At 45.0% G+C, this 72089-nt stretch overlaps 2 protein-coding genes and 1 non-coding gene across 3 annotated transcripts in view; 2 read left to right on the forward strand and 1 right to left on the reverse strand.

The window, feature by feature from the left end:
• The first annotated feature begins 14060 nt into the window (after positions 1-14060).
• Positions 14061-27232, forward strand: Gcm1 (glial cells missing transcription factor 1). Its single transcript, XM_032911145.1, has 6 exons — positions 14061-14109; positions 15875-16058; positions 21895-22147; positions 23409-23521; positions 24586-24714; positions 26460-27232. Exons 2-6 carry the CDS (start codon positions 15984-15986, stop codon positions 27198-27200), a joined length of 1311 nt encoding a protein of 436 aa, XP_032767036.1. The 5' UTR covers positions 14061-14109; positions 15875-15983; the 3' UTR covers positions 27201-27232.
• Positions 24448-24595, forward strand: LOC116908446. Its single transcript, XR_004388969.1, has one exon. It is a non-coding gene; the product is annotated as a U4 spliceosomal RNA (small nuclear RNA).
• Positions 27233-52538: 25306 nt separating the features above from the next.
• The window catches only part of Fbxo9 (F-box protein 9), a 24527-nt gene continuing 4976 nt past the window's right edge, over positions 52539-72089 (reverse strand). Inside the window, exons 3-13 of the mRNA XM_032911588.1 lie at positions 69878-70033; positions 68385-68442; positions 67034-67133; positions 64757-64887; positions 64024-64138; positions 57523-57641; positions 57235-57325; positions 56543-56638; positions 56215-56308; positions 54812-54963; positions 52539-53122 (exon numbers count right to left, since the gene is read on the reverse strand). Coding sequence (XP_032767479.1) covers positions 53014-53122; positions 54812-54963; positions 56215-56308; positions 56543-56638; positions 57235-57325; positions 57523-57641; positions 64024-64138; positions 64757-64887; positions 67034-67133; positions 68385-68442; positions 69878-70033 — 1221 coding nt within the window. The 3' untranslated portion in view covers positions 52539-53013. The remainder of the gene's footprint in view (positions 53123-54811; positions 54964-56214; positions 56309-56542; positions 56639-57234; positions 57326-57522; positions 57642-64023; positions 64139-64756; positions 64888-67033; positions 67134-68384; positions 68443-69877; positions 70034-72089) is intronic.

A 72089-nucleotide genomic window follows, 5' to 3' on the forward strand; every position in this document is an offset into this window, starting at 1 on the left:
GATAAGGCCTTTCAGAGGTGATGAGTGTGGAGGGGAGGGGAGGAGATAAAATGACAAAGAGAACCTCCAGGGTCAAGTGGGAAATGTCATAGCCACCACCTGTCAGTTAAACGAACGCAGGGAGATGGTGAACGGTTGCAATGTTAATTCACAAAGCTCAGCGAAGAAACATTGAGCTCAAGAAATAAATCTGGGAATTGTGACACCAACTGGTACTCAACAGACTGAGGAACTCATCAAAGGCTGGGGGTTATATCCTGAGAGAAGTGCGAGAGCTCAGCCTTTAGAATACCTGGCATTCATAAACTGAGGAGAAAGGGAGACTCCATAGAGTCAAGCAGCGGAAGAGGAGCCCGGTGATGGCTCCTGGGAGTCCACAAATGAAGTATAAGTCCTCTGTAGATAAGGTCAGGAAAGGACAACGCGGGACTGTACTGACAGCAGGTTTCATGGGTGTGGAGGTCCCAAGCAGGCTCATTGGAATGGTCTGAGCAAAAGCTCAACTGTAGGGATGAAACCAAAAAAGGGACAAAGCGTCAGCAGAGAATATGCAAATCCCAAGAGTGCCAGAAGAGAAAGAAAGAAATGGAACCAACAGCTGGTGGAACGCTGGGGCCGACCCATGACCTGAATAATATGCTGTGGGTTTGTGTATTAGTGGGGATAACCCAACAGAGATGAGACCAATCACATGGGGAAAGGCTCACAAAAGAGTGCCCTCTGGGTATACAACTGCTTAGTTACTACCAGGGACAGGAAGACTGGCCGTGTGGGTGTTTTTGAGGAAAGGCTGCCTGGTGCCTTCTTTTATTCAGTGAGGTAGGAAGTTAAGACTACCTAAAGGGTGAGTGGTTTGGAGATCTTCGGAGCAATGTATTAGAGATGTGTATTATTTACCTAGTGGAATCAGGATGTCTGGGCTAGGGAGAAAGACGGGATGGTGTTTGTGGACATGGTTACAGCCCAAGGTTGTCATGCATGTCTTGAGGCTATATTGAAGGAGTGATCTCAGCCGGGAAGATGGCTCAACTGTCCACCATGCAAGCATGAGGGCCTGAATTCATGTCCTTGAAGACCCAGCTCCCAGAGAGGTGAGTAGACATGAGGAGTCCTAGAGTCCACTGGCCCCCAGTCTAACTAGCTGATTAGTTCTGGGTTCAGTGAGAGAGGATGTCTTGAGTCACTGAGATGGCACTTGCAGTAAAACCTGGACGCCATCTTTGGAAATGCTTTAGTAGGGGAGAACTAACCCGGACAAGTCTTCATCATGCCCCCCCACTCCCCAACACACACACACACACACACACACACACACACACACACACACACACACACACACACACACACACACAGTGGTATTAATGGTTGATTCAAACATTTGCTCCCTGCTTTTTCTCATCCAAGAGGAACCATTTGAAGGCAAGAGTTGCTAAGGAACTGCTGCCCCTGAGAAAACTCAACTTGCTCTTGCACGCCTCCCGATGGTCACAGGAGGAATTGCAGCTTAGGCAACACACAAAACACCGGCGCCACCGTGTGGTGAGTGGCTGCAGCAGCAAGCTGACATCTCGTACCCACTACTGTATTTTCAAGACCCCAGGTAGCGACCAAAGGATCGGGCCAAAGGCAGATTCCTCTCTCTGTCTTTGTCTCTGTCTCTGTCCCTATCCCTGTCTCTCTGTCCCTGCCCCTCCCCCCTCTCTCTTTCTCTCTCTCCAGTAACTCTTTTCACACCTTCCACTTTCTCCCTCCCTGCTGTAGGTGACCCTCTCGTGAGAAGGTATTCACTTCAGCAGTCAGCTCAATATCAAAAACCCTCAAGAGGCAAGGAAATCAAAGCTCCTAGACTGCAAGCATTTGTCAAAGAGATGTCCTCTTCACCGGGAGTGCTTGGCCATCCTTGCTTCTTTCTAGGGTCACAATGTCTTCAGGAAACCGGAAGTATCATGACACAGCCAGAGCCATCCCAAGGATAGGATTATGGAAATAAATGACTGAGGTCCCCAACTCTCATTAACTAGACGCACGGTTAATTTGTTGGTTTCAGCTGGGTTTCCATCCTAGGCTTCCTTACGGCCTCAAATTCCAAACATTTTCAAATCTAAAGCTTGTTCACTTCCTGAAGAGAAAATGTAGGCTGGGGTGGGATCTGTTACTTGACCCACAAACACAGGAGTAAAACCCAGTGAGCGTCCGGCATGGGGCCTTTGCTGCATTCAAAGCTGGCCTTCCTGGTACTCAACCCAGGATGCCCACCACCAAGCGTGTGAGCCTGCTGGCTCCCCTTCCTTCCATATCTACTGAGGTCCAGGCTGTAACAGTCTCCTTTGCCAAGTTGTTTCTTGGATGTCTGCTTCGTCTTTCTGCTCTCGAATTTCTTCTACCCAGGTTTCCTCCGCACCCTCCTGCCACACCCAGCACTGTTTTTAATGCCTCTGCGGTTGCCTAGCAGTGTTTGGGGTGGGTGCACAAACAGGTCATCCACAGGTTCTTAAATATGTTTATCATTTATTTTATGTGTATGAGTGTTTTGTCTTCATGTACGTATGTTTACTGTGTGTGTGTCTGGTTCTCAAGGAGACCAGAAGAGGGCATTACATCCTCTAGGACTGGAATTACAGATAGATGTGAGCTGCTATGTGGGGACTGGGAACAGAGCCCGGGTCCTCTAGAAGAGCTGCTAGTCTTCATAACTGCTGTGCCGTCTTCCCCTCCCAGCAGCCAGATGTTTTAAATAGACAGCCTCCTTTTCTCTCTCTTTTCTATTCCTCCCTGCCCTTGTCTTTGAACACTGACTCTCACATAGCCCATACTGCACTGAACCCACTGTGCAGCCAAAGCTAGCCTTTCCCTGAACTCCTGACTGCCTTACCTCTACTTCCCAAGTGCTAGATGACAGTCACATGTCACCATGCCCAGCTGGCCCAAGCTGGTTTCATACTGTTGACTCTCCTACTTTATCCTCATCCTGCCTACTGACCCAGACCACAGCAATGGGGCCATTTATTACTTTCTTAACATACATGTTAGATATCACACAAATCCATTTACGTCTTCACAAACACATGCTTGCTGCCACAGGCACTGTCACATAACATCACACGGTCAAAGGGACCTCGTGATCTCTAGTTTCATTGCATCATTGTAGCAAGGTGATTTTGCTGCTTAATCACAGCTCCCGAGATGATGGGGGACAGAGATGGAGAGGCCATAAAAGACCTGATGTCTCTGTTCCAACATTGCCTAACTGAGCAGTTGAGATCTCCCACTGCTGTGTCTGTACAATTGCACCAGGGGGCCGAGGATTTAGCTTAATGGTAGCTGAAGAGCCCTGATTTCAGTACCCCAAAGTATATAAGTAAGTAAATATTTTTATTTTCTTTTAAGACCGTTGTGAATCAGATAAAACATTTCTGAATTGTACACTATACTAAATGCCATCCCCAACTCACTCTGTCTGTCTGTCTCTGTTTCTGTCTGCTTCTCTCTCTCTCTCTTTCTCTCTCTGATGCAGAATCTTGCTTGGCCCACCCTGGCCTGAGACAAGCTGCTTGCCTTGTAATGGAGGTGGGGTGGGTTGGACTGGTTTTTAGTGGAATGTGGAGTTAAACGCAGTAACGTCCCTGATATTATGAAACTAACAGTGTAGTAACGCCTCTGTAAAGAAAGGAGCACAGAGACAAAAATGAAGCAGGAATTTCCTCACCTTTGACAGAACTCAGGTCATAATTCCTTGACCCCGGTGTACTCTCCCCCCTGTTTTGTGGGTACTATACTACCGTGCAATGCCAGCAGTAGTCAAGAGTTGATCTGGGAATGTAGCATGGTGGTCAAACAAACTTATGCTTAACATGAAGACTTCACTCTCAGCACCACCATCCCTTAAAGAGCAAACTTGCAAATGAAGGGTGCAGTGGAAACAACTCCTGTCTCCATCAGTGGATGGATGGATCAGCCAGATGCAGCCTGTACGTGCAGTGGACTATTACTCATCCTCAGAGACAGAATATTCTACAGTAGGATGAGACTGGACAGCATCATGATGAGGGATATCAAGCCACAGAGGGACAATTCTAGTTACACTGAACACCCAGAAGAGTCAAATCCATGAATCGGGACTCAAAGGGTGATTGATGGAGCTGAGGAGAGCTGTAGCTCTACAGGGGCCCAGGGGTGGGGTAGTGGTGGTGACGGTCATCCATCAGCGTGACTAGGCTGACTGGTACTGAGCAGTTCATTTAAGATGGCTCAGAGGAGATATTTTGTGAGATAGGTGTGTGTTTCTAAAAGTTTTACAAAATTCTCTGTGTCTGTGTGTGAGAGACAGGCAGACAGAGACAGAGAGACCTTCACAGATGGAGACCAGAAAGAGGGCATCGCATCCCTCCAAGCTGGAGCTACAGACATACACAAGGTGCCCAGCTTGTTATGTGGGTGCTGGGATCAGAACTCTGGTCCTCATGCTTTAGCAGCAAGCTCTCTTGACTGTGAGCCATGTCAGAAGCCCCTACATTTTTTTAAACTTTTATTTAATTTCATTTTATTATTTTATTTTATTTTGTTTTGTTTTTGAGACAAGGTCTCACTCTGTAACTAGGCTGGCCTGAAACTCATGGCGACCCTCCTGCCTCAGTATCCCAAGTATTAAGATTATGGGTATTGCCATCATACCTGGAGTGTTATATGTATTTTCCCACTATGTGCACGTGTGTGCGTGTGCGTGTGCGTGTGCGTGTGTGTGTGCGTGTGCATGTGCGTGCATGGTGCAGACCTGAGATCCCAACACTTGAGAAATAGTAGCAGAAGAAAGATCAGGAAAAGAGTTTGAGGCCAGCTCAAGCTATAGGACCTCTCTTTCTCCTCTTCCTCTCTCTCTCTCTCTCTCTCTCTCTCTCTCTCTCTCTCTCTCTCAACAAAAAACAAAAACAAAAAAACCTAAAATACACACACACATGAAGTAAATAAGTAAACAAACAGTATGAACAAGTTTGGGGTTCTTGCTTTCACAGTTTCCCATATAGGTTTTATGTCCATAAGTGGTTAATACCCTTGTGGATGTCTGTGGGCCTCCATGTTCTGACAAAACTGAAGCTGAAGCCGTTAGAAGACAGATGGCTACAATAGTTTTCAATAAAAACTGGGCTCCAAGTATTTGTGGAAGAGAGACGGCAGCTCTCACTGTGAGCTCAGTATTCTTAAAAGGAAAGTCCAGTGAGGACGCAGCTGGAGAGAGCCTTGGCCGAACAGACTCCAGGTCCCGAATGTACATCCCCGAGCCTCCAACACAAAAACCAAGCAGAGGCAAGAGAAGAGCCTTCTGGGCTCAGTCACGTTCCTGGCCTTTTGGATGACTGGGATTTTTGTTAGATAAAAGCATCCCACTGGCCAACATCTTGGGAATCGTTGGGCTCACTTCGTGCCTCGAGTAGTTCAAATAGCACCGTTTGCTGCAGATGAGGCCATCCTGGCGCCCAAGCCCTAGAATAAAAAAACCTTCTGTCTGTAAGTGGGGTGTGCCCTGCCTCCGAGAGCTGCGCTTTGCCGCATGCTTCGTTCCATGGATTTCTTTGGGTCTCCATTTTTCTACCACATTCTAGAGGCAGAACGTCAGCTATTGCAATCATGGGTCAGAAACTCTTTGAGTGCTCGGGCAGCTGTTTACCTGGATAAAGGCGCACGATGAAAGCTTCGGCAGCGGCTGTGCGGTTATCTGGAATCAAGGTCCGCGGTCTACACAGGCATCTGAGAGTGTGATCTTTCAGGCTGGCCCCTCAGGGGCTCCAGTCCTTTTTTTAGAAACACGCCGACCTCCAAGGGGTTTTGCGAAGGTTCAGTGGGACTTTGCCTGTAAGTGGTAAGGACAGGCACTTTCTACAGCACAAAGGGGCAACGCTGCCCAGGTTTTTCTTTTGCAAACCGTTCTTTTGCCCTTGTAGGAGGAGATTTTTAAGATCGGAGCCGTTTGCATGATACAGCAAGATGCTTCTTGCCTTTCCTCACTGCGACTCTTGTGAGGGCAGGGCAGCCTCCAGAGACTGAGATAAACTTGTAGCATTCTGAAAGCGAAGGTCCTTGTGAGACATCAGATCGCCTTCTGATGGGTCAGTTACTAAAGACTGTTCAAAAATACTGCTCTTAGGGATGGACCTAGACCCTCACCCCCCTACACATTGTAACAGATGCGCATCTTGGTCTTCATGTGGGTCCTAACAATTGGAGCCCGGGCTGTCTCTAAGTCAGTCGCCTGCCAATGGATCCCCTTCCCCTAGCTGGACGACCTGGTTGGGCCTAAGTGGGAGAGGATGCGCCTAGGCCTACTGCGACTGGATGTCCCAGGGTTGGGGTGGTACCCAAGTAGGGGCTTCCCCTCCTTTGAGGAGAAGGGTAGAGGGTAACGGGGGGAGGGGTTTATAAGGATGGGCCAGGGGAGGCGTGCGGGGGATGGGGAACAGGAAGTGTAGTGAAGTTTACAGGAAGTAAAGTGAAAGTATATAGTTGTGTCTCCCTCCACACACCTCATGAGAGTTTTTGTCAAATGTAATGAGTAGCAGAGTTAACTTAGATTAAAAAATATTTTTAAATGTTTGCTTTAGGTGGGCATAGCCAGGTACACCTTTAATTTTAGCACTCGGGAGGCAGAGGAGATCTATCTCTGTGAGGAATTCTAAGCCAACCAAGGATCTATAGGAAGACTCTGTCTCCAAAAAATAAAAATAAAAAAAGAAAGAAAGAGAAAAAGAAAAAGAAAAAGTTCACGCCCATCTACTGAAATGGAACTATCATCATATATAGTCATAGGGCAAAGCTCTTCGAGAGTTGTATGAAGTTTAGATAATACACTTGTTCTATGGTCAAAAAGTTTGCAAAACACAGAGATAAAGGAGTTATAAAAATTAGTTGGTAGCTTTGTAGTCCCTTAAAACATTGGCCCTCTACTTTCCTAATGCTTTAATACAGCTCATTGTGTTGAGATGAGCCCAGCCTGAAGAGTCACCATCGTTGCTACTTCATAACTGTGATTTTGCTACTGTTATGAATCATAATGTAAATGTCTGATATGCAGGATGTCTGATATGTGACTTCACGAATGGGTCCTTTGACCCCCTAAAGGGGTCATGACCCACAGGTTGAGAACCACCGGCTTAAATGGAAAGTATTACACAGTTACAAGGGGCACACATAAATGAACAAGCAAACAGAAGAAAATATAAGCAATTCCGTATGCAGTGGACAGCTGCTGCCAGGGTTCTACCTGCAGCCGAGTTTTCGAGAGGCATGAGGACTTGAACCTGCAATTTCTGGGCTTTCCACCGTGAGACCTCAGCTCTCCTCCAGCTACTACTTCCTGGCTGTATTTCCTTTAGCCAGTGTTCCAAGTGTTCTGCTGAGGGTTCTGATTCATAACAACACCTGCCACTTCGCTCTAGCTTTTCTTTGATGATATTGACTCCCTGCTGTTGCATACCTGAAATTCCAACAGAAGAGAGCCAGAGGCAGAGGCAGAGGCAGGAGGATCCCAGGAACTCTGAGGCCAGCACAGCTAGCTTCAGGCCAGCCAGGGATACACAAGAAGACACTGTCTTAAAAACAAAGTGAGACACAAAGAAGCAAACAATTCAGTGGCTTGTTGCCCACCATACTGTCTCCCCTGGGCCTTGCTGGAAAGTGCACTGAGGAAGAGTAAGGGTGTTGAACTATGGAAGTGGTTGGGGAGTCAGTCTTGGATGCCCCAAAGTCCTGCTGTAGGTAAGGCCTTACCCAAATACTGAAAATAATAAAGCTACCACTCCCTGCTCCATCACCATCCCCACCTGTACTGTTCTATGTAGCCTTGTTGGACTACATAGATTTTGTATGGATTTAAAGACATATTTCTATTTATTTGTTATATAAATATATCATACATTATATAACGTAAATAGATATTAAAATATAAAATATTATATAAATGTGTGATATAATAAATACATATACACACTGTACACAGGCACACGTGTACCTGTGCCCTAACACATACTGTGCATATATGGATGTCATAGGACAACATTATTGAGGTGGGTTTTTTTCCCTCCTATCATGTATGGGTTCTGGGGATCCAACTCACTTGGTCCACCTTGCACTTCAAGCATTTGACCTGCTTAGCGATCTTGCCTGCTAGATTTTGTTGAGGCAGGGGGCCTAGGGAGGTAGTTGGCTTGGGAACTTTGCGGTCCAGGCTGGGCACAAATGCCGATTGACAGAGGCCTGAGATTATAGGCCTGAACTCCCAGGCCCAGTGAAAATGCTTCTTTCCTTTCCTCTCTCTTCTCCTTGGAATCCAGTCCTGTGCTGAGAGTTGAGAGCAGCTAAAGGTGAGCACTTCGTGCCGAGTCGTGAAGGTCCTCCAAAACAGTCTTCCGTCTTTTGACCAGAGCTTGGTGCTTACCCACAACTGAGCAATTAACATTTGGATAAAGACTGTGTGGTGCACACATGCAATCTGATGTTTTACTAGCTTCAGAAAGGAAGGCACTCTGACATGCTACACCAGTGAGCCTTGACCACATTATGGGAAGGCAGCGGTTCTCAACCTGTGGGTCACGACCCCATGGGGAGGGATTGAATTGAGAACGGTAGCAAAATTACAGGTATGAAGTAGTAAATAATTTTATGGTGGAACCACCACAATATGAGGAACTGTATTAAAGGTCGCAGCATTGGGAAGGTTGAGAACCACTGTGCTACCTGGAGAAGTCAGTTCCTATAGAAAGGGGAACAGAAGGGGCTGGGAAGAGCCCTGGAGATGGGTAGCAGCAATGGCCGCCTGGCCTCACAAGCATACTTCATGTCCCTGACCCTCGCTGTGTTGCACAGCCACAGTTTGCAAATGTTTCGGATTCCCCACCAGTTTTTACTCTTAGAAATCCCTGAGCACATCAAAGCTCTTTTGTTTACGGCAGCGGCAGCATCAGCGGTTCAAACCCCATATCACCAAATCTGACGATTGCTTGTTTTACTTTGTTTCATTTTGTTTTTGCGACAGAGCGTGGCCTGAGGTCTCATACCTGCTTCTACTTTGAAGACGCTGGGAGCCTAGGCCTAGGTTCCCAGTTGTATTTGATATTCCTAAAATGACGTCAAGATTGCCACATCAAAAGAAACGGGACCATCTCAGATGAAGCCAGGCATGCAGCTCATGGGACCCGGCAGCTGCCCTCTATTTGGTTCCAAAGGAATGGCTGGGATAGACGTCTTTTACAAAAAATACTCCCTCGGGGAGTGGGGGTCTGGGGGTTGGGTTGGGGTGGGGGGTTGGGGGTGGGGAGGGGGGGACACACCTTTAATCCTAGCCCTCAGGAGACAGAGGAAGGTAGATCTCTGTGAGTTCCAGGGCTACATTGACTCAAGACCCAGACTCAAAAACCAACCGACCAAACAAAGATTTTTAGCTGGTCAATTCTAGTCAACAACCCCAGAAATAGCCACAAATGGCAACCTCCACACTGTAACTGTTGAAGGGCTGGAGGGTAGACTTTATCTTTGGTAGGTTCAACTATTTTTAACCTGAAAATATCAGCCTTTCTTTTGAGAAATACTTATATTGGGGGGTGGGAGGAGGGGAACTGGGGGAATCAGTTCTTTTCATGCACCATGATCCAGGATGGTTGAATTTAGGTTGTCAGGTCAACAGCAAGCATCTTTAGTCATTAGACATCCTCATAGGCTCTGCCTTTTCCTTGTAAGACAATCTCTGTATGGATTTCTCTTCGGTTTTGGTAGAGTGGATTATGGGATAGTGAGGAGCCCCTCACGTGAAATGTAAAAGCTAACGCAGACTCTGCTCCATTCCACGGGTTTTTTGCCAGTTACGTGGCATGAAGGAAAAACAGTTGGTTTCCAAAGTGGCACTGGAGAAGACCCTGACCTGGTGACACTACCCAGATAAATATTTCTGACCAAAGAAAACTACGCTGACTTTTGACTTGAGATGGTGGCTATGGTTTCTTACTGCTAAGGATTCATGGGCAAGACAAATCCAAGTACTCGTGATCACTTTCCAGATAGAAGCAGTCCAGTACATGGCTTTTCTGTTATATCAGAATATAATTTAGGGAAATTTCAGAGTGACTGACTCAAAAGACAGTCTATTACCTACAAGCTGTCCTTTGTAGGTGGGATCTTAAATTATAACTAATTACTTTGAAATGTTGATTCATCTAAAGTGTGGGAACAAGAAGACTTTTTTTTTTTTTTTTTTTTTTTAGGCAGAGTCTCACATGGTCAGGCTAACCTCCAGCGTGACAAAGTCAAGGGTGAGCCTGTGCTTCTGCCTCCCAGGGTACCGGGACTGCAGGTGTGGCCACTGTGCCCCAGGTAGGATTTTCATTGTTATTCTTGTTTTGTTTGACTTTAAGTTAGACAATTTTATAGGTTTACAATTTTATAGGTGGGCAGTTGGGTTCATGGTTCATGTCTTTTAGACCACATAGAAGATATATACGGGGGGTTGGGGATTTAGCTCAGTGGTAGAGCGCTTGCCTAGCAAACGCAAGGCCCTGGGTTCGGTCCCCAGCTCCGAAAAAAAAGAAAAAAAAAAAAAAAAAAAGAAGAAGATATATACGGGTATATTTATAGTTACTACTGGCAAAACAGTCCGGCCTGATAGTAAGTATTTAAGACATCACATCATTTTCCACAGAGCACCATGACACCCAGGGACTTCCCTCAGAAAGCTTGGGCTAGGGGTTGGGGATTTAGCTCAGTGGTAGAGCGCTTCCTAGCAAGTGCAAGGCCCTCGGTTAGGTCCCCAGCTCCGAAAAAAAAGAAAAAAAAGAAAGCTTGGGCTAAAAGGGGGCCATGTTTGTCATCTGCTAGAGACGTAGAGAATGCAGGCCCGACTCTCCTTAGAACAGAAAGGGGCAAGAACTGGGATTAAGGTGCCCCAGCTTGGCCTTAGAAACTGAAGGGCTTTTGTACTGCACGAAGAAACCATTGAAAGCTACAGATCAATATTCAGAAGCCCTAGAGGAAACCCTCAAAGTCAGCTTTGCACACATCAGAAGGTGGATCTTTGGGCCAAGCAGGAGCCGCGTGTCTAAGAGGCTGACAGTGTGGTCCATCTCTGAGTTCTTCACTCTGAGCCGGGTGAGACCTCCCAAAACCTTTCCTAACATTCAGGGATGCCGTGCAAACCCTTCCAGTCTCACCTCTAGACTCATAACGATGAAGGAGAGTGGTTTGTTCAGAAGCACACTCGTGGACTGGGAGCTGAGGGTATGGTCAAAGACCCCTCTCAGGTGTATGTTGGAAAACCCAGTTCTGAGGGTTGAAGGTATGCAAAACGTTTATTGTGTCACTCCGTGGCATGTCTGAGGACTGGAGCTGGCCCCAGGCTGCTGTCCAGTCCTCGGCTCCCCTCCTCGGCCATTCCTTTCTTCTGGCTGCGTCCTTTGAGACGCTGCGGTGCAGCCAAGATGTACATCTGCAGGTTCGAGTTCAACCTTCCACTCGGCCTCTCAGATGAAAGACCCATTCTCTCTGCCTCTAATTTGGAAAATTCCAGGGAAAAGCTAGGTCCCTTGCCAGGTGGGACAGAAAGTCCTGATAGCCTTGGGGGGAAAAGGTGACTTTCTAAAAGATGGTGGGGGAGGGGTGAGGTAAGGCTGATTCCAGAAGGAACCAGAAAGAGCAGTAGCTTTGTTCCATAGTCCGAGAAATGATTTCCAACATCGCCCTTCTCTGGCGATAGTCCTCCCTTGACCAGTGGAGCAAGTGATATGGTGTCTAACACAGGATGAGTGTTAAAGACTTCTGGATAGAAATGAGGCATAGCAGAACTGGGGAATTGGACTCCGGAACACTAATTGAAATAGATTCTGGAACCACATTGTAAGTGTGGAGGAAGTCCACACGTTAGGTAGAAATCAGAGGCCATAGCTAGGCAGGACCCTCAGTACAGAGATGGCAGAGAGGTCCTAAACCAGAGAAAGGCAGCATGATATGACTCTTGCCTTCTTTGTTTGACAGTTTCAAACATGGCCAATGCCTGGGTTATGAATGCCACAGAGAGGGCATGATGCTGCTGGAATGGAAGGTTTAGGGATTCGGTACATGAGACAGTCCCACACAAAGTTACCCCACCGCCAATGCCCAAAAGTTACTACTATACCCATGAAATCAACCAGAAAGATCCCAACAGACTGGCAGCAGACTGACGGACTGGGAGAGGAAGCATCAGGGGTACAGTAGTAACTCCACATGGTTTATCCACATGGCTTAGGGCACGGTCTTTGTCCAGAGAGGAGGCGAAAATGGAAAAGGGACACAGAGACTCCTGCCTGCACAGAGGCTGAGGAGGAGACCACAGACCCCAGCCAGCATCGTGTGTCTGTGATGCTCGACTGTACAATTTTGTTTATCTGAGGCTCGACTTCCTTCTTTTGAAGAAGACATCAGAATAGCTCCTAGCTGAGCACAGTGGCCATGCCTGGGGAGAAGGAAAGGTAGTGACAGGGTGACTGTGAGCGTCAAGTGTCATTTAGGGAAATGCCCAGTATGGTCCTTGATTGATTGTAAGAATTCAGTCAAAGGAAGTTGCTAAGGTTATCATTGTTATTAATCTCATTAAAACACCATGTGCACTGCTGTAATCCTAACAGTTGGGAGAAAGAAGCAGAAGGAGCGGGAATTTCAAGTTCACGTTCAGCCTTATCTACGTGAGGCACTCCCATCTCAAAAATTAACGAGCAAACAAATCAACAAACAAACCCAAAGAATTCACAGAGCCAATAAGCAGAAGTCAGGATTTGGCAAGTTGAGCTCTCAGCCTGAGGGTCTGCAGCTCACTGGGTAGGACCTGTCCTTGGGACAGGAATGGCTCTGGTTCTGCTGCTAGAACCCAGCAGGGGCTTCCTGTGAAGGGAAGGAGAAAAAAAACTTCAACTCAGCGCAGCTGATAAGCCAGAATAGATTCATCCCAACGAGAGGGGGCAACCCCACAAAGAAAGCAAACAGTAGCTACATTTGGTGTATGCAGGAAAAAAGCAAAAGTTTGAAGGTACGTGACCAAAACACAGTCTCGGAAATCTACTGAAAGACTGCAATATGAATCAGCAACAATGACAAAAAAGATGTTGGTTTTATTTTGTAATTAGAAAAAAGTTACTACTGTAAGTGATATGGTTAAGGGTTCTGGAATACCATGACAAGTCATGTGTTTTTAGAACGGTATTGGAAGGTACCAGAAGGGTATGTTAGAACTCCTAAAAGATGGGTCAGATTTAGATATGGAAGTAGAAAAAAGATCTGGGCAGGAGTGGGGGTGGGCTTACTGTCAGCTCAGGCTGGCCTTGAACTTGCAGAGACACTCCCTGGAGTGACAGCCCTGCCCTACCACTCTGAGCTACACGGAATTTCTTGGTCTTTGATTCTCCGTTATATCTCTGAAGCCCAGCAGACTACCTGGAATTCAACAGAGGAGCAGAGCTCGCCCGGCGTTCTGAGGACATTTCTACAGAGAACTCCCAAGGATGTCTTGAAAAGGAACTGCATTTGTGTAAGGATTGATACACCTAGAATTAGGGAAACTTTCAGTGTTTCTGGGTTAGGGCTGTTAGCTGTCTAAAAACTCTCAGAAATTTCTACCACCACCTGGGTGTTTGCACTGCCCTGTGTCTCTCTCTCTTCCTCCTAGCTCACACACGGGCAGGATAAAATACACAGACTGTAAAACAGTCGCTCTTGGATTCGACCTATTAAACTATCAGGAAAAAAAAAATCTGTATTTCTTTTCAGTTTTTTTCTTCAACATCCTTTTAAGTTAGATGTCCTCTTAGCCTAAAGGAGGGGAAAGTTCAGAAGCACACCACAGAATAGTCATCACGTGGCTGACACCCTGAGAAGAGCTGGGCTACTCCTACCTGTCCCTGTCTGAAAGCATCTTGATTTTGATTGGACGGTTGCCAGAGTCATTAGCATAATGTACCCTGACCTGGATTAGGGAACAGCGACCACTTAGAAATGACGAGAACTTGCAGGACCTGAGCCAGTGCTGACACTTGTATGACACCTGGACAAGAAGCTGAACGAGAAGGAGGGACTCAGGCCTCAGGAGCACTGAAGATGGACAGGGTAAGTTGCGTGGCCCCGGCCACGGGCCTGTACGCTGCTTTATTTGTTCTAGTTCGTGGTCTGTAAAAATGATGAAAACTGAACACGCTTTGGTCATGACTCTTAAAGGAAGTCTTGACGAATTTAGATCTTTTATTTTAATCCTGGGGAGAGATTGAGTTTACTTACTGACAGGATGAAGCAGCCCCTCCCCCTCCCCAATGCCTTATTCCTAATTTTTAGGAAAACACGAAATTAATCCTCACTCACTTCGTAAAAGTGCGTGTCTCTTTGAAGACTCTGTAAAGTTTCAAAAATTACTATACTTTTTGGGAGTATAATTTTTTTTTTACAGACTTTCTTTTTTTTTTTTCCGGAGCTGGGGACCGAACCCAGGGCCTTGCACTTGCTAGGCAAGCGCTCTACCACTGAGCTAAATCCCCAACCCAGGAGTATAATTTTTTTTTTTTTTTTTTTCTTTTCTTTTTTTCCGGAGCTGGGGACCGAGCCCAGGGCCTTGTGCTTGCTAGGCAAGCGCTCTACCTCTGAGCTAAATCCCCAACCCAGGAGTATAATTTTTATTCCTCTGTTTTTAATTTAAAATCAAGTATCTAGCCTTAGCTAAAAAATGACATTTTTAGGTTTTGAGGATATAAATCTTGTTTTCCAACTTTAAAAAAAAAAATCTGTTCCATTTTGTGTAAAGTGTGCCATGGGTCATACCCATTCTAATTCCAAGCTTGGGCAGTGGCAGGGACTTTAATATTCACTACTTCTCTACTTGTCATAGAAGCTGTCTGGATTGGGGTGTAAACCATTTTTTTCCCAGCAGCTCAATAATTATTTCCTAAACATAGGCATTTATCTAGAAGTCACAGATGAGGAGCTATGGTAGTGCCTGGGTGAACTGTGCAAGCCCCAGCGTCTATCCTCGGCACCACAAACACCTCAGCACAGAAGCAAAGTCAGAAAGAGAAAAGAGACCCTCTCACACAGTTGGTCTGGAATGCTAGCCAGTGTTCGCAGAGAGGAAGGGATTTCATGGTTTTGGGGCGAGCCGTTACCACAGAGCGGTAGCTGATCTTGGAAAGGTGGCGGACAGTATTTGGGATTTATCTATGAACCTATTAATTGCTATGGGGATAATATCCTAGGCTAGCTGTGTCTCTTTATGTAAATTTACATACTTTATGTAGAACTGGGTGGCTCCAGGCAATAATGTCTCCTAAGGCTCTCATAACCCAGGTCTAGCAATGAGGCTGGAAACCAACCTGAGGCTAAAAGGGACCAGGGTGTTGGAACCGCAAACAAGCCTACTGTAGCAAATGCTAGTGGCTTCGGCAATTTGTTTTTTCATTAGCAGTTGGTACTTGCAAAAACGTCAATGAAATTGCTATTTCTGGAGGACAGGTGATAAATGGATTCTTTCTGTATTGTTTTACTTTGTTGCTTCTTCTTTTCGTAACTTTTATTGACTCGTGTGAGTGCATACACACAGGCCCACACACATGCCGAGGTCAGAGGACAGCTTGTGGGTTTTCTACCGTTTGGGTTCCAGGGACCCAATTTCTATCTTCAGGCTTAGGAGGAAGCACTTTTAACTCCTAAGCCCACCCCCCCACACACACACACACACTCTTTGGAAACAGTCTCACATTGTAACTCAGGCTGGCCCCGAACTCATGACAACCTTCCTGCCTCGGTCTCTGGGGTACGAGCCACCACCTCTGGCTTTGTAGTTTCTAATCTCTTAAATCATCTGTGTTATTACCATTTATTTACTTAGCTTTGAAAAACAAGCCCTTCAGCTGCTCTCGTGGACAGAGTTCTGAGACTGCGAGCTCTCGAGACATCTCTGACGATTTGAGAAGAGCCTGTGTTGAGCCGACCTCATCATGGAACTGGACAACTTTGATCCTGAAGACAAAGAGATACTGAGCTGGGATATTAACGACATGAAGCTGCCTCAGGTATGTGCTTGCAGGACCGCCCCAGCAGGAGGCTGTGAAGCCTGATGCTTGACGCCCCCAGGCTCTAGAAGGGAATCTGTCAGATCTAGCCAGGTGAACTACTTCAGAACTTGCACCGCACAGCTAACTGAGGTATGTCAAGGGGAGATGTAAGGCCTAGGATTTGAGCGCCTCTTGATTTTCCCGGCACCCCAAGAACAGATAGAGCCGAAGAAAAGCACTGCTTCCTCCCTTTCAAAGCGAGGTCACTCAATTCACACACACGGTTCACAGCCAGCGTAGTTCACACACGTACTTGCCAGCGGACTGACTCCTCATAAGCCATCCGACCCCATAGCTTCTTCTTTACTGTAGTCCTTTTAACAGTTAACCCTGATGCTGGGCTATCAGCATCACCAGCTGAAGAGTGGTGTCCCTGGGGTCACAGCCTGCTCTTGAAGGACTTGTGGAACTATGGTCCGTGGGCTCATTGGGTGGTCCCTACTCTACCCACGAGTGCTTTGCTTATCACACTGCCTTTGGGCTCCTCTATGCAAATAGCTGCGGTGTGCGTGCACATGCAAGAAAGAGTGTGTATGTGTGGAGGGGAGGGTGGCTTACTCAGCAGCCCAAGCTGACCCGAAATCCCCCAAAGGAGCTCAAAGTTGCCTCGAACTCACGATCCTCTTGCTTCTGCCTCCCACGTGCTGGAGTCACAAGCCCAACTAGCAAATAACCTTTGAACTCTAATTTAATGGCAAGCATTAATTAGGACCAAATTTCTATGGTTATCGCCCTATCTTGTCCTCTCTTCCTGGTGTCTAAAGATGCTTTCACTGGGCATGTGACTGTGACTAGTAAGCCTGGAGTCCGCTAGTACCAAATTCTGAAACGGTTGATCCTCCAGTCTGTTCTGGGCAGGGCAGAGGGGTTGGGAACTCCAGTCCCAGCTCACCACCTTTCTGGGTTCTCACGGCAACGGATGCTCTTCTGTCTCTCTTTGGTTTCCTTCTATTTCTCCTTGAGTTCCCCTTTGGTGGATGTGAGGAGACTAGAAGGCAGAAAAACATACCCATTCATCCCGAGGGCAAATAAACGTCACCAAGCCAGGCAAGCATTCGTTTTCGGGACTTGTGTTGGAAGACGCAGTTGACTTGTTCTGCACTTGCTGCAGCTGTCTTAGGAAGCCTTTAGAGTAAATTTTAATCGCTCTTGGCTCAGTGGCCCATATTCCTCCCTATTTTTAATGTCATGCTTGCACCCCCCCCAGAATGTGAGGCAGAGAGAATATTGAGAGCTGAGGTCAGCAGATATGGAGGGACTTGAACATGGGGGCAGAGCTGCCATGTGTGCTAACGTACATTTTTCCAGGCGTGGGGTTGTGTGCCTATAATACTCCCACGTAGGAGGCAGAGAACGTGAGTGACCAAGTTAGCCTTAAAAAGAAAAATAAAACACACACACACACACACACACACACACACACACACACACACACACACACATGCACACACACACACACATGCACACACACACACACACACATGCACACACACACACACACACACACACACACACACGCACACTCACACACACTTCCTAGACAGAGGATTCGAACCATTCATCAATCAGCTCCCATTCCGACATGAAATGAATTTCCAAACTCCAAAGCATTCTTGCCTCCTTAGGCCATCACACAGGGAAATCCAGGGTAAACACGCACTTTTGCTCTAGAAATATATTGCAGTTAGGGAACAGGTGAAAGGTTGTTTACAGAGAAGCCCTCCGGCTGGTAAAAGTCAGCGGGATAACTAAAAACAGAAACACCCTGTAGTATGGTCATTCCTCAGGTGGGAAGTAGCAGGGTTGTTGGAGAGCAATTCTGGATGCAAAGACATTGGTTGAGAAGACATTTAGAACTCCATCCACCTATAGGCAACCCAGAAGAGGCAAATTCGCTCCAAAAAAATTATCTATAGGGTCAAAACGGCAGTATATTTTGTTTCCTTTGTTGTTATAGGGTTTCACTATGTAACCTTGGCTGGCCTGGAACTTGCTATGTAGACCAGGATGGCCTTGAACTCTTAGAAATCTGCCTACCTTCGTTTACTGAGTGATGGGATTAAAGGTGTGGGCCACCACGCCTGACTTACATTCTTGTTTTGTTTTTAGTAAGTCACATCTTATCTTTTACCAGATTTGCTTAACGTGTCTGTTTGAAAAGCTAGGTATGGTGTGGTGCTCCTATGGTTCTAGCACAAGGCCAGCCTTAGCTACATTGTGAGTCTATAACTTGGACTAGAGGAGTCCTCATTTGCTTTGTGAGTGTTTGATGTCCTTGATCTATTTGAAGATACTTATATAAAGGATTAATAAACTAGTTATGCTGGAAGGTAATTGCTCTATAGAAGACTAGACCATACTAAGAATGAAAATTAATTCTAATGTAGTAACATGATGTAAAATTTGGGTTCTTTTTTCTTTCCCTTTTATTTTTTGAGATGATCTCACACAGTGTGATCCAAGCTGGCGCTGGTATGAAAGCAATTCTCATGGCTCAGCCTCCCCGCTGCTAAAATTATAGACAAAAACCACCTTTCCTAGCTCATTCTGTGATTGCGTTGATACCTAACTTAAGAATTTGATTTTATTAGTTTTGTATAACAGTATATGTATTTTATGAGAGTCTGTTAAAACTACAAATGACTAAATTAAATTAAAATGAAGGTCATGTAAAGAGTGCCCTGTATTTTCATATAGCTTAAAAGGTACTGATTGAGTAAATTATAGGATGAAATTATGCAGAGAGGTCATAGAAATATCAATTACATTCCTAATGATGCTACCCAGGAGATGATAAAAATACAAATTTGTTAGATGTGACATACTGGAAAACTTAAGGGTGTCTCCTTTCAATTATAAACTTCTTAACCAAGAGCCAAAACAAAGAGTTACTCATGAAAAGTTAGAAATTAAAGTAAACATAGTGTCTAAAAAGAAGAAAGTGTTTTATGAAAAGTTAGAAATTAAATTAACAAAGGTTCTAAAAAGAAGGGAACGTCTGCCGGGACTTGCTAGCAAGGTTAAGAAGCAGCGTTCTTGATTTTTAAAACATTTCCTGTGGTAAGTTACAAGGGCTTTCAGAACTGCCTCCCTCTTCTGGATCCACCACTTCGCCCATTTTAATAGAAAAAGTTGTCAAAGATTTCTCTAAACGTCCAGGCAATGACAGAATAAATAAGCAGCAGCCAAGAGGAGCTTCATGCATTTACGGCTCCCCAAGGTCATGGCTCCACGGGGGTCACTCTTCCTTTAGGGAGGTTCATTGCATTACTAACTAATGGAAGTGGAAAACTAGGATATCAGGGGAATAGCCTCAAAGATGTTGAGAGTCACTTCCTTCTCCATGCACACAAATCTTTGCTTTGGTCTGAAGGTCAGAGGGGCTCTCATTTCACCCCTCTTGGCTCATGGGATTTGTAGTTCTGAACAGCTACAGTGGAAGTGGGTAGGTGGGACTCTCGCAAAGAAATCTATGCTTTCCTCTAAATGTCTGCCCTTGTCGCTCCTATCTTGATACCTGTATGTCGCATTTGAGTAATACAAATCCACCAATCCTTTATAGCTCAAACGATTAAAGGTAAGTATACATTTTAGAGTTTTAATCTGTATTTTAAGTATCTCGAAGGTAACCTACTGCGGTTGGAGGGATAACTCAGGTTAGGAGTTCAGTTCCCAGCACCCACCCTGGTCACGCGCATATACATACCTCTGTCCACACAAATACATAATCAGGGAATAAAGTAACTCTTTAAAAGCAAAGCAAAGGGGCTGTAGAGATGGCTCAGTGGTTAAGAGCACCGACTGTTCTCCCTAAGGTCCTGAGTTCAAATCCCAGCGACCACATGGTGGCTCACAACCATCTGTAATGGGATTTGATGCCCTCTTCTGGTGTGTCTGAAGACAGCTACAGTGTACTAGTATTCGATAAATCTTTAAAAAAAAAAAAATAGCAAAGCAAAGTATATTCTGCTATGCTCTCCCTTAAGAGAAAGCTGGAAAGCGATGACTAGAATTTAAGTGAGCAGGAGAAAGAGAAGATGGATGTCGAGGTTCTATGGGGATTCTTACGTGGACACTGAACAACAACACGAGGTCACAGTGGCCAGGGTGCCCTTTAGGAGAGGGAATGATGGCAGCACATCCTTCCTGGCTGCACCTTCCGGCAGGGAAGGACTGCCCCTGACTGCTGGGCGGCAGGGGTGCCTCCAGCTACACACTCCTTCTGGGCGGAAGTCTAACCAAGGGGAAGCTCACCCATCCTGACCCTGATGTTTGCCTTCAGACATCCTTAGGCTTTGCTAAGTAATGTTCTGTGCTGTGCATTCTTGTGGGGAAAGCAAAGAATTGGTACCTTGATTTTTTTTTTTCTGGTTTTTCCAGAATCTTCTACCATGACCTTTGAGAATCTTCTCAGTGAAAACTGTCCTTATTTCATGTCAGGTCTCTGAGAGTCATGATGGTGGGCAGAGTCAAACTACAATGGCTCTCATTCTAAGAAATAGGCGGGATCTGCCATCTGAGGCATCTGTCACGGGAGCCTGGGAGAATGAGCCACGCCCAGCGACTCCGTTTTATTTACAGCCTCCAGCTTGCTAGGTGCCCTGTGGCAAGCATTCTGCATTCATTTAATCCCCAGAACTCCTGAGGCAGGAAGGCCTTACCACTCCTATTTCACACATGTAGAAACAGAAGAGTGAACAAAGTAACTTAGGCCCTAAGGGCCTCTTTATGGTATGACTTTATGGTGGTTCAAATCAACATGAAATTTGCTATGATAACTGCTTTGACAGTGCGAGAGCAGCCACGGGGGCGCGATGTGGACCAGCCTCTAGAGCTGCTTCTTTTGCTGAATTGGAACTCCAGACTGACTGAACCACAGCTCTGTCCTGACACAACAGAGTCCAGTCAGAGGCTCACACGCAGGGAATAGGGCAGTACCTGGCAGTCGCACAGACTCATCCTGAGTCCTCTGCGTGCCTGAGCAGTATTGAAAGACAAGGAAACTGTCCGTGAAGGGAAAAGTGCACTTCCAGACCTCTTTGAACCAGAACTCTGCATTGCCTGTTGATGGCGGCTTCGTGGTATCCAATACTAAGCAGTGTGGTAGGAGACACCACATCCCTGTGTTTTTCATAGTTATTGTATAAGTGCATAGAGAGATTAGTTTGATCAAAAACTCTTGCTGAGAAATAGCCATCACTGTTATCACCACGGGCTGCAGAAACAGCAAAATTCAGAAGGGTTAAATTCCATTTCACCTTAGTGCAGTGACCAAATGCTTGACAGACACAGCAGACACCTTATGGCTAATGTGCTGCTGGAGGTTCTCAACCTGTGGGTTGCGACCCCTTTGGGGGTCAAAAGACCTTTCACAGGGGTCATCTAAGACTATCAGAAAACACAAGCGTTTACGTTACGATTCATAACAGAGGCAAAATTAATCCATGAAGTAGCAATGAAAATAATTTTATGGTGTGTGTTGGGAGGGGCGTGTCACCACAACACGAGAACTGTTTAAGAACCATTTGTGTGGGGGTTGGGGATTTAGCTCAGTGGTAGAGCGCTTGCCTAGCAAGGGCAAGGCCCTGGGTTCAGTCCTCAGCTCCAAAAAAAAAAAAAAGAACCATTTGTGCTCACAGATGCCACCGCTGGAATTAAATTTGGTTAAGGCTTTACCAAAGGCCTCTTGCTCTGCCCCTGTGGCCCGGATATGTCTTACGTTTATCGGTTCTACAGAGGCAGACTGGCCGGTACTCTGTGTGAAACTGTAACAAAGTCCTTCTGTTTCTGTCAGAATGTGAAGAAGACTGACTGGTTCCAGGAGTGGCCAGACTCCTACGTGAAACACATCTACAGCTCAGACGACAGGAGCGCACAGCGCCATCTGAGCAGCTGGGCCATGCGCAACACCAACAACCACAACTCCCGGATCCTCAAGAAGTCGTGCCTGGGGGTAGTGGTGTGCAGCAGGGACTGTTCCACGGAGGAAGGCCGCAAGATTTACCTGAGACCCGCCATCTGTGACAAAGCCAGGCAGAAGCAGCAGAGTGAGTGAGGTTTGGGGGCGGCAGCCAGGGAGACTGGGAGTCTGCTTAGATGCTGCAGCCAGGGTGGACAAGTACCAAGGGCTCAGCCAACGCTCCCACTGGAGTTCCGTGACAGACAAGATACTCTGAGAGAGAACTCTCTGAGGAGTCACCCATCTCCTCGCCCCCACTCCTGTTCCCTCCCCTGCCCCGTCTATGTCTCCAAGGCCTGTCATGTGCAGAGCCCCCTCACGAATGTCCCTGTTGCTTTGGAGAGAGATTGACTCATGGGAAGTTCAGGAGAAATTAGTTCAAACTTGCTGCCTGGCCCCCAAGTCCCGGGAGATCCCAATGAACACATTCTTCAGGAGTAGCACAGCAGGACTAAATTTGTGAATTCAACTTTGTCCGCTCAGATTCGTGCCATGACTACCCATGGAAGTCTTTGCTCTCTTTTCATCACACTCACTGGATTGTGAAATAGATGCTCTCAGCCTCCTGCGCTTAACCCTCTTTACCCCTCCAGTTACTCACGTTCTTTCCCAGTCGCGTGTCTTCAAAACTTCCTCTCATTTACAACTTAGTGAAATTTCAGTGGCAGTGTTCTCTCTCCCAAGTGGCTTTGCTCCTTAAGTCTTGTTACTAATCATAAAATAAAATCTTCTCTATATAAAGAATACTTAATATTCATGGACAAGTAGGGAGGGCCTCTGCTCTGCAGAATGCTTTCACCTGTAAAACAACCCCACTTGTCAGACAGCTATTGAGTGTATGCATGTGTGATCCCAGTTGGCCATTGGTAGACAGAGCGCTGTAGTTGTGGGTAAAATCCAGCAGGAGGAGGTACCTGTGACTGTGCAGGGTTTCTCTCCACTATCCTGGAATCAAAGCTGAAAGCCAGCAGGGCACCCCAGACTCAGAGCCAGCCCATGGGGCATAGTCAGTTACCTTTATCTCTTTTTTTCTTTCTTTCTTCCTTCCTTCCTCCCTTCCTTTCTTCCTTCCTCCCTCCCTTCCTTCCTTCCTTCCTTCCTTCCTTCCTTTCTTTTCTTTTAAAATTAATTAATTAATTCTCTTACATCCTGATCTCGGGCCCCTCCCTCCTCTGCTCCAGCCCCACCCTTACATATTCCTCCTCCCACTAACTCCTCCCCTTCTCCGAAAGGGGAAGTCCCACACACACCTTGGGTACCGCCCTGCCCTGGGATGTCCAGTCACTGTGGGCCTAAGGGCATCCTCTTCTGCTGTGGCCCAATAGCTGTTTCCATTGCTTCCTCTTTAGGGAAAAGCTGTCCCAACTGCAATGGACCCCTGAAACTAATTCCCTGCAGAGGCCATGGCGGCTTCCCAGTCACCAACTTCTGGAGGCATGACGGACGCTTCATCTTTTTCCAGGTTGAATTTCAGTTACTTACTCATGGGGCAGCTGTCTACCATGTTCTCTAATAGAGGGATTTTATTGGTGGTTTGGGGTACCATACCGTGCCCATCCTCTCGGGGAGCAAATGCCCACATGCCCTACTTCGCCAGAGGTGGAGCACTGGAAACCCAGGAAGGCTGACTGCTCCCCTCCTGTGGAGGGGTGATGTCTAGCTGAGCACCCCTAGACCAGGACAGACAGCATCCTGCCTGTAGCCTTCCACAAACCCCAGCTTGGGTACCAGTGCTGACTCAGCCTAGCACTGCACACAGTGATCAATTTGATTCCTCCTTGAAATCCCAGCTTCTGCAAGATCTGTGAGAAACACTAACGGGGCCTGGATGTTAACAGGTAAAGACCGGGCTCTGGTGTTGTCAGACTGTCAGTGGAAGACGGGCAAACCAGCTCTCTCAAAGACATAGCCCTGCTCTGGGGCATTTGCCAAGCTGTGATGTAGCTCTTCCTACAGAGGCTGAACTCCAGCTACCGGCCACTTAAAAGGCCAGCTCACACAAGTACTGAATGTCTCCCCACTGGGCTCCCAGCTTGGCTGTGGAAACCCCAGGACCCTGCTTACTAAGGGAGGTTATCCAAATGGCATCCTTTCTCTAAGCCTCAGGTCCTTATTCTGTAAGCAGGATTGAAAATTAACAGTAAGTATGTAAGCGCCAAGCCAGAGATGAGTGAAAGGGAAGTGTCACTGGTGTACACACTGTGGGGACGTGACAGGAGACAGAGACCACGCAAGGAAGGGACCTGATAGGACAGGAGCACAGGTGGGCTTCAGAAGAGTTTCTGTTGCAGCAGCCAACCTTGCTAACCTGGGATCACAAGAGAGGACAGCACAGAGAACGAAAGCTATGCTATACCTTCTCAGGGGCAATTCAGTGACTAACTTTTGAGCTTTGCGCAGTGGCAGTATGGTAGCCAATGAGGTTTATCTGAGGCGCGATTATTGCTAATTGAAAACTATTGCTAGTTGCAAAGTTTTCCCAGTTACTAACTTTTGTTTCCTTCTCACTACTTTGTCTCTCCTAAGTCCAAAGGAGAGCACGATCACCCCAGGCCGGAGACCAAGCTAGAAGCAGAGGCACGAAGAGCCATGAAGAAAATGCACATGGCCTCTGCCTCCAGCTCCTTACGGATGAAGGGGAGACCAGAAATGAAGGTCAGCTACCCCAATTGTGCTCAAGCTGTGCGGCAAAGCCTTAACCCCAGCAGTGGACATGGTAGATGGCCCCAGCCCTTTACTGACCAGGGAAGGCAAACATTCTGTTCTAGCTGACCCATCTACAAGCAGGCGTCCACCAGGCAAGCTGAATCTGAGATGTTACCCTTAATTCTTATTCTGACTAAAACCAGCTTGCAAATATTCCATATGATCATAGGCTCGTTGTCCCTATGACAGATCTTAAAGCAAAAAGCTTGACTTAGTTCCAATAGACTTGGAATTAATCAAAATAATCTTCACAAAATGTTATTGGCCTCATGTGTTTGGAGTTTTGGTTTTGTTTTCAAATTTCCCTATATCCTTAGGACAGATAATTTTCTTCACTGGTCTAGATAATCAGATGGTCTAGGGCCATACCACCCTAAATGTGTCCAATTTCATCTAAATCCACGCTTCCTAATTCTAAATCCTTCCTAATGCTGCAACACATTAATACAGGTCCTTGTGCCGTGGTAACCCCCAACCAGAAAACTATTTCATTGCTACTTCATAACTATAATTTTGCTACTGTTTTGAACTGTAATGTAAATGTCTGATATTCAGGAAATCAGTTATGTGACCCCTTCAAAGGGGTCATGACCCACAGGTTGAGAACCACTGATCTAACTACTTAGTTGTTAAGCTGGGTGATCTTTAGTGTGATACCAGCTCTTGGGACACTGAGCTATACCAACACTTAAGATGCAGAGTTTGAAGCCAGCCTGGGCTACATAATGAAACTGTTTGTTTTTGTTTTTGTTTTTTTTTAATTTCTGAAAACGATGGCCACTCCAGCGGTGGAGGGAAGTGTGAGGAAGCCCATTGCCCCATGGCTTCATAATATCAGTTTGTCTGTTTGAGGCAATGCTAATTCCTGCAAAGCTCTAAGTGTACCTTAGAAGAAATTGTGATTTAGTTCATTGCAAAGGACCTTGAGCTCTCAAATCCACATGACCGGTCCTCATCGGACACCTCAGCCACAGGGTATCTCAGCCACTCTAGTTGGAACAGGAACCTTTCTCCCCTCCCCTCAGACTACCCTCTTGTGAGGGGAAAGCTTACATAAAGAACAATTTAACAGTTACCTAGTAGCTCCTTCTCCTAACTGTGGAATAACATACTTACTTCATTTATATAAAGACATTGAAGTTGACCAGTTTATGTTCTATTCCGTGCAGTTTCCATGAGCCCAAAGCAAAGTCTCTAAAGGAGGAAAACAAACCCAACAATACCCTGGTCTCTCACACGGAAAACGAGAATAGTCCAAGTCAGGGCGAAGGAAAAGGGAGAGGCAGAGATGGGAGTGAGGGCTAGCCCTGTGAGTTGTAGCAGGACTAGCACAAATCTTGGAAGCCTCCGGGTTTGTTTCTTTGCTTGTTTACCTTAAATAGCCCCTTATAAATGCCTCAAAAAGACAGGTATCTGATGTCTGAGCATGAGGTATATTAAACACCCAGTGTGTCCACAGGGTGCTTCCAGCTCTTTACAGATGAGAAAGTTGTTCTATTCTGTGCACAGGAATAAGGAGTCGGCCTCTTCTCTCCGGTCCTCAGCAACAGTGGAGAGGCTGTGTCTGTGCTTGAAGTATGCAAAGAATGAGGGCAATCTTATCGAGGGATTTTTGCAGAATAACTCAGGGGTACCTGAGGTAGCCAGGTGGATTTGCCTAACTTATTAACGTGGGTGCTCATTTCCCTTTCCAGGGTCTCCCAGGTGAAATCCCGAGTCAGGGAAGTTTACCTTTAACTTGGTCATTCCAGGAAGGCGTCCAACTGCCCAGCGGTTACAGCACACCTTTAATAGCTAACGCTCCCCAGCAGAACTCCCTGAATGATTGCCTGTCCTTCCCCAAGAGCTATGACTTGGGGGGAACCACTGAGCTAGAAGATCCAACTTCCACCTTAGATCCCACGAAGCTCTATGAGAGATATAAGTTCTCCAGCAGTAGGGTCTACAGCACTGAAGACCAGTTCCAGCCTCCTGTCCCCGGGGTGTACGGAGATTATGATGAAGCACAGACCTGGAATAAAAATGCCGTCTTCGGGAGAAATCCTACTGACGACACCTACTATCCGCCCTACCCTCTGCCTGTGGCCAGCTGGCCCTGTGACTACCTTCCCTCCCAGAGCTCTTTGGAGCACTCTCCCCAACAGGCTCCACTGGAGCTTCCTGCAGCTCAACCCGGCCATCATCCCTTGTGGACCAATCCCGGAGGTGAGCCTTACGAAGAGAAAGCTCCTGTGGATTTCAGCAGCTATGTGCCTTCCGTCTCGTACCACTCCCCTCAGCAGGACCCCTTTCTGCTCGCTTACGGCTCTCATCCTCAGCAGCAGTACACGCTGCCTGGTAAGAGCAACAGGTGGGATTTCGATGAAGAGATGGCGTGCATGGGCTTGGATCACTTCAACAACGAGATGCTCCTAAACCTCTGTTCTTTAAAATAACTCAGAGCCCGCTTTCCTGCTCTCCCCATCATGATTCATTAAAGGGCTCGGCAGAATTTCCTTAGAAGATGGGTTTCACGGCATAGCCTGCGAGGGATGTTGGAACCAATTGTAACAAACAGTAGACAAGGCCTTCTCACTGGAGCGTGTTTATCCTCAGTAAGGAATAGGAAGTCACCATGTCAGGTGACACCATGCCTCTGATCCCAGCACTCAGGAGACAGAGGCAGTTGGATCTTTGTGAGTTCAAGGCCAGCCCAGTCTACGTAGTGAGTTCCAGGAGAGCCAGGACTATGTAGAGAGACCCTGTCTCAACACCTCCTCTGACAAAAAGAAAAGAAAAAAACGAAAGAAGAGAAAGAAAGAAAAAGATGGGGAAAAAAAGAAAAGAAAAAGTCTTTTTTAAAAAAGCACTTGGTTTTGGGGCAAACTGGTCTCTGGTGGCTCTGTCCGAGTGCTGATTTAGGCCCTCAGCAGAGCTATCTGAAGAGGTCTTTTGGTTTTTGGTTTTTGGTTTTTGGTTTTTTTGTTTTTTGGGGTTTTTTTGTTTTTGTTTTTGTTTTGTTTTGTTTTTTTAATGATGTGGACCTCAGACTCAATGGAGAGGTCTTCTTATGGCTTATGCATGTCAGCTTGGCATTCCCTTTCTGCTCTTTGGGAGCGGAAAATGAAGGAACAGAAAGACGACAGAAGAGCTATGGAGATGTGAGGTTGAACGCTTCACCAAGGAAGTGTTTAATTCTTTGCTTAGTTTTTTTTTTTAATGGGATTTCTAGATGTGTGACGAATAAAAACGAGAGGCACGACCTTATCCTATTTATGAAGAACAGAAAACAAGGGGACAGAGGAAGAGATTGGGAGCCGCCTCTCCTCCTTCTCCTCCTCTAGAATCTTCCACTAGGGCTAAGATTGTGTGCTCTTCGTTTTTATCCCTTACAGTGTCTCCATGTCAGGCTTGCGTGTGAGGAATTTTTGTTTAAAGTCTTGGTAAAGGGCTGGAGATATAGCTTGATGGTTGAGACTGGGCTCAAGATGTTAAAGGCCCTGGGTTCAATCCTCAGCAACAAATTTCAACAGCAAAGCTTTGTCAGGCATAGCCGTGCACACCTGTAATCCCAGAACTCAGGAGGCTGAGGCAGACGGATCCTGAGTTCGAGGTCAGCCCAGGCGGCATAACTAGACCCTTTCTCAAACGAATATTCTTTGTGGACACTAAGCGGCATGGCTACACAGCAGAACATAAACTCAGCATGTGGTGCTGGGCTGGGCTTTCACCTCAGCACCAAAAACCCCAACAGGTAAATAAAGAGCTTCTTCTGTTCCTTCGTTAGCCACTCAGCCCCTATTCTCTGCTGAAGCACTTTGCAGTAAAGATAGCCCAGAACAAAACCTGAAACAAACTTTGCCACAAGCAGGTGTTTTCGAAATAATCTTCACCATTTGATTGGTAACTAATGTGTATGTGTTTTTATACATAAGATATAAAATATATTGTTTTCTATGTGTATTCTGTGTCTGTGTGTGGTGTCATATCTGGTACTGTATCTACCCTGGCTTTTGCCATTTTAGATGACAATCTAACTCTGGACCCTTATAAGCATATAAGGAGCTGAGTGGTCTCATTTTCGACGGCACATAGTGATTAATATTATAATTAGATAGTCCCCATTATAGACGTTCACATTGTTTGAATCTAGTGAATGCTGTGGTGTAAATGCAGAAAGAAATACTTACTTTAGCAGAGTTACACTACAAATGCTTGTGTATGCACAGGCAGGCTAGAACAAGAACTCCTTCAGGAGTTCCCATGACTGCAGGCCCGTCGGTCCCCACTCCATTCCAAGGCCCTTCCCTCTCAAAACTGATCTCTAGGCCAGCTCTTTGCATCTTTGCTAAGTTTATGTGTGTTTCCACAGAGCAGTTCCATTTTGCCTTTTGGAGGGAACTAACGAAACAAACCATCTGATGCATTTTAAAGGGCTGTTAAGGGAGCTGGTGAGATGGCTTAAGTAGGTAAGGATGCTTGCCACCAGACCCGATGACGTCAGTTCAATCCTCGCAACCCACATGGAAGAGAGAATTAATTCTAGCAAGTTATCCTCTGGCCTCTCCACACTCAGGCTTACGGGCATAAACACACACAGTGGATGTGGAAAATTGAAATATAGCAGCCATGAAGAAGTGTGCAAAGATCATAGTACATAGCTCAGCACATGAGATAGCCCAGTCTGTCTGCCATGTTGCTAGTGTACATTCTTTTGGGAAAACAACGTACTTTTCAGATTTGACCTGGTTTGTTTGACATCTATGGCTGCTTACAATGCCCTTCCAGTGAGGCCTTATTGAAAATCACCTGGGCTGTGGGTTCCAACTAGAAGGTTCCAACTGCAGTGAAAGAAAATTAAAGAAGAAGAACCAATGGCTGCTGGTTAGTTTCTATTGGCTTGAGATCCTTTTAGGGTTTCAATCATTTTTCTCCACTAGACTCAAGTGCCCCTTCATCTCAAACATTTTGCTTTAAAAAAAAAACAACATAGTATTTATCAAAGCAAGAACATGATTGACCACCATCTCCACTACTAAGTCTGATTCCCAACCTCCCCAAAGGCTTCTACTTCTAAACACTCACATGTTTCTCACAATTAGTTCTAGATTTCCAAGTAACAAGATCACACATCTGTTTTCATTGTATCTGTGGTATTCTGACCACAGACTAGGATAAGATTTACATAATGCTATCAGTCCCATCCTCAACACCTTAACTGTATAGTTTAATGTTTTTTTTTATCCATAGTGTACTTGATCATTTTGTGTAATGAAACCCAACCAAAATCAAGACATAGAAAACTGCCATTTCCCTAAAATCTTCTACTGATGTGGGATTACGGAAGAGGTGGAGAGATAGCTCAGCAGGGTGTTCTGCTCTCACAGAGGATCCAAGTTCAATTCCCAGCACCCCTATCAAGTGATTCGAAACCCATATAACTCTAGCTCCAGGGGGTCTTGCATACTCCTCTTGTCTCTGTGGACACCCTCACTCACATACACACAGACATACATAAATACACCTAAGTTGTTAGGGTCTTCTGTTCCTCCCTGTTCCAGAGACAGCAGCATCTTCTCATGTGGTGCCAGCCTTGTCTCTTAGACGTGATGGTGAAGCTATCCCCATCTTCCAGGAGTGAGACCCTGCTAATGGCAAATGGGGTGATGCTGTTCCTGAGTATGTTGTGGAGTCTACTAGTGTCCTCCTTACCACGGAGAAGGCTGGGTGGAGCCAAAATGGTCATCTCTACCCCTTCTGCCTGTGCCCCCATGTTTGTGATGGATGTGAATCACAAGAAGTATGGCAACTCAGTCAATTGTCAGAAATGCATCCTGCACCACCAACTAACTGCTTAGCCCCCATAGCCAAGGTCATCCATGACAACTTTGGCATCATGGAAGGACTCATGACCGACCATGGTCCATGCCACTACTGCCACTCAGAAGACTATGGATGGCCCCTCTGGAAAGCTGTGGCATGATGGCCATGGGGCTGCCAAGAACATCATCCCTGCATCCACTGGTGCTGCCAAGGCTATGGGCCAGGTCATCCCAGATCTGCACGGGAAGCTCATTGGCATGGCTTTCCGTGTTCTTATCCCCATTGTCTTGAGAAAGCTGCCAAGTATGATGACATCAAGAAGGTGGTGAAGCAGGCATCTAAGGGTCCACTAAAGGGTATCATACACAGAGAGATACACAGAGACACACATAGATGCATATAGAAATATGTACACAGACACACAGAGAGACACACATAGATACAGAGAGAAACACATGGATACATACAGAGACATATACATGAGATATATAGACAGATACACAGACATACAGAGACATACACACATACACATATGCTCATAGATAAATAGACCCAAACAGACACATACATATATGCTTACACACATACACTGAAGCCACATTCACAGAGGCAACAAGGAAGAGATGAATTTGAAGTTCAGCTCCATAAAGAAATGCTTGGGATACAGAGCTCACCTGTGTTTTCAGAATATTTATAATGATAGTGGCAAATCCGTGATTAAAAGAAAACTGAAGTTAGTTGTCCTAGATCCTATCTGGAGTTCTCCCTCACTGTGACCTGTGTTCTGTCTCACTGTGTTCTGTCTCAAAGTACACATGCACACACACACACACACACACACACACACACACACACATTCACACAGACACAGACACAGGCAAACAAATAACTCACACAGAGAAACACACAGACACACATATATACACAGACACACATATACACACAAACAGACACATAAACAGAGACACACACAGACACATGCAGACACACACACACACACACACACACACACACACACACACACACCCCTGGGTCTCAGCTTTGTCTTCTACCCTGAATAGGATAACGCTTCTGTGCTGACTAGTTTTATATCAACAAGCTAGAGTTGTCTGGGAAGAGGATCCTCAATTGAGAAAATATGACCATTGGACAGGTTGTGGGTGAGCCTGTAGAACATGTTCATAACTAGCGATTGATGTGGGAGGGCCCAGCCCACTGTGGATAGTGCCACCCTGGCCTGGGGATCCTGGGTTCTATGAGAAATCAGGCTGAGCAAGCCACAGTGAACAAACCAGTGAACATCACTCCTCCATGGTCTCTACATCAGCTTCTTGCTCAGTTTGAATTCTTGCCTTGGCTTCCCTCAGTGGACTGTGATTCAGGAAATGTAAGCCAAATAAACCCTTTCTTCCCCAAGTTGCTTTTTGGTCATGGTGAGTCATCACAGCGATAGTGACCCTAAGACAGCTTTCCCTGCGTCCTGACCATTCGGGGTGGTTATAGCAGGACAGTTTCAGTTACCAAAACCAGGTGCCATTTCTTCAAGGCATCTCCTCCTATTTAGAGGTGATCCTGGCTTCCCCCTACTTGTCTTAGTTGGGGTTTCTATTCCTGCACAAACATCATGACCAAGAAGCAAGTTGGGGAGGAAAGGGTTTATGCAGCTTACACTTCCACATTGCTGTTCATCACCAAAGGAAGTCAGGACTGGAACTCAAGCAGGTCAGGAAGCAGGAGCTGATGCAGAGGCCGTGGAGGGATGCTACTTACTGGCTTGCTTCCCCTGGCTTGCTCAGCTTGCTTTCTTATAGAACCCAAGACCACCAGACCAGGGATGGCATCACCCACAATGGGCCCTTCCCTTCTTGATCACTAATTGAGAAGATGCCTTACAGCTCGGTCTCATGGAGGCGTTTCCTCAAGGGAGGCTCCTTTCTCTGTGATAACTCCAGCTTGTGTCAAGTTGACACATAAAACCAGCCAGTACACTACTAGTCAGCAGGGCTATCGTCCCAGCAGGGCGAAGGTTGTGCCCAGACACAACTCACAGGGTAGGAGCAGAGGCTGGGACTGCAGAGAGACAAGGGTGGATCTCCCAGCCCATATTTCCTTAAAAGGCAAAGCTTAAAAAAAATTATGACACATATATGCTGCCTAACTGCCACTAGCTTGGGATAACATATTTATAAATCAGCAGGAGGGAAATGAAATCTGAATTAGCACGTACAGCTTTTCTCTGAGGTTTCCAACACCTGCTTCCTTCCAGGGAATGGTAGGAAATAAGCAGAGGTGAGGTGCCTGCTTCCAGAAGAGCATGCAGTTTTCTGGTGGAGCAGAGATGCTACAAAATGAGAAAACAGGGAATGGGCATGCTCTGTGCGGGCAGAGCAAAGGTGAGGAATGGACAGGTGCCCAGAGGCCTTGGAGACTGCAACTCCTGTCTAAGCAGAGGACCCGGAGGATAAGCTATAGGTAAAAACGGACCAATAAGCCAATGTAAAACCAGCCCAGTCCTAGATGCAAATCTCACAATTCTGACTTGAACCTATATATCAAAGGTTGAAACGCGGCTGGTGCCAGTTCGACCCACTGATGATCTTCTCTTTTCTTTTAACATGAAGTCAGCTTAAAACCATTTCAGAAATGTTATACAACACATCCCAGCCCCCCTTTTTACTAAATTTAAATTTTTAATCAATTATTTGAGAGTTTTAAATTCCATACAATGTGTTCCGATCATATCCAGCCTCTCGATGCTTCCCGATTCCACCCGCACTGGCCTACAAGCCCAACACCATGTCCTTTTGTCCTCTCGAACCCTTCAAGGCCAACTTGTGCTGCCCCAGTACTCTTGGGTGTGTGTAGTCTTCCACTGTGGTACAACTTATAAGAGGCTGCTCTCTTAGAGAAGCTGCTAATTCTCCCACTACCTAACAACTGTCATTTGATCCATGACCAGGGGCAGGACTGTGTGACCAAACCTCCTCTCCATGGCCGCATTCGGCATGGTATGAGCTTGCACAGGTTTTGTTCATGCTGTCGTAAGCACTGTGAGTTCATGAGCTGCTGCCCTGCTGGGTCCACAGGATATTTAGTCATCTGCGACTTCTGGCTTTTACAGTCTTTCTGCCCCTTCTTCCACAATGATCATGGGGTGGGAGATGTATGATCTCTTTAAGGCTTAGAATCCTGTAGTCTTTTGTTCTCTGAACCTTGGCCTGTTGTGGGTTTCAGGGTCAGTCACCCTCTGCTGCAAATACAAGTTTCCCAGGTGACAGTTGATTGATGCAGTGATCAGTGAGTATGAAGTCATTATGATGAGTCAATTAAGAGTATATCCATTGAGCAGCAAAGTTATAGGAGGTTTTCCCCTAGGGCTTATGGCCTGTCCATCCATAGGTTCTTGATTCGTAGGTGCCAGGTACAGGTTTCATATGGTGGAGTGGGACTTATACCCAGTTAGAAAGGAGTTGGTTTCCCATTGTATCCCTACCACTATTGCCAGCGCTTTTTTTTGTTCTTGTGCTGGCTTGCAGAGTTCTCAGCTGGGTATAATTGATTTTTACTTTTCTCCTTTAGTAATAATCATCCATTAGTTAAGGAACCCTTAGAATGGAGACACGGAGTTTGAGAAGTGTTGATGTAGCTTATGGGACCACCACTGTGGTAAATATACCAATAGTGCCTCAAAGACATCCTGGTCGTAACCACTGCAATGCTGACATGATCTTCTTTGGATATAGACCCCCTAAATGGGCCCGTTTCCATTTGACGAGTGTCCCAGTTAGCTTTGACCATCAACTTCACATTACTCGAGAGGGAATGCCACTTCAGGGATGGTCTGAGGGTGTGTCTGTGAGGGTTTGTCTTGATTGTCAATTGACATGGGAGGTCTCAGCCCACTGTTAGCGGTGCCATTCCCCAGGCATAAGAAAGCTAGTTAACCGTGGGAGTGAGCCAACAGGGACATTCCTCCGTGGTTTCTGATGTACTTCCTTGGCTGTGAATGAGCTTCCAGTGGGAGGTAATGCTGCGTAGAATAGCAATTGGCCTTGCCATCAGGTTTGGGCTTTGACTTCTGGCCCTGACTTCTCCTTGAGATGGACTGTGACCTGAAGGTGACAGATGAGATAGACCCTTTCCTCCCTTTAGTTGCCCTAGGTCAGTGTTTTATCCAGCGACAGAACAACAGAACATAACCAGAACCACCAGGAGCTTGCATACTGCCCTCCCTTGTGCTGCACTGACTTACTTGCCCATCAGCAGCTCATCTTGAGTTCCTTTCTCCCCATCTCTTCTTGCAGTTGATGATGGGATTATTTGATTTTAAAAAGCATTGTCTCGGATCCCGGCCCGCAGCAGCTCTCTGCTCCCAAACCCCGTGGGAGAGAGACCTCACCACCTGGTCAGGTGGGCACTCCTGAGAATGCAGAGCGGAAGAGACCACCAACACTGCCCACCCCTGCCCACATCCCTGGCCCAAGAGGAAACTGTATATGGCCTCTGGGTTCCCTTGGATAAGGGCACAGCAGCAGCGGGTCCCCTGCGTCTGAGACACCGCCGGAACCTGAAGGGACCGACCGGATAAACAGTTCTCTACACCCAAATCCCATGGGAGGGAGAGCTAAACCTTCAGAGAGGCAGACACGCCTGGGAAACCAGAAGAGACTGCACTCTGCACACATTACTGACGCCAGAGGAAAACACCAAACGCCATCTGGAACCCTGGTGCACGGAAGCTCCCGGAAAGGGCAGCGCAGATCTTCCTGGTTGCTACCCCCGCAGAGAGCTCATAGGCAGCACCCCACGAGCAAACTTGAGCCTCGGGACCACAGGTAAGACCAACTTTTCTGCTCCAAGCGACCTGCCTGGTGATCTCAAGACACAGGCCCACAGGAACAGCTGAAGACCTGTAGATAGGAAAAACTACACGCCCGAAAGCAGAACACTCTGTCCCCATAACTGGCTGACAGAAACCAGGAAAACAGGTCTACAGCACTCCTGACACACAGGCTTATAGGACAATCTAGCCACTGTCAGAAATAGAAGAACAAAGTAACATTAGAGATAATCTGATGGCGAGAGGCAAACGCAGGAATCCAAGCAACAGAAACCAAGACTACATGGCATCATCGGAGCCCAATTCTCCCACCAAAGCAAACACGGAATATCCAAACACACCAGAAAAGCAAGATCTAGTTTCAAAATCATATTTGATCATGATGCCTGAGGACTTCAAGAAAGATGTGAAGAACTCCCTTAGAGAAACACAGGAAAACATTAATAAACAAGTAGAAGCCTACAGAGAGGAATCGCAAAAATCCCTGAAAGAATTCCAGGAAAACATAAATAAACAAGTAGAAGCCCATAGAGAGGAGTCACAAAAATCCCTGAAAGAATTCCAGGAAAACACAATCAAACAGTTGAAGGAATTAAAAATGGAAATAGAAGCAATCAAGAAAGAACACATGGAAACAACCCTGGATATAGAAAACCAAAAGAAGAGACAAGGAGCTGTAGATACGAGCTTCACCAACAGAATACAAGAAATGGAAGAGAGAATCTCAGGAGCAGAAGATTCCATAGAAATCATCGACTCAACTGTCAAAGATAATGTAAAGCGGAAAAAGCTACTGGTCCAAAACATACAGGAAATCCAGGACTCAATGAGAAGATCAAACCTAAGGATAATAGGTATAGAACAGAGTGAAGACTCCCAACTCTTTGTAAATATCTTCAACAAAATCATAGAAGAAAACTTCCCTAACCTAAGGAAAGAGATACCCATAAGCATACAAGAAGCCTACAAAACTCCAAATAGATTGGACCAGAAAAGAAACTCCTCCCATCACATAATAGTCAAAACACCAAACGCACAAAATAAAGAAAGAATATTAAAAGCAGTAAGGGAAAAAGGTCAAGTAACATATAAAGGCAGACCTATCAGAATCACACCAGACTTTTCGCCAGAGTCTATGAAAGCCAGAAGATCTTGGACAGATGTCATACAGACCCTAAGAGAACACAAATGCCAGCCCAGGTTACTGTATCCTGCAAAACTCTCAATTAACATAGATGGAGAAACCAAGATATTCCATGACAAATCCAAATTTACACAATATCTTTCTACAAATCCAGCGCTACAAAGGATAATAAATGGTAAAGCCCAACATAAGGAGGCAAGCTATACCCTAGAAGAAGCAAGAAACTAATCATCTTGGCAACAAAACAAAGAGAAGAAAAGCACACAAACATAACCTCATATCCAAATATGAATATAACAGGAAGCAATAATCACTATTCCTTAATACCTCTCAACATCAATGGTCTCAACTCCCCAATAAAAAGACATAGATTAACAAACTGGATACGCAACGAGGACCCTGCATTCTGCTGCCTACAGGAAACACACCTCAGAGACAAAGACAGACACTACCTCAGAGTAAAAGGCTGGAAAACAACATTCCAAGCAAATGGTTGGAAGAAGCAAGCTGGAGTAGCCATTCTAATATCAAATGAAATCAATTTTCAACTAAAAGTCATCAAAAAAGATAAAGAAGGACACTTCATATTCATCAAAGGAAAAATCCACCAAGATGAACTCTCAATCATAAATAGGTATGCCCCAAATACAAGCACCTACATACGTAAAAGAAACCTTACTAAAGCTCAAAACACACATTGCACCTCACACAATAATAGTAGGAGATTTCAACACCCCACTCTCATCAATGGACAGATCATGGGAACAGAAATTAAACAGAGACGTAGACAGACTAAGAGAAGTCATAAGCCAAATGGACTTAACAGATATTTATAGAACATTCTATCCTAAAGCAAAAGGATATACATTCTTCTCAGCTCCTCATGGTACTTTCTCCAAAACTGACCATATAATTGGTTAAAAAACGGGCCTCAACAGGTACAGAAAGATAGAAATAATCCCATGCGTGCTATCAGACCACCACGGCCTAAAGCTGGTCTTCAATAACAATAAGGGAAGAACGCCCACATATACGTGGAAATTGAACAATGCTCTACTCAATGATAACCTGGTCAAGGAAGAAATAAAGAAAGAAATTAAAGACTTTTTAGAATTTAATGAAAATGAAGGTACAACATACCCAAACTTATGGGACACAATGAAAGCTGTGCTAAGAGGAAAACTCATAGCTCTGAGTGCCTGCAGAAAGAAAGAGGAAAGAGCATATGTCACCAGCTTGACAACACACCTAAAAGCTCTAGAACAAAAAGAAGCAAATACACCCAGGAGGAGTAGAAGGCAGGAAATAAACTCAGAGCTGAAATCAACCAAGTAGAAATAAAAAGGACCATAGAAAGAATCAACAGAACCAAAAGTTGGTTCTTTGAGAAAATCAACAAGATAGATAAACCCTTAGCCAGACTAACGAGAGGACACAGAGAGTGTGTCCAAATTAACAAAATCAGAAACGAAAAGGGAGACATAACTACAGATTCAGAGGAAATTCAAAAATCATCAGATCTTACTATAAAAGCCTATATTCAACAAAACTTGAAAATCTGCAGGAAATGGACAATTTCCTGACGAATACAGTGCGAGTTAAATCAGGAACAGATAAACCAGTTAAACAACCCCATAACTCCTAAGGAAATAGAAGCAGTCATTAAAGGTCTCCCAACCAAAAGAGCCCAGGTCCAGACGGGTTTAGTGCAGAATTCTATCAGACCTTCATAGAAGACCTCATACCAATATTATCAAACTATTCCACAAAATTGAAACAGATGGAGCACTACCGAATTCCTTCTATGAAGCCACAATTACTCTTATACCTAAACCACACAAAGATCCAACAAAAGAAAGAGAACTTCAGACCAATTTCCCTTATGAATATCAATGCAAAAATACTCAATAAAATTCTGGCAAACCGAATCCAAGAGCACATCAAAACAATCATCCACCATGATCAAGTAGGCTTCATCCCAGGCATGCAGGGATGGTTTAATATACTTAAAACCATCAACGTGATCCATTATATAAACAAACTGAAAGAACAAAACCACATGATCATTTCATTAGATGCTGAGAAAGCATTTGACAAAATTCAACACCCCTTCATGATAAAAGTCCTGGAAAGAATAGGAATTCAAGGCCCATACCTAAACATAGTAAAAGCCATATACAGCAAACCAGTTGCTAACATTAAACTAAATGGAGAGAAACTTGAAGCAATCCCACTAAAATCAGGGACTAGACAAGGCTGCCCACTCTCTCCTACTTATTCAATATAGTTCTTGAAGTTCTAGCCAGAGCAATCAGACAACAAAAAAGGTCAAGGGGATACAGATCGGAAAAGAAGAAGTGAAAATATCACTATTTGCAGATGATATGATAGTATATTTAAGTGACCCCAAAAGTTCCACCAGAGAACTACTAAAGCTGATAAACAACTTCAGCAAAGTGGCTGGGTATAAAATTAACTCAAATAAATCAGTAGCCTTCCTCTACACAAAAGAGAAACAAGCCGAGAAAGAAATTAGGGAAACGACACCCTTCATAATAGACCCAAATAATATAAAGTACCTCGGTGTGACTTTATCCAAGCAAGTAAAAGATCTGTACAATAAGAACTTCAAGACTCTGAAGAAAGAAATTGAAGAAGACCTCAGAAGATGGAAAGATCTCCCATGCTCATGGATTGGCAGGATTAATATAGTAAAAATGGCCATTTTACCAAAAAGCGATCTACAGATTCAATGCAATCCCCATCAAAATACCAATCCAATTCTTCAAAGAGTTAGACAGAACAATTTGCAAATTCATCTGGAATAACAAAAAACCCAGGATAGCTAAACTATCCTCAACAATAAAAGGACTTCAGGGGAATCACTATCCCTGAACTCAAGCAGTATTACAGAGCAATAGTGATAAAAACTGCATGGTATTGGTACAGAGACAGACAGATAGACCAATGGAACAGAATTGAAGACCCAGAAATGAACCCACACCTATGGTCACTTGATTTTTGGCAAAGGAGCCAAATCCATCAAATGGAAAAAAGATAGCATTTTCAGCAAATGGTGCTGGTTCAACTGGAGGTCAACATGTAGAAGAATGCAGATCGATCCATGCTTATCACCCTGTACAAAGCTTAAGTCCAAGTGGATCAAGGACCTCCACATCAAACCAGACACACTCAAACTAATAGAAGAAAAACTAGTGAAGCATCTGGAACACATGGGCACTGGAAAAAATTTCCTGAACAAAACACCAATGGCTTATGCTCTAAGATCAAGAATCGACAAATGGGATCTCATAAAACTGCAAAGCTTCTGTAAGGCAAAGGACACTGTGGTTAGGACAAAACGGCAACCAACAGATTGGGAAAAGATCTTTACCAATTCTACAACAGATAGAGGCCTTATATCCAAAATATACAAAGAACTCAAGAAGTTAGACACTTGCAGGGAGACAAATAACCCTATTAAAAAATGGGGTTCAGAGCTAAACAAAGAATTCACAGCTGAGGAATGCCGAATGGCTGAGAAACACCTAAAGAAATGTTCAACATCTTTAGTCATAAAGGGAAATGCAAATCAAAACAACCCTGAGATTTCACCTCACACCAGTGAGAATGGCTAAGATCAAAAAACTCAGATGACAGCAAATGCTGGCGAGGATATGGAGAAAAGAGGAACACTCCTCCATTGTTGGTGGGATTGCAGACTGGTACAACCATTCTGGAAATCAGTCTGGAGGTTCCTCAGAAAATTGGACATTGAACTGCCTGAGGATCAGCTATACCTCTCTTGGGCATATACCCAAAAGATGCCCCAACATATAAAAAAAGACACGTGCTCCACTATGTTCATCGCAGCCTTATTTATAATAGCCAGAAGCTGGAAAGAACCCAGATGCCCTTCAACAGAGGAATGGATACAGAAAATGTGGTACATCTACACAATGGAATATTACTCAGCTATCAAAAAACAATGACTTTATGAAATTAAATGAGGCAAATGGTTGGAACTGGAAAATATCATCCTGAGTGAGGTAACCCAATCACAGAAAAAACACACATGGTATGCACTCATTGATAAGTGGCTATTAGCCCAAATGCTTGAATTACCCTAGATGCCTAGAACAAATGAAACTCAAGACGGATGATCAAAATGTGAATGCTTCACTCCTTCTTTAAAAGGGGAACAAGAATACCCTTGGATAGGGAATAGAGAAGCAAAGATTAAAACAGACACAGAAGGAACACCCATTCAGAGCCTGCCCCACATGTGGCCCATACATATACAGCCACCCAATTAGACAAGATGGATGAAGCAAAGAAGTGCAGGCAGACAGGAGCCGGATGTAGATCTCTCCAGAGAGACACAGCCAAAATACAGCAAATACAGAGGCGAATGCCAGCAGCAAATCACTGAACTGAGAATAGGACCCCCGTTGAAGGAATCAGAGAAAGAACTGGAAGAGCTTGAAGGGGCTCGAGACCCCTTGTGAACAACAATGCCAAGCAACCAGAGCTTCCAGGGACTAAGCCACTACCTAAAGACTATACATGGACTGACCCTGGACTCTGACCTCATAGGTAGCAATGAATATCCTAGTAAGAGCACCAGTGTAAGGGGAAGCCCTGGGTTCTGCTAAGACTGAACCCCCAGTGAAGTAGACTGTCGTGGGGAGGGTGGCAATGGGGGGAGGGTGGGGAGGGAAACACCCATAAGGAAGGGGAAGGGGAGGAGTTAGGGCGATGTTGGCCCGGAAACTGGGAAAGGGAATAACACTCGGAATGTAAATAAATACTCAAGTTAATAAAAAAAAAAAAAAAAAAGCATTGTCTCACTTGAGAGTCTGGACTGGCCTTGAACTCATGAACCTCTTGTCTCAGCCTCCTAAACTAAAGATTACAGATAAACATCCCCATGACTGACTCTGAAGACAGCCTTTCAAACGGATGAGATACAACCCCGCTGCATTTTTGCAATGCCTATTCATAGTGAGAGAAATTCATATATTTAGGCCATTTTTATTTCTTCTTTTGTTACAATGTTTGCTTGTTTGTTTAAAATGTGCATTGGTATTTGCCTGTGTGTATGTCTGTATGAGGTTGTCAGATCCTCGGGAAATGGATGGAGTTACAGAGAGTAACATGAATTCTGGGAATCGAACTGGGCCCTCTGAAAGACCAGACAGCTCTTAACCACTGAGCCTTCTCTCCAGCCCCTTGATTTCCTCTTTTAAACATTATAGACCACTTGCTCATTTTTGACATTTGTTTTGAGTGCTGTGCAGTCTCTGTATCTTAACTCCCTGTCAAATGGATGGTCGGCAACCATTTTCTCCTGGTGTGCAGATTACGCCAACACTCCCGTTTTCTGGGCCGCACAGAGCCTTTTGGCTTCATTTAATATTGTCATTTTTATGCTTCTGCTTCCTGGGCTTTCGTGGGTTCCATCCAGAAAGCACATCTTAATAGCGATATCTTAAAGAATTTCCCCAGCACTTCCTTCTAGTAATTTTAGAGTTCGAATCCTTATATTTAGGCTAAATTTTGCAAGGATAAGAGACGAGGGTTTGGGGGTTGGGGATTTAGCTCAGTGGTAGAGCACTTGCCTAGGAAGCGCAAGGCCCTGGGTTCGATCCCCAGCTCCGAAAAAAAGAACCAAAAAAAAAAAAAAGAGAGAGACGAGGGTTTGGTTTTTGTCTTCTGCAGGTTCCTGTCCAATTTTCTCAGCCACATTTGCAGAAGGGACTTCCCCAGTGCAGGCGTCGGCCATCTTTGGTGCGAATCAGCAGTGTAGGCTTATCTCCAGGATCAGCGCACTGCTCCACTGTTCATGGGCCCGTCTGTATTCCGATGTGAAGCCGGGTTTGGTTACTGTGGATCTGCGGTACATTTCAAGTTGTGTTTGTGAGGCGTCCATCTTTCCTCTGCTTGTCCAGACTGCTGTGGTGGTTTGAGATTGGAGGATGGCAGTGGGGTTTCTGTGTGATTTTTATACAGTTTTCCAGAGTTCTGTGAAGAATGGCGTTGGGACTCTTGTGGGGATTACGTGGGATCTGTACAGTGCTTTGGGAAATGTGGACATTTTAACAACATTAAATCTTCTACCCCATGAACACAGGGGTTCTCTTTATCTTTTTGTGTCTTTCAGTTTATTTCTAAAGATTTATTTCATTTTAATTATGTGTATTATGTGTGTGGCTATGGACATCCACAGAGGCTGAGGCTTCTGAACCCCTGGGGCTGGAGTTAGAGGCAGTTGTGAGCTCGCTGACCTCTGAACTTGCCGGATGTTGAACGTGGGTCCTCTGCAAGAGTAATCGATTCTCTTAGCTACTGAGCCATCTCTCCAGACCGTCAGCCTTTTAAAACGTGATTTGGAGGTTTCCCTTTTTCTCTTCCTAAATGGTTTAAGTAACAAACTCAGGCTTTATTCATTTTGTTGATACAACGATTGGTGCACAGATAAAGGCACTCTTTTCCTCAGTCACAGTTAGAATAGTAGTTCGTGTTCTCTTCAACTTGTCACTACCAACCCACCCTTGGATTTCTGTAGTTTATTATTTTGGATATATAAATACATATATACATACATATAGATATAGATATATAGACATATAGACATATAGATATAGATATAGATATGAATGAGAGAGAGAGAGAGAGAGAGCAGGTGAACATGCATGTGTGTGATGAAGCATGTTGAGGCCAGAGGTGGGGTGTCTTCCTTGACTACTCTCTGCCTTATATATTGGGATAGGGTTTCTCACTGACCCTGGACTCACTAATTCAGATCGCCTTCCTATCTAGCTTGCTCTAGGGAGCCTCTGTCTCCTGAAAGCCAGGACTTCAGGCAGACTGGTATCCTCATTTAATAACTAGATTGAGGATCTGAACTCTGGTCCTTGTGCTTGTGGGGCAAGCCCTTTACCTGCTGAGCCATCTCCCCAGCCCAAGATATTTAACTTTGACACAATTTACATCTCTGACCCCCAGGGAATCTTCAGTTCCAAAGAGGGGGTTGGGGAAACCACTGTATAACTATCAAAGGAGTCTCTTTGTGGCAAATCAGGCAGGTTTTATTTTTTCATGCCAACGCCAACCAAACAATTTTGTTTTGCTTCAGGGTGGGGAGAGGGAAGCAGCTGCTGTTTGCAATGAAGTCTTCATTTTAAGGCTAGCCATGTTACAGGGGTTCGGGGGGGGGGGGCGCAGGCAATCAACATTACCAGGAAAAATGGAAATTCCGAACAGACAACTTCCTTCTTGAAGGCTGTTTCCCCAATTCTTATGTATTACTTGGCAGAAAAACACTAAATCAAATTTTGGCTGCCATTTTTTTAAATCTTGTTTTATTCTAGTTAATTTTTCTGTTGTTGTGAGAAGTGTCATAACCAAAAGCAACTAGGTGGGGGAGAGCTGCTTTTATCAAGGGAAGCCTAGGCAGGAATTAAAGGCAGGAGCTTAAAGCAGAAACCAAGGAAGAAAGCTGCCTAGGGATGGTACCACCCACAGTGGGCTGGAGCGCCTACATCAATCAGCAGTAAAGAAAACATCTGAAAGTATTGTGGTGCTAAGGCCCAGAGCCTTTTGTTCTGCCTCGCTGATGTCCACCCTGGCCAGTGCCTGGAGACTGGCTGACAGAAATGTTGATCATTGCTGGGGTACGATTTACACTGCCTGACTGTCTACAAGCAGGCTGCCTGCTGGGAGTTTGTCCACTTTGTGTGGGGTGAGGGCCTGGCTGACTGGACTAGGCCCCTTGCCCAGGACTCACATCAACTGATCTTCACTCGACAATCTCCCCAGCCCAGAATTGCCAGACTTTCTCTTTTCCAAGAAAAAATGGTTATATAAAGCCTTCCAATTCTAAATTGCTCATTCAGATTTCAAAGAGAAAAATCTTCCTAACTGAGCTAAGAAGACACACCCCTAGATTGTTCCTGGTCCTCCTTTGTAACTCTGCTGAACATAGCCATTGCAAGGGGAACGCTTGTGAACAGACGGTAGCCATGGGGACTAGAAAGAAACATTTGAGGAAGCAGAGTACAGAGTTCAGTGCAATGGTAGAAGAGTGAGATTAATTGCAGTGAACACACGGGTCTTAGTGGCTTGTGTGTTCCTGGTAATAGTTACTATGCCTTGTATGCAGTTCTTCAGGTCTGTGATTCTGCAGGCTTTGTTTAATCCAGGTTGCCCTTCCTAACTTTTGTTTTGAGAAAGTAGACCACATGTTCATGACGTAAATGTCTTAAGGAGAACGCTGTCTATAACTGTGATTTTTGAACCTTTAATTGTGCATACACATACACACACATACCAAGATATGCGTGTAACAATAATAGTCCGAGAAGAGGCTGCCGAATTGAGAGCAGCAGCAGAGGGTGACTGGGAGGTGTTGAAGAGAAGAAAGGGAAATGGATTTAATCCCTTTTCAATTAGAAACATAACTTAAAAGGTATCCTCAATTAGGTCTTAATAAAGGCCTACGGATTAATTCTTTCTTAGCGTTTTATTCTTTGTGAATTTCACATCATGTAACCCAATCCAACTCATTTTCCTGTTTTGTCTGCCCTCTGCCCTTGCAACCTCCCCACAAACGAAAACAAAATCTTGTTGCAGAAGCTGTAGTGTGCCCCAGTGTGTCACACACACACACATCATTACTTGCAAATGTTCACTGCAATGAGTCTTGGTCTGTTTCCAGGCCCCTGACTTCTGGTACACTATCAATACTGGATTTTCACCGGACTCCTCTCAGATATCCCGCCGTTGCCCTGCGTCATGGAGATCCTGCAGCTGTGGGTGTTCGAGCACACCAACAGTTCACAAACAGGGCAGATGCTGGAGCGTACCACCTCATAGCCTGGGTGATAGCTGAGCTAGCCAGCTGGCCACACCACCAGGGTGAGCTCTCCAGCACTACCCACCAGCTCGACCAACGCTACAGCCAGTGAGGGGGCAGGGCCGGCTCACCAGAGCCTCCACCCCCAGGGCCAGCTCTACTTTGCTGACCAGGCAAGGCGTGGGCTGCTCTGTACAACTCTTGGATATCAGCACTGTCCCAGGCAGCAGCCCAGACCAGGGATGCCAGCATGGATCTCGGTGGTAATATGGGCCATGGACCTCGACGCAGATCCCTGTTGCTGGATGGCCACAGACCCAGAAAAGGCCCTCAGCAGCAGCGTGGGACTTCACCAAGACCTCAGGTGGCACCACAGGCTACTCACATCAGACTGTTCCTCAACACCCTTGAGTGTCTAGTTCTGCCTCTCTTCTTAGTGCTCAAACCACTCTGCTTCTCTTTCTCTCCCATCTCGCCACACCATGCTTGCACATTATAGTGGCTCACACATGGGCAGGCTTTCGGGCATCTTCAAATGTTTGTCTAACCCAAAGATTCCTAAGGAAATAAATCTCTGGGCAAAGTTAAACACAGCACACTAAGACTAGAATTCAATCTAGAGTTGTCCAATCTCACGGCTGAATTGCCACCACAGCCAACTAGAGAGATGAGCAGATAGGTCAATGACAAACAGAGCAGGACGGGTCAGTCAGCTGTGCGTCTCCATTCTGCAGGTCCTGCTCTTCTTCCTGGGCAGCTCTGGGAGTCATAGTGACTCACACAGTGGTCAGTTTCCTCAAAGGCATAGGCCCACTGGCAGTTGCGTTGGTTATCATCTATTGATGGATGGACAGTGTAGTTCATCATTCCCCAAGGAGCGAGAACAGCTGCCTCCATGTTTCCAGTGCTGCCAGCACATGTTTCCTCTCTTCATAGCACAGAAACCTCTTGGCTCTTCCTCCATTTCTCCACCTCCTATTTGCTCAATTCCTTCTGTCCCATCTACTTAATCCCTCCCTACTGTGCCCGGCACAATTTCATGTCTGACTCTAATAATCAAAAAGATCGACTGTGATAAGCTTCTGAGTGGGAAAGCATAGGTTAGTGCACTAGTACAGAACAAGCAGGTCTCTGTTAGGTTCAATAGGGAAGAGAGTCTGGAAGCCTTAAAGGAAGTGACATCTTCAGTAAGTGTAGAAAATTGACTAGATCTCGATTAGAGACTTTGCTGTGGATTAATAAACAAATTAACAAACAAATAAATGAGAGAGAGAGAGAGAGAGAGAGAGAGAGAGAGAGAGAGAGAGAGAGAGGGAGAGTGAGACAGCTCAACAGTAGGTAACACCTTGCTGCCCGTGCCTGAGTTCCATTCCAAGAACCCTCATAAAAAGCCAGATGCAGCTGTGTGGTGGTGGCTCATGCCTTAAATGCCAGCGCTCAGAAAACAAAGGCAAATGGATCTCAGTGAGTTCTAGGCCAGCCTGGTCTATAGAGTGAGTTTCAGAATGTCCAAGGCTATACACAAAGAAACCCTATCTGGAAAACAAACAACCAAGCCAAATGCAACAAATAACCCACTGACTTCTCCTTTCCTGCGTGGGACGAAACCACTGAGGTCCTTGTGTTCTTTCCAATGTGTGGTTGAATTTAGGTTTTAGTATTTTGTGGAGAGTTTTGTACCTACGTTCATCAGAGACACTGTATAGGTCTCACTTTCATTGTGTCCTGTCTGGTCTTTGTGTTAAGTGATGCTGATCCTACAGGGTGGATTTGCTTGGGCTACTTCTCTATACATTATAGCTAAGAGGAGTTCATGTTAGTTCTTTAAAAGTCTGCTAACATTCCCATGGAGAACTATCATGACTGATTTTTAATTCTTTGGAGATTATTATAGTTGTTGCTGTTGTTGTTATGATCATCATCATCCTCGGGAATCCCTGCTCTCCTGTGCACCATAGGAGAGCTCAGATTACAGATCATGCCTCTATTTTCATGAGTAAAGGGGCATTGACAGCATCATGTGTGGTAATATTAGTTATTGTGGGTACAAGTGGGCGGGGAGAGTGGAAGAAGGAAAAACCACAGTAAGTCTAGTAATTAGTAGCATGATGGTGGGGAGAACGTAGGGGAAGGAACATTAATAGGAGTTGGGACTACAGAGGGAAAAAAGAGGGGGTGATCGAGCTGAGGCTAAAGGTATACTTAAGGGAGGGAGGTAAGGAGGAAGGAAGGGAGAGGGGGGTGTGATATCAGGTGACACAGAATAGCTCATCTCCTCTCAGAAGCTGAAGCACTGGGATCCTACAAAACAAGTAAAGAACAGAAAGAGAGAATAAAAGAGAAAGTAAAACTTTAAAAACGTTTAAAAACATGAGGGTGGGGCGCAATATAGAACCTAGGTGGACTGCTAAATGAAGTTCGGTACTAAATATAGAAGAAGAGAAAACAGGGTGGGGATCTAGAACATGAAACCTGTCTAGCCTGGCTGTAGGCTGTCCTTCACTTTTTTTATCAAACGTTACAGCTCAGAAAGAGAGAGAGAGAGAGAGAGAGAGAGAGAGAGAGAGAGAGAGAGAGAGAGAGAGAGAGAGAGAGAGAGAGACTGAGGAATCTGTAAGAGGACTTGCCTTCCCATCCCTCGAGCCTGGATTTGGTCCAAGCCAGTCATCAAGGAAGTCAAACTGTATGAGAGACATAGAAATTGGCATGGGGACTGGGATAGAAATGGCAGCTCGCTAGCCTTTCCTAGCAACAAGCCTCAGTCTATGCAGAGGTCATGCATGTATGGAGTCATGGCAGCATGAGTGAGACACTATGACCTCCTACAAAGTGGCTTCACTGGAGCACTAGGGAAATGAGTGGAGTTTCATGACACTTACTGTACTCTCGTATGCAAGAAAGAAACAAAACAAAACAAAACTGTAGGAACAAGGACCACGAAGCCTCCATTCCAAGCTTTAATCTGTGGAGGTGGAGTGTAGTGCATTTACTTGATTAGTGATTGATGTGGGAGGGCCCAGTCCTTGTGGGAGGTGCCCTGCACAGGCAGTTTCTGGGTCCCATAAGAAAGCAGGTTGAACAAGGAGTAGCAAGCCAGTAAGCAGCACCCCTCCACGGCCTCTGCATCAGCTCCTGCCTCCAGGTTCCTGCCCTGACTTCCCTCAGCAATGGAGTGTGACCTGAGAGTTGGAAGGCAAAATAAACCTTTTCTTCCCCAAGAAGCTTTTGGTCATGGCTTTTTATCAGAGCAATGGAAATCCTAACTAAGATTTGATGCTGATGAAATTTCTTCAGGACCGTTTCATCTGACAAACAGACATACACCTGGCCAACACACACACACACACACACACACACACACACACACACCACACACACACACACACACACACACACACACACACCACACACACACACACACACACACACACCACACACACACACACACACACACCACACACACACACACCACACACACACAACACACACACACACACACATACACACACACACCACACCCACACACCAAACACCCCACACACACACACACACACACACACACACCACACCCACACACACACAACACACACAAACACACACACACAACAAACACACACCACCACACACAACCCACACCACACACACACACACACACCCCCACACACAACACACAACACACACCACACACCACACACCCCCCCACACACCACACACACACACACACACACCACACAACCACACACCACACACACACACACACCACACACACACACACACCACACACACACACACACACACACCACACACACACACACACACACACACACACACCACACACACACACACACACACACACACACACACACACACACACACCACACACACACCACACACACACCACACACCACACACACACACACACACACCACACACCACACACACACACACACACACACACACACACACACACACACACACACACACACGGACAGAGGCCAACACCACACAAATATTAAAAACCTGGGACACCAGTGACACCTAGTGGCCAAACCACACAACACTGGAATCAGAGTTTTAAAGGCATTTGCCAGGTGTACTTGCCTTTAATTCCAGCAGAAGTAGGTGGATCTCTGTGAGTTCCAGGTCAGCCAGGACTACATGGTGAGACCCTCTCTCAAGAAACAAACATAACTAAAACTGTATGATATCTTTCAACAAACCCTCTTCCCCACTCCCAAGGTTCGGGAACCTTTGTGGAAGGGAGAGCAAAAAGAATGTCTGACTTGCCTGCCTGACTTTCCCACAACCATAGATCCGGAGTTGTAAGTTGAAATAAACCCCTCCTTCAACCTTAGGTTGGTTTCTGTCAGGATATCTCCTTTTAAGAGAAACAACTTTGTTTTTAGATTTATTTGATTTGGTCTTATGTAGATGAGTATTTTCATGTATGCATGTGCGTGTGCCATGTTCACGCCTGGTGCCACTGACGTCAGGTCCCTGGAGCTGGAGTTACAAATGGTTTTGAGTCACCTGAGACAGGTACAGGAAACTGAACTCAGGTCCATGTGTTCCTAACTGTTGATCCTCTCTCCAACTTCATCTTTTAAAAATCAATTTTCTCAGAAACTACTGACAAATGGATACAGAAATGTGGTGCATACTATGGACTACTACCAAGCTGTAAGGAAACATGAAATCTGCAGGTAAGTGGATTAACTAGAAAAGATCGTATTGACTGAGGAACCCAGACCCAGAATGACAAATCTTCAGAAGTGAATGCATATCCTGGGGTAAATTCAGAAACAAGAGAGTAGAAAAGGACCACTGCAGGGTGGAGGGGGTGGGGAAATAACAGGTACAAGCGATTTTGTCGGGGAAATGGGAAAAATGGTGGACATCTAGTTAGGGGTAGGAAGATCACCATCTCCCTACAGGCGATAAATACAGGAAGGAGGTAAAAAAACAAACTGCCTGGGAAAGTCATAAGGAATCATACTATTATCTACCCAAACTATCTGTAATCTACAAGAGTCGCTGTAAATATATATTTAAAGTTTAAATTAAAACTTTCCACCTGGGCTGACGGCACTCCCTCCCTGAGCCAAAGACCACCGAGTGAAAACTCCAACACCAGACAGGAGGAGCCCTCTTTTGAGCTGGTCAGGGTTGTCCAAAAGACCCCCAAAACGTTAGACTATTGCTATTGCACTCGGTGGCTCCCAAGAGGTGAAAGGCCCCTCTTTCTGGCTGAAGACACCGTGCACTTCAGACACAAGGCCAAAGGCCCCTGAGCTGAAACTGACATAAAAGTCTCCTTCCCAGGAACTAATCTCACGGTGCCCCAAGGCAGCATGCAGGCTCCAGAGGAGAGGCAACCAAGTCTGACCCAGCTATGATGCTCATGAAGCACAGCGGTGGCCTACGTGGCGAGACAACCCTAAGGGAGCACAGTGGCATAAATGTTTTGTCGGTAATCGACAGCTCTCTGATTGGACTTGAGATGCACTCCACAAGAGGGAAACCTAGTCACCTGGGCAATGCTAGTGAGGTCATAGCTCTTGAAGATCTACACACAGCCACCATTGAACAAGCCTAATTCCCAACCACACTCTAAATTTTTGTCTTATACCCACAGATAGGTGTAGCTCTCACCCCTCATCGAGGAAACTTTTTGTCAACAAGACCATTACAGAAAACCAAAACCAATCAAGATGCCAAATTGTGGAGGCCAGTCCCAATAGCTGTAGCTACAGAACGACTTCCACACCGGAGGCTTAGAACACCATGGAAGAAGGGCAGAGGGCTGTAAGGGTCAGATCAATAGCTTGCTATGACAATGTCCCAGTAGTGTCAGAAGTTACACTCATGTCTCACCAGCACAGCTGTCTCAGCATTAGCTGAACAAGGACAGCAACAGGCGAGCTAACATGGAGAGAGCAAAGCCTAGATCCCAAACCCACACACAGAACTAAGAAATGTCAGCCCTGAATACAGACATGAGTGGCATTTTACAGACTGAGCAGTTGTGCTTACCGATGAGGGGAGGAGAGGTATGTAACAAATAATTAATAAAACAACTGGGTTATAGATTTGGAAGAGAGCAAGGATGGGCATATGAGAGGCTCTGAAGGGGGGAAGGAAAATGGCATAATTATAATAAAAATAATATATCAAATTATATTGATCAAATTGTAACAAAAATATATAGCTCAAAAAATAAAATAGGGTCAGCCATGGTGGGACATGTGTTTTTTTTTGTTTTTTGTTTTTTTTCTTTTTTTCGGAGCTGGGGACCGAACCCAGGGCCTTGCGCTTGCTAGGCAAGCTAGGCAAGTGCTCTACCACTGAGCTAAATCCCCAACCCCGGGACATGTGTTTAATCTCAGCACTCGGGAGGCAGAGGCAAGAGGATTTCTGTGAGTTCAAGGACAGACTAGTCTTGAGTTCCAAGACCTTGAGTGAGTTCTAAGAAGGCCAGAGCTACATGGTGAGACCCTGTCTCAATAACAATAACTATATATATATATTAAAAAAACACATTTCCTCGATCATGAGGAGAGTTAACCAATTAAAAAATGTCTAAGGCAGTGTTCTCAATCTGTGGGTTGCAACCCTTTTGGGAGTTGCATATCAGATATTTACATTGTGACTAATATAGTAGCAAAATTACAGTTATGAGGTAGCAATGAAATGCTTTTATGGTTGGGGTCACCACCACACGCAGAGCTGTACTGAAGGGTCCCAGCACTGGTCGCAGCACTGGGAAGGCTGAGGACCACTGGAGGTGACGTTTCCTTCCATACTTCATGTTTTAGTCTGCTGTTACTGCTTCATTCATGCGTCTCACTCCCCCTCTGACCATATCTGCCCCTTTGTCTGCACAGAACGTGATTTATGTGATGCTCAAATGTTCATTTGTGAAGAAAGACCCCAGAGTCAGCTGCTGGAGCCTGACTTCACTGTTTCCCACTTCCATATCTGTAAGTTCCCTAGGTGAGATCAGGGTTCCCAAGGTCTGGGGCCAAAGGGAAAGACCACTGATGACTGAGGCAGTGTTCCCTAAGCTCTGCTCGCTCTGCCAGGGTCATTCATTCAAAACTCTCGCACTGTTAAAGGCCACCCACATATACTTCCTTGGAAGAAACATTTATTTATAATCTTTATTGAACAGTTTCAACGACTCCAGAACAGGCTTCACAGTTTGAGTGTGGTGCAGAGACACTAGCTCATGCGGGAACAGCTACGGTCCAGTGTGTCCCTGACGAATGTGAGTGTGAGGATGCTCGGGCACAAGGCAGTGCGAGACACATCTGCTCAGAAACCGGCTGGAAAACATGATTTAAACTCTACAGTAAGGTTTATTACAACGAAAGTGTTCTTAACAACTTCTAATTTCAAAACAAAGTACCCCAGGAATCAACTATCCTTTTAAATAAAAAAAATAATTTATACTCTTCTTAAAGGAATTCCAACAACATAAAGTAAGTTCCAACTCCATGTATGTATCTATGCATGTATATACACACGTATGTATATGTACATATAACTTAGGTATTCTGGCGCTCTATGCTTCTGCTCATGCAGCAGTGACATGCTGGCGAGGCTCTACAGAGGCCTTTCCGAGAACGCCGTGTAGGTCCTCACTCTGGCGAAGAACAAGGGGGTGTACATCTTGTCGATATCAAAAGCACTCACTGCAGTCTCACCAGTTGATCTAGAAACAAAGTGCAAAGCCACCAGAGTGAGGAAGGTCCAATTTATTTAAAATCCCAGCATGCTTGTACTGTGTGAGTTCAAAGTCTAAACAGTGCAGGCACAGTGTAAAACATTTAAGAACCTCCTTCAGAAACTATTTTTATTGGCTGCATAATATTATGACCCCTGCTTATATCATAACGTACTTAATAATTATTCTTCTGAAAATTTAGTTGTTTCTGATATTCTGCAACTAAAATAATGTGTTATTCTTCAGTATGACCTTCAATATATTCCTAAAAGAATTCCAAGTCAAAGAGTACAATCTGTAGCCCTTGTTAAACTGTTTCAAAAGAAAAGTCCTATCATTGCAACAGAACTAGCGATTTAGTACTGGATCAACAGCACATGTGTAAGTGTGTGCACATGAGAGTCACTAATTATGCTGCCACGGCTGTGTACACACTCCTGAGGACACGTCAACCAAAGCAGAAATCCAAGTGACCTTTGACTACTACAAAGACTGCAGTCACCACAGCTGCAGTCAACACTGGCTCTGAAGCACTGTCCTTCTGAAAAGTGAGTCTCACTTCCCACAGGGCAAGCATAGGCCTTGGCTCCCTTCTCCTTCTGGGCTTTACTCTGGAAACTGTGTATCAGACCACAGACTAAATGGAGAAGGGAAAGCATGGGGTGTGAGGACACTGCCTGGTGGGTAGGAGCCTCCACATGAGTTCTGAAGTCATTCACAAGGCAGAAAATGTGATGGAGAGAGAGAGAGGGAGAGAGAGAGAGAGTGTGTGTGTGAGTGTGTGTGTGTGTGTGTGTGCATGTCCCAACCCCGGACAGTCAGGACTGAGAGCGGATCGGGAGCCTGCTTCAAAGCTGCCCTCTCAGAACTCTGGATTCAACCTGCATGGAGAGCCCAGACACCATTCTTCCTTCAAGCTCCCCACCTGCTAACTGGCAGTCACATGACCTAGCGTTTCCCTTCTCTGCTGCCTTCTAAACTCTTTCTTATTTCTGTACTGCTCCTTTTTGATGCTCTTAATTAATTACCTAATACAGAATAAACCTTACCAAACAGAATTAAGACTTTTACATGGGTATCACCTACCTGATACATTTGGCCTTGGGATACACAGAGCATCATTTTAACGACAGACTACTTTTGTAAGTATAATTTTTAGAATCATTGTATAATTCCTGAGAATGAACCTCTGGCCTACAGAGAGCTCAGCCCTAGGAGGGCGCACGCTCCCTTCGCTTCTGAGTGGGTGTGAGCCGTCGGCTCCCTCACTCCAGCGTGCATGCTTCACTTCCCTGTCTGAGGTGTGACTGGGCAGGGCGGCCAAGGCTCCACCTCCCCACTGATGCTCAATCTTTGTTTTACACTGTAGTTGTACTTTGTAAAAAGACACTGAAGAATTCTAAACATATCGGGCTTCTCAAGCCAGACAGAAAGTCTACTTTGATGCTAGTCTCGGTGTAAATTTTTTTGAATTTTTCTTTTAAAAGTGTACATGATTATTTTGCCTACACCATGTCTGTACACCACATGTGTGCCTTGTGCCTGTGAGGGCCAGAAGAAAGCATAAGAGACCCTGGAGCTGGAGTTCCAGACGCCTGTAAGCTAACATATGGGTGCCGAAAACTGGACCTGGGTCCTCCGGAAGGTCAACTGTCAGTCTTCACTGCAGTCACCTACTTGTAAGTGATGTGACAAGAGTGGTGGATCCAGATGAGTTTGTTGAACCTCTGGTGGCCACTGGAGCACAGCTGCAGCCCCACATGAAAGCTGTGATCTGCCTCTTGGACAGGAACACGGCGAAAATACCTGTACTTATGGTCAAGTGGCTTCTGTGAAAGAAAAGATTTGTGAGCTAGGACAACCGAGATGGAATGTATGACGTAAGAGTCGCACTGCAAATCACCTAACACTTACACCGTGCAAGTCACCCCGAGTACCACATGTGAATCTATGAGTGTTTGAAGGACCGGTGGGTAAAATACTAGGTTTGTTCCGCACCAGCATGGCTACTTCCTGTGTTAAATACATGGCTGAAGAAATGAGGACCTAGGGAGGTGAAGCAAGACAGCTAGAGTAACTCAGCAGCTTCACAAACAGAGACTACCAAAGAAAGCCGGGAGTGAGGCTTGGCAGCTCGCGTCTTAAATCCGAGTACTGCCAGAGACAGCCAGATCCCTGGGAGTCTGAGGACTGCCAGGTCTACACAGCGAGTTCCCAGCCAGTCAGGTTACACAGTAAGAGTTTATCTTCTCTTCTACACATTCATATATAAAGTGTAGAGTACAACTCATGTTTCACAACAACAGCAAAACAGTTACAGAGAAACAGGAAATGGAGTTCATCCTAACTGTGCTGTGCACACTGCCTGGCTTCCTTACGGAAGGACACTGACGTGCCACACGGGAACTCCTCAGGATGCCGCTCTACAGCAGCACAGGAACCTATCGAAGGAGGCAGGGAAGCCAGTACCATGGTGTCACGACGTGACTCACAGACAAACCTGTGCCATGTCACTACATGACCATAGGAAGAGAGGAGGAACCCACAAAACCCACTACTGATACGGACAACAGACAAGTACTTGGTCTAACCACTGCCCAACTAATGTGACAGGTATGCACTATGTCTTTGAACTAGGACTAGACAAAGGAATTTAGAGAAAGTTGCAAAAAAAAATTAGCTCTTCAATCCACCAAGAATTTAGAGCCCACAGACTATGATATATACTAGTAATCACATTTACTGAGTATTTATTCTTTCTTTACAAAAACAGAAGAGGGAAGCTTTTTCCAAAAAACGCTCTCTCTGCAGAAGCCTCCTGGCAGAAGGACAGCCTGGACACGCAGCACAGGCAGCAGAGGCGCCCTGGTTAGCAGAGAGAGAGCCGTTGGATGTAGGAGACCCTGGTGCCGCACCCCTGTGTGTAAGAACCCTAGAATGGCCTGGAAAGACAAACATGCTGGTCTATAGAAGCCCAGCAGTTCCGGCAGAAACGTCAGTATCGTTTATTGCTCCCAGCTAGGGACGAGTGCATGAATGGCTGTGGGAGGAACAGCACTGGCTCCACAGTGCATACTCACTTCTTCTTTTTTCTTAGTTATCACAGCAAATACTTTGGTCTGATTGTCTGCATCTTGTGACAAGCGATAATGACCCAGCAGAATTGCATCCGTTCTAAGAAATAACAAACACACCTTAAATCAACCAGTTACAGGGCAACCTAGAACACTGACTCAGTAACAGCAGCACTGGGCTGAGAGGGAGCCTGCACAGCCATGCAGGGAAGGCTCCCAGAGACCCCAGCCGTCACTGCTTCGTATGACATATATTACTAAGCCACAGAAGCAATGTCTTCGGCTAACTATGAAAATGTGGACCATCTAGAAGGCCATAGTATAGAGACACTACCTGGTGTTCCTGGTTCTTAAACGGGGAACAATGGATGGAGGCTCCTCAGGGGTTGTCAACATCATCACATGGCCATCAGGAAAGAATCTTATGTATCTGCATAAGAAGAAACAACACCGAATACCACCACACACCGTATAAAACGTGTCCTTGGTTTGCAGTCTCTACCCTTAGTTGTAGCCATGTAGCCCAGACCGAAACACCATCTGCAAAGCAGGGAAAGCAACCAGGACAGGCGGCCGTCTACATAGGAGAGCTGAGGGGGTCGACCGGTGACCCCTTGGGCGTTGTTCACCTTTCATCCACTCACCAAATAAATGTTAACCTCATCTCGTTAGGTCTGTATTTTCTTCTAATTAATGCTTGATGAAAGCAGACCCAATAACTGTACACAGTGACCAACACTACCCTACTCATGGCTCAGCTGCAGACCCATGTGCTGAAGAAAGGCTGGGACAAGCCTTATGTTACAACCAGGACAAAGGAAAGGGCTCAGGAGGGCTACTAGGGAGTGGAGAGATTGTAACATTTATAAATAACCTGTGGATTTTTGATTGCAGTTCCTGTCATAATATTAGATACAAAATACTGAGGACCATTTTGTGGATAAATCATAAGTAACAGAAAACAGACCAAATAACTAAGATACTCGAGAGAGAATCTTCCACTCACTCAGTTCACAACGGTTGTACCTGTAATATTCCACTTGGTGCCAGGCTCTATAGAAACCATCAAGAGACTGCTCTCCCTGGCGAATATATGTGGTTTTACTGATGTACACGCCTAGGAAAAGAGAGTTGCTTTAAAGTCCATAAATAAGTTTAAGTCACACTCATGTAGCACGTCCTGCTCTCCTTTTAGTGACGCTTTCTTAGGTGCGCTCATCTGCACTTAGGTCCATCACAAAAAATGAAAACTATGTTTTATCAAAATCACCATTGTAGATCATGATTTCTCCTGAGTTCTTGAGTCCAACTTACCGTCAAACCGAACACGAGGCCGTTCTAGAAACATCTCTCTCCAGGACGAGAATGGGACAAGTTTCATACAGCTTCTGCCCCACACTTTCAAGCAAGCCAGACGCCATATTTCAGGGTCTCTAGGTAAGAAACCACAGCATCAATAAATGTATAAAGCTAAGTCTTTAAAGCAAATGAATATTTGGACTATCATGCATTTCTTTTTAATTCAGCAATTATTTGTTGAGCACCTGCAAGACACTGATCAAGGGGCAGGTAGAGACCGACAGACAAGGTGAAGACCTTTTGTTTCCTGGTGAGAGGAAAGTTCAGGTAGAGTGCTCAGTGCAAAACTCAACTGCTGAGGTAGTTAGATAGGACAATACTGTTCAAGACCCTGACCCTTCGGACAGGGTGACCACAGGGACAGGGAAGACTATCCTGGCAGCAGCTGTCAGTGTGAGGCGTGGGTTGGAGATGGGCTCAGCACGGAGCCAGCAGAAGCACAGGCTGCAGAAGTGAGCAGGCTGGGCATGGCACAGGAGAAGGAGCCAGCATAGCATTGCGGGCTCTAGCAGGACAGTGCCAGCTTATCAGAGATGCATGCCACCAGAAGCTTTGAGCATGGCTGTGCTTTCAAAATATAACTGGGAGAGATGGACTAAAGGAAAGTGACAGAGTCTAAGGCATTATCATCAGAACAAAGTCAATGCATCCGGACAACAGAGGATGATAAGTGAATAGCAGGCCAACTTGAAGAAACAGTGGCAGAAAGTTTTTCAAACCTGGAAAAAGATAAACATCTCAGAATCAGGAAGATCAAATACAATCAAGTATGACACACATAGGTGACCCAATGTGCCTAGCAACAGACTTCCAACTAGAACTTCTACTACAGGTCAGGGGCCTGGGATGATCTATTCTAAACCCCGAAGGAAAAGCCATTGCTAAGCTGGAGAGAGACCCCGGTCAACTACCACAGAGGATCCGACAGCAAAGGGAGACCTGCACGCCACTGCAGCTCAGACAGAGCTCTGTGAACAGCGAGGAAGGGGAGAGGGCCTGAAACAGAGGGCAACGTAGAGGACAAAAGAGCTGTAGCTCCAGGCTAGCGGCTGGGGACAGGTCTTCACGCTGCCAAGAAAGGACAGCAGCTCAGTGCTAGCATCTGTTCCCCGGCAGGCTTCCAGTTCTAACCGGCCTCACAGGCTGGAGGGGGAGTGGGGGGGGGCAGATGGAGTGCTGGGGACAGAACCCATAGTAAACAACACTCCATCACAGAACTACCTATGGGGTTTTAATACAATTTAAGAAGCTCGCTGATCCTTTATGGTCCATGTTCCATAACAGAAACGCGTCTTTGCCCTACGGCAGAATCTAAGCTGCAAGGACAGCAGCCGATGCGGAACCTTCTGCCTTAGGGGCTGGCACCAGTCCCCTGACACCGACAGAGCCCTGGGCTTGTGTGGAACTCACAGGCACTCTGCACTCTCAGATCATCATCGGGTGGCACTGCCACAAGCTTGAGTCCTGTCTGCATTTTACCCAAGGGACACTGGGAGGGTGCCCTTGCCCCACCTCCCTCTTGACAATGCAGATGCTGATACAACCCCAGCTTCACCTACGGCTGTCCACCAGAAGGTAGGAAGGTCCCAGCCATTTCCAGCAGCTCTAGGATAAACTACTAGAGTTCCACTTCCTGGCGCCAACTGCGCTCTTGGGAATGGAGCAAGGTTTCGTCTCCAGCCTGTTATCTTGAGGCTAGCTATGAGTACCAAAATCCCAGCATCATCCACCACTGTCTCTCAGAACCTGGCAAGAAGCCTGATACACTTCCAACCTCGAATGTCTCCAAAGGCTGTTTACAACTTGACCCTCAGTTCAGAGATACTGGAGGGGACAGAGGCTACTGGAGCGGCTGAAGCACTAATGAGACGCTGGTTTCCTACCCTTTCTTCCCACCTAGCAGCAAGTTTGAAGTGTGCCACATATGTCAAAGCATTAAACTTTGCCTTACTACAGGCGCCAAAGCAAGAGTCAACTCACCTTTGAAACCATTAACCAAGTAACTTTTGTCTGCCTCACATATTTTGTGAGCAAAAGAGCACAACCACAGGTCCCACCTATGCCTGAAGCTCTAGAAACCCAGCTATCAGCACCCCAAATCTCCATAAACATATACACCCCCCCCCAAAGAAACTAGGAAAGGTCTCTTCCCAAGTCCGCAAACTTGGTACTGCAGCTAAGGATGCAGAAAGCTTTGGCAGTGCCCAGACCCACCTTACTCATGCCCTGCAGTTCCAGACTCTGAGCACCAGTGCTTGCCTCACACAGCCTAGGGACATTTTATCCATGTCCTGCAGTTGCAGAACAGCAGGCATCAAGACCACAGTCCCCAGAACCATGAATACTCAGCTCATAGGATCTAGCATGGCCACCACATTTGGTATCCCCAAGAGTAGGGACACCAGTGTCACAGACCCAACTCTCACCTACATGTGCCCACAAAGTCCGAGTACATGAGACCAAACTGCTAGACTTGTCCCTTGAGACCAGGTTCCCACAGCTCCAGAAAAGTGACCCTGTCAGAGGTCCAGGTCCCACAGCCACCCAAAACTGTCCCTTTGCATCATACAACATCTGGGGTTACTGATACTACAGACCCCATCGTCACCTTGGTTTTATCCCATGGGAACTAGGCAAGACTACATCCCATCACATGGCTCTAAAAACTGGATGCTGCACCAAGGTCCAGGCATTTCCTAAATCGATCCTAAAAGTTCTGACAAGGACTTTTTCAAATCCTATGGTTCAGGGACAGACATCATAGGTCTTGGTATGACTTGTGCTTGTCATGAACGACCTAAAGCCAGTCCCCTCAACATCTCATACAGTAAAGACTATGGCAGATACTACCACAAGTCCCAGTGGAGCCTGAGGACACACATGGGTATTTGGAAGCCTGTGCCCCTGCAGAGTTGTGTAACTGACTTTATGAATCACTGCAGACTACTCAGAGACATTTCTGACATCAATCAGGGCCAAAGAAGTCACAAAGATGTTACACATTTAAGTTCCCTTTTGACCAGAGCCAAAGCTGGATAATTCTACATCCCATCTAAAGGAAAAGTTTCCAAGAAGCACAGGAAACAAGAACAAAAGGAGATGGGATTACTTCAAACTAAAGTCCCTTTCTGGGTCAATGAGATGGCTCAGCCAAAATGGGCATCTGCCACCAAAACCGATGACCTGGTGTGGTCCCTGGGACCCAGATGGTAGGGAGAGTGGACTCTGAGTTGTCCCTGGCCTGCGCAGGTACACTATACCAAGTGCCTGCCCATGCACATGGACACACGAAACACATAACTGAATGTAATAATTTAAAAGGCTTCTTTTTGCATAGCAAAGAAAACATCTAACTGTGGAGAGAGAGCCTACAGAATGAGAGAAACATTGGCCAAATCTGCACATGAGAAGGAGTTGACATGAATAAGAAACTCTGAACACTCAATAGCAAAATAAATAAATAAACAAACCAGACAATATAATTAAAACATGAGCAATAAATCTAAACAGAGCTTTCACAAAAAGAGGTATTTTAACGAGGACCAAGCACATATGAAGAAATGCTCCCCAGCACTAAGCAGCAGCTATCACACGAAAGGCTGTACGGGCATAAACTGGTTCCTCAAAAGATGCATGTAGGGATGTCACATGACGCAGCACAAAAATTATCCTAATAAGTTACTTTAAGCTGATAGCAACTTATTAAGATAACTTTTGTAGCGTTCATGGTAAATAAATGCCAGTCCAAACCTGCAATAAATATACCAAAAATAAAAAGGAGGAAATAAAACCATGCTTCTAAGCAAATCGCCTCACCAAAAAGAAGACAAGAGAGGGGAAAGGGTCTAGACACCCAGAGAACAATGACAACATAAATCCCCCATATCCATAATTGCCTTGCAGACTTAAGGATTAACTTTCCAGCTACAAGGCAGAGAGCCTAGACAGAGGGCTGACTGGCAAATGCCCTCTGAACTCCACCCATGCTGTGGTACGTGCACACCCACAAACACACAAATAAATAATGTAATAACGACTTATAAAAACTCATGTTGAACTAAAGGGAAAAATGCTAGCAACAAGGGGAGAAAGGAACTCTGCATATTGGTGGGAATGTGCATTAGTATAGCCACCACTGAAATTGGTACAGAGTCTCCTCGAGACATTAAAAATACACTTATCATTTGGTCTAGCCTAGTACTGGGTATATACCTTTTTGGAAAAAGATTCTTTTAAAGCATTTTCTTTTATTTGTATGTGCACGTGTGTATGTATATGTCAAGTGTGTCAGTGCCCTCAGAGGTCAAAGGAGGGCATCACATCTCAGAGCTGGAGTTACAGGCTGTTGTGAGCTGCATTCCACAATGCAAATATATTTAAAAACATCACACTGTAAACAATAAATACACATTTTTTTCTGTCAGTAAAAAATAATTCCCTCTGGTGGTTTACAGAGAAAAAGTTCTATGGGTCCCTGAGTGGAAGCAAGATTGTGCAGAATGTCACTGGATTACTGAGACCAGGAGAAACAGTGGTTAATCTGTACAGCAGCAAAGTGGAGAAACAGCTAACTGGAAATACACTTTAAGGACAGCACCAAAAGTAAAAGCATGAGGCTGAGGAGATGGTCAGTGAGCAGTACTGTGTATGTTGTTCACTTATGAGGCTGGAGATGGTTCCCAGCATCCACACAATGCTGGGTGGACATGGCTGCCACACACTTGACACCCCTGATGCACTCATCCCTGTGTAGACACAGGCGTCCCGCTGCAAGCTTGCTAGGTGAGCTCTCGAAATCAGTAAGTTCTAGGTTCTAGCCTGACCCTGTCTCAATATGTAAGACGGAAAAGGATGAAGGACGGATCCTACTCAACTTCAGGCCTATGAATCTGTGGACGCATGTGTGCACAAACTCCACACACGTGCACACATACGCACGCACGCATGCACACACACACCCCATAACATGCAAAAAATTAATATTGTCATGGTTTTGATACAGCTCAAAATATTTTTAAATCTCACTGGATAAAAGACAGCCTCTTCAACAAATGGTGCTAGCTAAACTGGATACCTATGCACAGCTACATGTAGAAGAATGAAGGTACATCTCTCTCTCTTACCCAGCACAAAACTCAACTCCAAGCCTGGATATGATAGGGGAGAAAGTACAGTATACAGTTCAATGTATAGACACAGGAAAGGACTTTCTCAACATGACCAGCACAGTGCAAGCATTAAGATCAACAACTGAGGGTTGGAGAGATGGCTCAGCAGTTAAGAGCATTGGCTGCTCCTCCAAAGGACCCAGGTCCAATTCCCAGCAACCACATGGAAGCTTACAACTGTCTGCAAGTCCAGTTTCAGGGAATCTGATATCCTCACAGATACACATGCAGGCAAATTACAAATTCAAATGAAACTTAAAAAAACTTTTTTTAAATGTTACTTAAAACAAAAGACCAACAATTGATAGATGTGACTTAGTGAAACCAGAAAGCTTTTTCCAACAAAGGCAACATCAGTCAAGTAGAGGCGGCCTACAGGACAGAAAACATCTTTACCTCCTATACATCTGACAAGATCAAAAACTGGAGCAAGGAACTAAACAGTGCTCACAGGAAACAGCTGCACGTGCTCTTAACCACTGAGCCATTTCCCCAGCCCCAAAGTGTCTTAACAATTATTCACTTTATGATGATATATTAAGTTTATTCCTGGAATTTCACCTTCTTTAAAAATCAAACTGTCACTTCTCCCCATGTATAGTTGTGGAGTGATACTGAGACTCACCAATTTTGAAGGGTGGGCAGCAATCCAGTGACTACTGGATGTATATTGTGTAACACATAAACATACAGATTATTAAAAACCCAAGCTTTGAATAATTCAAATGGTTTATGTGAAATTCTAGATTCTAAATGGAAGTGGGCTATTTTTTACATAATGCATTTGAATTTTAAGAACTATAATTATAAAAAATTATACATGCTAAGGACTCGCTGTTTTATATAAGAAACCTATGGAGAATAGTTGCAAATGATTTCACACCGCAACATTTTTAAAGTATACAACAGTCTATTTAAGGGGTCAAAAGGAAACTCCAGTAAACCTAAAGTTAAATCACTAACTCCCGGTGGGTAGAGCTACTGGACGAACACTGGGAATGTAATCCCTCTGCTACATCTACTGTGCAGTCATGGGGACTGTGGAAGGAAGCAGTCAGTGAGCCAGTCTGCCTCACAGTGCTATATCCTGGGAACCCAGCACATTCTAACCTTTGGGTGCTGTTATTTGAGAAAAATCACACTAAGTACAGCTTTGCAAATTTTCTATTTAAGCTTTCACTCAGAACATCAAGTTTTTTTGGGGGGGGGGTGGTCTTTTGGTCAAAGTTGACAAAAGGCTATCATCTTTTACTTCACTGCCTGCCTGAGTCATTCTAAAAACCCGTACCTGGCACAGATATAGAATCCTCTGCACACCAGTGACAACTGCTCTAACGATCTGAGGTCCAAGTCACTTGACACCACCCATCGGAAGATGTACATCAGCACCTCCATAGGCAGGACTGCAACAGAGAACATCTCCAGTGACTGCCCTTATTCTTAGTGCACTTGTGCACAGCCTTAGGCGGTTCAGACACAGGCAGGTGTATTAACTACCCAGCAGTGAACAGCAGCGAACAGCAGCGAACAGCGGCTCCCACAACACAGGGGAGTCTTCACTTTTCAGCATAGAGTTAGTGCTAAAGAACCATTTTCCCCTGGATAATTATTTTATCACCAAGATATGTTAAAATAAATATAAAAAACGATATGATTCTTATATTTAACACTAAAGATATTTTTATTTAAGAAAATTTTAAACAGCCCTCCCATAAACGAGCAGGACTTAATATAAGAACATGCTAACTCCTGAACATTTAGCCTCATCAGGACCACTGTGCCCTCTGGCTGATGTGCAGTGGCACCAGTGTTCCTCCAGCTTCCAAAGGGCTTCACTGAAAAAGGTATGGTGTCCCCAAACACCTGCATGCCCGAGTCTGTTGTTTCAGAGTCTGAAAGCGTAGATTTATATCTACAGCCATTTCTATTATAATTACATCACCATCATCATCTAGGTCACTAAGCACCTGACTTCACCCTGAGGTTCAAGGGTTTGAGTGACAACAGGCAAGGAGCCACACCTGATATGTGAGTCTGACTGGTCTCAAGCTCAGGCTGACAGAGTTTGAGCACAGACTCCTGAAATGTGAGCTGCTGCTGGAAGTACGACAGGAGATCGGCCATCTTGCTGGCGTCCTCATTATCTTCGATGCTGAAATGAAGAGGGAGGGGATAAATGAATGCATTATTAGAACAGACAGATTAAAACACACCTTCAAAACTGCTTTAGAAAGACAATCTAAAAACCAACTTTCTTGTTATTTTTAAAAGATGTGCTAATGTGTACCCTGCCTTGTTGCAAAGTATCATGCCAAGTTTTCCAAATGAAAATGTTTTGGTCATTATCCAAGAGTTAGGAACTTCAGGCTCAGGTGCTGAGATTTAATTAGTTTAACTGTGGAGAGTTTATGAGTTAGTGAAAAAAGTAAGTGATACGAAAATTTTGTGTAAGTTCTTCAGTGAACTTTCCTGTTCACCACGCAGAGCCCTCAGAGACCAGCAGAGGGCATCAAGTCCATCTGGAACTGGTGTTAGTTTTGAGCTGCCATGTGGGTGTTAGGAATGGAACTCCAGTCCTCTGAAGGTACAACTCTTAACCACTAGGCATCTCTCCAGCCTGTATTTAGTGATCTAATCTCTTCTGACTGTATGAAAATAAAATATACAAATGCCATTTGATTTGCTAAGTTTTCTAATAAAAATTGCCTTAATTTGTCACCTTACCCTAAACAGTAAAATATTTGAATAAGCCTTTGAATCCACCAATCATCTACAGATATTTACAGCTGCAAGGCTCTTTCTTTGGCTTTCGGCTTTTGAGGAAGTTAACCTCGAAGTTGATCAGTTACGAAAGGACTTGCATGAGGATGGAGTTGGGAAACAGGAAGGACGTGTCACAGTACAGAAGCAGATACGGTTGGGCTTAGATGAACACCATGGCCCATCTACCCAACCTCAACACAGACAAGGAGTGGTGGCCACATCTTTAATCCCAGCACTCAAGAGACAGAGGCAGATCTCTCTGAGTTTGAAGCCATCTTGATCTAAAGGGCAGCCAGGGCTACACAGGGAAACCCTGTGTCAAAAAAACAAAACAAAAAAGCCCCCAAAACAGAAAAATCAAACGAAGACAAACAAACAAACAAACAAACACTTCAACAAGGGTGAAACTGTCACCAAAACAGAGATCTGGTATATGGCAGTACAGACTCGACAGATCTGGCAACCCAAATCTAACAGATAGAGTAACATAAACTTAAAGATCTGGTAACACAAACTTGATGGATGTGGCAATCCCATTTGACTGAACTCTTATATACTTCCCATAACATCTGAGGTTCTATACATTTTTTTCTTAAAAGCACCTGGCAAATACTTAGAAAACTGACTAAGATCCATGTCTAGGTAGCTAAGCCCAAATGATTCATCTGAGTATGAACTGCTTCACACTGTTCAATCTAACTTGGTGAATACGGTGCCAAGACCAAAACCTGGGCTTGAGCACGCTAGGCAAGCACTCTCCCAACCAAGCTGTATGCTTAGCCCTGGGTGCTTATCTTAAAGCCAACGGCTCCTCCTGGACACAAACAGCTTTGCTTTTCATGCCATCAAGCTGAACTCTGGAGAGATATTAGGCCAAAACAATTTATAACTGTCTTGACAAAAGCATTGGCTTTGAAACAGACTCTGAATCTTCCTTCAGTGGAAACCATCAGTGCTCCGTCATGATTGGAATGGAAGTGCTGTCAGGTAGAGTGAAAAAAGATTCTCTCGATGCTCATTCATGCCTTGCACCTATGCTTTTAGGCAACGCTGTTTCAGAGGTTTGGTAATGCTAATTCGGGATGCTCTGGGAGAACGGAGTCACTATAGCTCAGCATATTCCTAACAAGACGCCTTTTCTGAAACGTCGGAGAGATTCAAACACACAGAGACTGGTATAAATGAAGTTCCGCATGCCCACCACCCAACTCTGAGCATCGGTGACATATTTGCCAACTAGCATAATTGCATTTTCGTACTTTCCACTTCAAATAGATTTCAAAAAGTTGAAATATATTCTTTACTCTTTTCAATAATCATCAATTTAATTTTACAAACTTTTGTCACTTCATTATATCTATTGAAAATATAAATCTTAAAATGTCTCTAATTAAATAAGTCTACTTATAAATATGGACACATTAAACACGACAGTAACAGAATAGCGCCGCCTTCTTAGCAGGCTAAGACTTAGACCGGCAAAGTGCTTAACTTACAAACTTTACATATTACTGTCTGTCAACTTAGATACGCACTAGCTGCTTCCAACGCCATCGCCATCTGGAGACCGGGTATAAGTGATCTTGAACTCAATATCAGGTACTAGCTGCATAGCCCTACGGTAGAACTTGATGGCTAGAAGAAGAGATAAAGCTAATTAGCTATGGCCACACATTCCTCTCACTTACTTAGACTGCCGTTAGCTATAGTTGGTAGACTCTAACAGCTGAATCCTGCAACCATGCAAACACACTTACAGAACAAAGATCTCTCCAGACCACGCCGCTGGGCTGCCTGTTTGTTTGTGTTGCTGTTTTGTGGATTGGGTTTGTTTGTCTAGGTTGGTTTGGTTCTTTGGGACAGGGTTTCTCGTATAACAGCCTTGGCTCTCCTGGAACTCACTCTGTAGACCAGGCTGACCTCAAACTCACAGAAATCCACATGGCTCTGCTTCCCGTGTGCTGAGGTTAAAGGTGTGCACGACCACCACCCAGCCGATGTGCTATCTCTTGTCATCCTCTGCGTCCTGGGCAGACTACCATACACTGGCTTCATGTGGGAACCTCACAGATTAATGCAGACGCGCACAACGGACTTGACCAGTTAGACACTTAAAATGTGGATAAAAACACCAGTAGAGGAAACTTCCAAATAAATATAGTAACTTCAAATAATGTTATTTTCCATGTGTTTTCAAAAAAACATTTTTTCATGCTCTTTCAAACATTTCAATTACTATAATTACCACCAAAAACCCCCAAACCATACTATGGAGTCTGTTGCGTACAACCCCTCTGTCGTGTGTACAGTATCTACCACTCCTTGCTGGAGGCAGAACCTAGACCATGGACTGCACAGGGAGGCAAGGACTCCACCACTACTGCACTTCTGTCCAGTTATAGACACAGTAGCTGAAGCACCTGCCTTCAGTAAAACTTAAAGTCAGGCTTAGAAAGAGGGCCTACGTATTCTCATTTCACCTTTTGTATTTCCTTCATCTGAAATATTTTCACACATGAAAAGAACACAATATGATCTTCATTAATGAATCACCGGAACAAAACTAAATAGGGAAAATGTGTCTTACTCATCCTACAGATATGATACTACTACCCTGCGATGTATTTTGTAAACAAGTTATATACAATTTATTTATTTTAATTATTTTTGTGAGAACAGGTCTCTACTATGTAACCCTGGTTGGCCTGAAACTCATTATGTCGAACAGGCTGGCCTCAAACCTACAAGGATCTTCCAGTCTCAGGCATACACTACTTAAAAATGATTTCAAGTAGGAAGAAAGTGTCCTATACCAAATAAATTCCAGAACAAAAAAAAATATTGATCACTAACAGAGTTACAGTTCAGAAGCGGACAGAGCTTTACCTTCATAGAGAGCTCCATTTTGTTCTTCCTCTACTGCCTTCAGGAAGAGTTCTCGAGCCTGTGAAATGAGAAGGTGAAAAAAACTTGAAAATCTGTACGGTAAGTGGACAAGCCAGGTGTGGTGACAGAAACCACAAATCCAGTCCTGGAGAGGCAGAGGCAGGAGGATCAGGAGTCCAAGGTCGTGCTTATGTGAGGGCAGTCTGGGTTTCATGAAATGCTATTCAAAAATAAGTAAATAAAAATAAATCTATAGCAGAAAGACAGTATTCTTAAATGGTGCCGTAGAAATTGTACATCCAAAGCAAAATAATGGAATTTGACCCAATCCCCACAGCTTACATAAAAATAACTCAAAATGAATTACAAACTTAAAAGCAAAATGCAAAACTATAAAACGTCCGGGAAATGGAAACAATCCTGGGGCCCTCGATGGCTCTTACGTGGAGCCATGAAAGGAAAGGCTGACACATTTTGCCTCACAGAGACTCAAATGCTGGGGGGCGCCCCCTGCTGGACATGATGTTGCTGGCCCTCATGTACGAGGGAGACTTAAGAGATGGCAGGCACCAGGCAGGCACCAGGCGAGCATCTAGCACGCGGAGTACTTCCCGTGTGAACAGACACAGACTTTCCTCAGTAAGGCAATGACATACAGCATGACATGCTTAGTCTAACATGTGAAAACAAACAAAAACCACTAACTAAACCTCCCACAGTGAAGGAGCCCAGGGACCAAGTTAGATGGCAAAGGCCTAAGGAGGGTAAGGCAGGGAGATCACTGTCAGTTCTAGGCTATGCCGGTCACCTGGACCATAGAAGAACCTGTTTCAAAAAGAATGAAATTCTTTAAAAAGGCAAGGACATTTTACCCCTGCCTTCGGGGTTTCTGCTGTAATTTATGGACATCCACTTTTTTAGACTAAGTGAAACTTAAGAGGCAAAAAACTAAGAAACGTTACAAGAAGAAGGTGGATGATAGGAAAACAGGCTGGTATTAGTTACTGCAATAAAATGCCATGACTGAGACAACTTATAAAACAAGGTTCATTTGGCTACGGTTCTGGAGGTCTGGCATTCGCCATGCATGCTGAAGGAGCAGGAAGCTGAGGGCTCATATCTTTAACAGCAAGCAGGAAGCGGAGTGCAAACTTGAAATGGCATGAGTCTTTAAACTCACGGCCACCTCCAGTGACACACTTTCTAAGTCTTCCCAAACAGGGTCACCAACTAGGGGCCAAAGACTCAAATGCTGGGGACCATGGGGGGCACTGCTCATTGCATCACCGTAAAGCCACAGTAATACTAGAAGGACAGGTAAGGTGAGGGACAGGTAAGCAGGAATACTAGTCAGTCAAAAGTCCCCACACCAGAAAAACAGTACTTTACTTCACAAACCGCCTCTGTCCTCAGAGTTGACAAATGACAAGCACACTGGTGAGAGGCGCTGTGTCGAAAGCAGCTCTTAGTTGTTGGAGAATTTCAGCACTTAACTTTTCCTCCTTTGCCAATTCTTGTCTTCCTTTGTCTGCAGCTGCTTTCAGTATAGAGCTTCTCCCTGCTCTGCAAGGCCGGCTTTCCACATTACTGGAACCTACGCCTGGGGTAAGTTCAAACATCCACTGAGCTCTGAACATCTGGAGCTGCGCCTGTGACGGAGAATACGTGAGGAGAATACGTGAGGAGAATACGTGAGGAGAATACGTGAGGAGAATACGTGAGGAGAATACGTGAGGAGAATACGTGAGGAGAATACGTGAGAATACGTGAGGCCCGGTCAGGGACGGCAGTGAAACTCCAGAGTGATTCAGCAATGTTTCCAATATCTACTTCACTGTACGCTGTTGCAATTCAAAGACCAGAAAACAGTCTCAGTCTCTCAGTCTCTCAGTCTCTCAGTCTCTCAGTCTCTCAGTCTCTCTCTCTCTCGAAATCCAAACAAACAAATGAAAATAAAAACAATAGCAAAAAAAAAAAAAATTTCTGCTTAAAACACTAAAGAATGAAGACCAGACAAAAGTAAGTCTGTCCATATAGTAAAAAGGCTAAAAATACTGGAGGACTAAGTTTTAATTAGAATTGAAACTATAAATTTCTGCCCTTATGTAGGGGCAGCACGTATATGACACGGAGCATTTGTTAATAATGCACACCTAGCAGACATTACAAAGCTTCTAAAATGTTCTATAGGTCAGGCAGGCTTTCCTTTAATAAACATTCTATACTCCAAAAAGGAAATTCTTTTAAACATAGACCATTTAAATAAAAAACACAGGAAAAGTCAGGCCACCTATGTGGCAGACTGCTTTTAAGGAAGAAATTGTTACCCCAACTCTTGAAAGCCCCGTGTGGGTACCACCTCAGCAGGATCACATTGCGTCCTTGCTCCCCACCCAGGAACCTGGTTTTGGGGAGGACAGTCCATCCTTAGAACTCCCACAGGACGAGCTCAGGAGGTCCGTTTAGACTGCGGGCAGCCAGGCTCCTTCCTTTGCTGTCTTTCCCATCCTCCTCCCAAGGCCTTGACCCTAGCAGTGCTTTGTGAAAAGGGTCCCAAAGAGTAACCTTCTTCCCCAGGAACTCAAGCCAGTGTACTTCTGCAAAAGACGGTCACCGCTGGTACAGTCACCGATGCTATTTCTGCCTAACTTTCTAGAAAGGTGTCATATATATATATATTTTAATATTCTGCACAGTGCTTTGTTCCCCACTGTCCTCTAACATGCTACACTCATGCCTGATCTGCAGAATCTTTAGCTGCATTCTTTCTACTAAATGGCATGCACCAAGTAAACAAGCATTATACAGCTTATAAGTTCAATAATTAGCTTAATTACAGTAATTTTTGAGTTTAATATATATATAGACTTACCTCATCCTCTCATTTCCCTGTTATTTCCTTAGACTTAATTTCCTGATCAATTGTTATATCAAAAGGGTGCATATTTTTAATTTTGATCCACGTTGCTCGTGTATCCTCCAGAAAAATAATGGTCGTTTATAATCTCGAGTATAATGTGTGTTTTCACAGTCCAGACAAAAATGGACATTACTCAATAAATTATTAAGTCACTGAGTTACGGTTAAATATTAATGAGACTTAGTACCTCTTCAAATATTTAACAACTGTTCATACTTTTCCATTAACTGTCCGTTCCCCTCTCTGTCTTGTATCCCTCTAATTTATGCACATAATCTATACACTGAGGGTTTCTAACCCTTTGCTCACCTGGCAAGCAATTGTTCTAGCTATTTCTTTCAACCTTATGGTGCTTTTCATTATAAATAGGCTTTAAACTGTCAAATGATCAAACCTCAAACTTGTTCATTAATAGTTATGTGTTCTGAGTCATGCTTACATATTACTTTTAATACTTTAAATGTACATTCTGGGGCCAAAACAATAGGTAGGTGGGTAAAATCACCTGCTGCCACACCTAATGACCTGACCTCCATATCTAAGACGCATGTGCTAGAAGGAAAGAAATGACTCCCACCAATTGTCCTCTGACCTCCCCACTGGCATTGTGACACACGAGAACACGAACACACACATGCACACACAAACAAACGCAAAACAATTCAAAATATATACTGAATCCCATAGCTGCAGTTGTTGATATCCATTTTTACAGAAAATTATGGTTTAAATACGTTATACAGAATATTGCAAGGCTGGAGAGATGGCTCAGTGGTTAAGAGTAC

This window comes from Rattus rattus, chromosome 8, assembly GCF_011064425.1.
Source record: "Rattus rattus isolate New Zealand chromosome 8, Rrattus_CSIRO_v1, whole genome shotgun sequence".
Classification (NCBI taxonomy): Eukaryota; Metazoa; Chordata; class Mammalia; order Rodentia; family Muridae; genus Rattus; species Rattus rattus.

Bases quoted from the DNA above. Each gene is read 5' to 3' on its own strand.
- Gcm1 (XM_032911145.1), top strand. From the start codon at position 15,984: ATGGAACTGGACAACTTTGATCCTGAAGACAAAGAGATACTGAGCTGG. The intron at 22,148-23,408 runs GTGAGTGAGGTT...CTTCCTCTTTAG, and splicing joins AGCCAGGCAGAAGCAGCAGA to GGAAAAGCTGTCCCAACTGC. The intron at 24,715-26,459 runs GTCAGCTACCCC...TTCCCTTTCCAG, and splicing joins AGGGGAGACCAGAAATGAAG to GGTCTCCCAGGTGAAATCCC.